We start from the raw sequence: 72,089 nt of genomic DNA on the forward strand, positions 1-72,089 counted from the left end.
GATTTAGCTGTGTCCTACCAGGTTAAGTTTCATGAAGCACAGCTGTAGTCAGATCATTTTCATTTCAAAAAGTTGGTGTGAAATCTAAACACTTCAGCCGGATATTCAAGATCTCCCTGGTTTTAGTGTCCTGGGCACGCTCCACCAGACTGATGCTTTAGATGGGAAAATCCAAGAATGCTCTCATTTTTCACATGGTAGGTAGGCAGTGGTAAATTATTGTTGGACAAACGAATAAAGAAACAAATTGTTGTAAAATAAATTTTAAAGTCAAACATGCTTGCGAAGTCTGCTCATGTCATGGGAACCAGACCCACCCTTGGAGAACATCCATTGCACAATTGCACATTTTCTAAACTGTTAAGTTTTTTAAATTTACAGATGAGCTTGGCATATATAATTCTTACAGGTTCCAGTAAGAAACCTCTACTGTGAGAGACAAATGTCAGTCTGCTCAGCTTCACTTGAGTGATGACACTAATTCAGGGACAGATGGAGTAAGGTCTATCTTCATAGCTGCAGTGGGAGTATGGTCAAGGCCTGAGAGGAGAGCACTCCCCACTCCCTCCCCAGCCTGTAAGTCCCTATCCCAAGCTTTCAGTGCCTCTGAAAATCCAAATAAAATTTCTAATGGTAATAAAATTCATCATAACAGGACATTTCAACCAAGCAAGCTCAAATCTCAGGGAAAATGCTGAGTGGGTTAGATCTTGTTGGACGCTTGGCCCCTTCCTAGCGTACTCCATGTGCCTTAGGCAGGCAGGAACACCTTCCTCCTGTCCTCTACTGTCCAAACTTCAGCAGGGTCCTCTCTTCATCATTCAGGCTCCAAAATAACCCTACCCATGTCATCACACTGCTGAAGTTTACAACTGCACTCAGCCACACTCTCTGCTAAGCTGGGAGAAGAGCAGAGGATGGGGCACATTTCCTCTAGTATCTGAAAGATGATAGTTCAAAATCCCGTCCCTAATATGTTCTTTCAAGAAAATGCGACAGCCCTGCCAGGCGTGGCTCAGTGGTTGAGCATCGACCTAGGATCCAGGCGATCAGGGTTGGATTCCCGGTCAGGGCACATGCCCAGTTGTGGGCTTGATCAATGACTCTCTCATCATTGATGTTTCTATCTCTCTCGCTCCCTCTCCTTTCCTCTCTCTGAAATCAATAAAGATTTTTTTTTTTTTTAAAAGAAAATGTGACAAAAGTTTGCTTTCATTTTAACTGCAGTAAGGAAATTTAGGTGGCCCTAAAAAAGATATTTTGGAAAGGGGGTTGCCGCTCATCATTCCATCAAACCTGGTGCTAGAATCTGCCTCACTAATTTCATGAACTTTAAAATAATGCTCTTAATCAATGTAATGGACCCCCACACCCATGCTTTCTTCCCATTCTCGACAAAGCAAGCATCTTAAAATTCATATCTCTCTGTGTTATCTCACTATTTAAAACCCCTCATCAACTCATTATTACCTATGTGACAGACCCTCAAGTTCTTCAACAGACAGCAGAAGATTCTTCCCAATGTTGGCCCTGCTTGAGTGCTCCCTTAATCTGTTCTGATGTCTAGTTTCTACATACCAACTGAATTTTCACCTCTAGGACTCTGCAGAAGTTGTGGATTCTGGCTGCCCTGCGTCCCACCCAGCCCTTTCGAACCAGCAGCTCTCTCTTGTCTTCAAGTTTCAGCCCAAACATCCTCCTCCTGTGCCAGAACCTACAGTCACCTCTCATGTCCTTCTCCTGGGCTCTTCCCTTCCTCATCCAAGCTCCTGTCCTAAGTAAGCTGCAAGTACTTTGCATCTGTGGATCTTATAATGTCTCTCCTTGTCTGCCTAGCACAAGGGTTTGTTGCATGAAAAAATATTTGTTGATTAAATGAATGTATCAACCAACACATTAATCAGTAAACAACGTTTTTTTAAATGAGTGAACTAGCTCAAACTAGGATTAGATCCAATTTTTAAAATCAGAAATTTAAGGAGAGGAAAAAAGCAGATAGACTGTCGTACAGCATAAAAAAATAAAACCAAAGTAAGATAAAGCTATATGTGATTTAAGTTCCTTGTTTGTATATAAATGAAACACGGTTGTATGTGGTATTTAGCCTAGTAATTAATGCCTAACTTTTTGTGAAATACCTGGGCTCCAATTCCAATTCTGAATTTGTATAATTGCTTAAGACAATGAAGTATCTACTTTACATATTTTAAAGAATCTTAGACCTGCTGCTGCGGGTGAATTTGTGGTGCAGGATATGTGGGAGGTGAGAGGAGGAACAGGTTTGAGGAAGCAGAGACAGAAAAGCCAATTCCAGAGAAAAACACTGCTATAGAATGAGCATGCCATGAGTCTAGGCAGCTGGAACTGTTGGATGTTTGTAAAATCATTAAATTCTAATTAATATTGGATTAAGCCTGCCACAGTGAGACATACCCTAAAGTGTTTCTTCTCAGATCAGAAATGCCTATTCCCCTCCTGCTGATCTCACAGATGCTTGTCAGCTACATCTTGTTTGTGTTTGAGATGTGAAATTGCATAGCTTCCAAGTCATAGACCACAAGTGTTAAAAACTCATTACCTGAGTGCTGTCTCAGAAATAAATAAAGTGGCTCATTTCCATGGGTCTGGTGTTCAGGCGTGGGCTCATGACCCTCCACCCTCTTTGGGAAAATAAATGCTTTAATGAGGAGTTGTGCTGAAGCTGGACACAGGCTGCCTGTTTTCCTGTTTATGAATATCCCAGGAAACATCTTTAAGCCAAGTAATTGTTTGGCAAGTTAAAGTTTACCAAACATTTTAAAATAAATTATATTACTTGGAAGTTATACACTTTAGTAATCTTAGGTGAAAACCCTGAGGTTCAGGAAACTAGATGCAGACTGGTCCAAGCTTGGGTACAAGTCCAAGATGTGGGTTCTTTTTGTTTCAACACAAGCCAACCTCAGGGAGAACCAGGAAGAAGAGACACACCTCTTCCACTGTCCTGGTCCCCATTTGCCAAAAGCAACCAGGAGTTTACTTACATGTCCTTGACTTTCTGTATCATTCATTCCCTGTCCACACAGAAGTCACCTTTTATTGCTGCTGCCATGCCTTCCCAGCTTAGCCCGGCCCTTTCCTCTTGTACCCACCAGCCGCTCTCTGCGGCCCTCTTCCTCACCCTACCCCACTTCCAGCCACCCTGTAAGTCCAGTTTTCTCCAGCCGCTTCCAGGCCTTTCACTGGACCTGTGGGGCCCCGGGTCTGCTGGGAAGGAGCAGCTTGTTATTCTCAGGCTTTGCCGTACACCATGCACCCTGTTCCCGGTCCCTACCCTTCTAGAAGGGTTTGGGAGCCTCCTGCTCCCATGGCACACAGGAATTATTCCTAACCACACCTCCCTTGTTTTTCAGTCTTCCTCCAGCTTTAGGCCCTACAGTCCTTGAGACTCCAGACTGTTTGCTGTGCTCTGTTGAACACACCATACTTGGGAAAATGTCTTGCACAAAGTAAACATGCAATAATATTTGTTGAATGAACAGATAAATGAATGAACCTGACTAGTAAATTCTATTATTGATGGAGTATCCTCACTGCTCATTTTGCATACTTATTTCCAGTATTACAGGAAAATATCACCAATCATGTATGAGTAGTTCATAAAATTGAACTATCTGGTATTTTGGGGTTTTATTTTAATTTCCTGTCACCTGCCTCACTGGCATTTCAAGGCTTTTCCATTTCAGACCCATCCACACTTCTACTGTACTCAGTTTCAGGAAAGGACTGAATTATCTGCTTTACCAGGGCTGAGGGCACCCCTTTGAGCTTTCTTCTCTCCATCTTAATCTCTCCTGGAATCTTGAACCTTGTGCACTCTCAGGAAGTACAAACTGTCTTGGTAAAGTGGTTTTCTTTCTGCACTTCATCATCATCCTGTACCCTTCACCTAGGCCACTGCTGGGTCAGCATCCCTCCTCTTGACCATGCATGGGCCTTTAATTTCCCTATCTAGTCCTACATGCCCGCGTTTTAGCCACAGAGGCACTTCTGTTTCACCCTGTGTCTAATCATTCTGCTCCCTAGCATCCCCACCTCTCGGACAGCTTCCCCATTGTTGCGCCTCTTCTTCACTTGTGTCCTCATGTTCCCCTTCCCATCAGTCACAGATGTGCTTCTCTGGCCATACTTTTTCCTTAGTTTCACTTCTCCTAGCTCTATTCCCTCACAGCTTCCTCACTTTGAGAGGTCTAACATCCACTGAGAAAGGCATCCCCTTTCCCCCAAGCCTCTCATTTCCCTCCTTCTCCACCTCACTAAGATATTGCTAAGTCAGGGTTTCTCCTCTGCACTTCCCTTAAATTCCAAACTTCCCAGCTACCTCTAAGAGTACATTATAATACTCTACACCTTGAAATTTCCCCTTCTCCCTCAAGGGCATTTTCATCTCATATTGTTCCTATCCAGAACTCCACAGAACATCTTCCCAAAATGCTTTAAAAAGGAGATCTGCAAGACTCAGGCACCAGGGCTTCCTACAAACCCTAGAGGGGCTTACTTTCCTCAGTCAGTCCAACCCATCGTAAACTCCATTGCCAGTTCAGTCTTCCTCAAGTGCATCCCTTGTTGGGTTATTATCTGTTTAGAAACTGTGGTCACAGAGGAGATTCCAAGACTGTGGAGGACTGAGTGGAAGCTGCACTGACCCTCTCCCAGGATGAAACTGGAGTTACAACTAAAATTTGGAAAAATCATCCTGAAAACCAACTGAAGATGAGCTGAGAGCACCCTCATGACCAAAGACCTAACACAGAGACAGTACAGAGACTGGTAGGAAGTGCAGAGGCTTGAGAGGGCTGGCTGGGCCCCATAGGTAGCAGCTGAAGGTTCAGAGGGATATCTCAGCAGTGGGGGGTTCCCACTGAGGGCTCTGGGGCCTAAACTCCAGGCTGGGCTTCCCAACCCAGAGCACCAGAACTGAGAAAGGTGCCCACAGAACATCCCCCTGTGAAAAGCAGACAGGTGGCTGTGTGCCAGTGAGAGGTAGCTGGAAATGCAGGTACTCTCTTAAAGGCTCAGCACACAAAATTTTGTGTACAACCAGTCACCTTGGGCTCTGGTGAAGGGAGGGCAGAGTGCACTAGGGTTGTGTGAGGAGAATCCAGGTTTGGGGGCTCTAGGAATAGAGCTTGGATTCCTGGGCTAAGCCAGTCACCCAGACTGCAAGGAACATCTTTCTCAGGCAGATATTTACCATTTAGGCAGCTTTTTATTATTTTTTTTAATTTATTTTTTTTTAATCCTCACCTGAGGACATTTTTTCCATTGCTTTCAGAGAGAGTAGAAGGGAGAGAGAGAAACATCAATGTGAAAAAGACACATAGAGCAGTTGCCTCCTGCTTGCGTCCTGACCAGGCCAAGCCAGCATCCAAGGTACATGCCCTTGGCCAGAGTCAAACCCAGGACCCATTGGTCATTGGGCCGACACTCTAACCATTGAGCCAAACCAGTTAGGGCCATACACCTTTTGCCTGAGGGAGAAACAATTGCCAGACCCTGTTGGAAAACCTCTCACCCTTGCTGTGGCCTACAGCTTGAGTCTACAGCTTGACGATTGAGAATAACAATAATCTTGCAGGCAGAGGTGGATCTCTGGATGTTTTGAGTCTTTGCCTGATCTGCTTCTGGACCCAGGCTAGGAAAAGCACACCTTGGAGCACATCTCGGTCCTTTCCAAACATACCCAGCCCCAGCAGAGGGAGCCACAAGATGTGTCATGGATAGCTCCAAACAGGGACTTAAGGCTAGTTACAAACAGCATCTGACACTGACCTGCACCAGAGACCATCCAGAAAGACTGGGAGTCCTAGCAGATCTACCTAATACATAGAAACAAACCCAAACAGGCAGCCAAAATAGATTAAAAAAAAACAAGCCCCAAATGAAAAAATAAAAGAATTCTCCAGAAGAAGAGCTAAATAAAATGGAGATAAGCAATTTATAAGATATAGAGCTCACAATAATGATTGTACGGCTGCTAAACAGCATGAGAAAAGATATGGAAACTATGAGGGAATTTAAGAATGACATAGCAGAAATAAAGAATACATTGGAAGGGGTAAACAGCAGACTACAGGAAGCTGAGGATCTGATCAGTGAATGAAAACACAGGGTAAAAAAATCACTCAGTCAGAGATCCAAAAAGAAAAAAAAATTAAAAAACAGGAGTACAGTTTAAGGGAGCTGTGGGATAACATGAAACATAATAGTATTCACATCATAGGAGGTAAAAAGAAGAAGAAAGTATGCAAGGGATAGAGAATCTGTCTGAAGGAATAATGGCAGAAAGTTTCCCTAACCTAGTGAAGGAAAAAGTCACACAAGTTCAGGAGGCAAGAGGGTCCCAAGCAAGAAGAACCCAAAGAGGCCCATGCCCAAACACATCATAATTAAATTGCCAAAAATTCAAGACAAAGAGAGACTCTTAAAGGCAACAAGAGAAAAGTAATTTGTTACCTACAAAAGAGCTTCCGTAAGGCTGTCAGCTGACTTCTCATCAGAAACTCTACAGGCCAGAAGAGAATGGCATGAAGTATTCAAGGTAATGAAAAACAAAGATCTGAGAAACCAAGACCACTCTATCCAGCAAGGCTATCATTCAAAATAGATGGTGAAATAAAGAGCTTCCCAGATTTTAAAAAAAAAAAAAAAGCTAAAGGAGCTTATCACTACCAAACCAGCATTGCAAGAAATTTTAAAGGTACTGCTGTAATAAGAAGAAATAGAGAATGAGAGAGAAACATAGATATAAAGAATTAAAATGGCAATAGATAAGTATCTATCAGTAATAACCTTAAATGTAAATGGATTAAATGCTCCAATAAAAAGCCATAAGGTAGCTGAGAGGATAAGAAAACATGACCCAAATATATGCTGTCTACAAGGGACCCAGCTCAGAACAAAAGACTCACACAGGATGAGAGTGAAGGGATGGAAAAAAATTTTCCATGCAAATGGAAACGCAAAAAAAAGCTGGAGTAGCAATACCCATATCTAACAAAATAAATTGTAAAATAAAGGCCATAGCGAGAGACAAGAAATGTCATTACATAATACTAAAGGGATCTATCCAACAAGAGGATATAACTGTGGTAAACTTATATGCAACCAATATAGGAGCACCTAAATATATAAAAAAAAAATACTTCTGGAGGACTTTAAGGAGGAAAGTAAAAGCAATACAGTCAAGGTGGGGACTTTAACACCCCATTGACATCACTGGATAGATCTTCCAGACAAAAAATCAACAAGCAAACAGTGATGACACTAGACCATATGGATATATGGAACTTCCATTTCACCCAGTGATCCCACTTCTAGGAATATATCCTAAGAAATCCAAAAAACCAATCCGAAAGAATATATGCACCCTTATGTTCATAGTAGTGCAATTTACAATAGCTAAGTTCTGGAAACAGCCCAAATGCCTATCAGTGCATAAAAAAAGATGTACATTTACACCATGGAATACTATGCAGCTGTAGAAAAGATGTCTTATCCTTTGGGACAGCATGGAGGGACCTGGAGAGTATTATGCTAAGTGAAATAAGCCAGTCAAAGACAGACAAATATCACATGGTCTCACTCATATGTAGAATCTAAAGAACAAAATAAACTGATGAACAAAATAGATCCAGAGACGTAGAAGCATGGAACAGACTGAAGAATCTCAGAGGGAAGACGGGGGTGGGTGGGTGCGTAGGAAGAGATTAACCAAAGAACTTATATGCATGTATGCATTAACCATGGACACAGACAATAGCGTGGTGAAGGTCTGGGGTTGATGGGGGTCAAGTGCAGCATAGGACCTTCAATGGGGGAAAGACATGACATTTATATTATTTTCAACACTAAAGTTAAGCTAAGAAAAAAATCTATGATCCCTGTGGCTTTTGGTCAAGATGGTGGAGTTGATAAATACTTCCATGGCTACATAAAAATTACAACTAAATTATAAAACAGTTAACCTGGATAACCATCTGAAGACTAGCTGAACAGAGGTCCTATAATTAAAGATATAAAGGAGAAACCATGTGGAGAGTGGTAGGAGGGGCAGAGATGCAGAATGGGCTGGTCCAGTATCCACCTGTGGCAGTTGAGAGTCAGAAGAAATGCCTCAACTCCCGAGGTCAACTCTGAGCAATAAAGGGTCCTAGCCCCACACTGGGCTCCTGTGTCTGAAGGACCAGTGTCAGGAAGAGGGGAGCATACAATATATGATGTGAAAGTTAGTGAGGGTTCCATCCCTCTGGGTGACACTGCAGTCTGCTGGAATACCTAGGTGTCTTTTCAAAGGGCCCATGAACAGACTCATTCACTCACAGGCACTCACCTGAGCTCCAGGAAAGGACAGCAGCCAGAGGGGCACTAGAGATGTGCAGGGAAAAGATGACTTCTGTGGCTTTGGGGCAAGGGCTGCAGGGATGACCACCATTGTCCCTATATTGGGACCTCCTCCCATGATGCCTATTGGCACAGGGGGTCACCAAAACTGAATCTGAATTAATCTGATATCAAAATATACTACAAGGCTTTAGTAATCTAAACAGCATGCTATTAGCATAAATATAGACATGTAGATCAATGGAACAGAATACAGAGCCCAGAAATAAACCCATGCTCATATAAACAATTAATATATAACAAAGGAGGCAAGAACATTCAATGGAGTAAAGATGTACTCAAGAAATTGTGTTGAGAAAATTAGACAGATACATGCAAAAATGAAACCAGATCACCTTTTTACACCATTTACAATAATAAACTAAAAATGGATTAAAGACTTAAATGTAAGTCTCAAAACTATAAAACTCCTAGAAGAAAGCATAGGTAGTAAACTAACATTTATCTGAACAAAATTTTTTTTCTGATATATCTCTTTGGGCAAGGGAAATGGGGGAAAAATAAACAAGGGGACTACTTGAAACTAAAAGGTTTTATATGGCAAAGTAAGCCATCGGAAAAACAAAAAGACAACATACGAAATCAGAGAACATATTCACCCATGATATATCCAATAAGGGATTCATATCCAAAATTTATGAAGAACTCATAAAACTTAATACCCAAAATACAAACAATCCACTTAAAAATGGGCAGAGGACCGTGAATAGACATTTCTCCAAACAGGACATATAGATGTCCAAGAGACATATGAAAAGATGCTCAAAGTCACTAATCATCAGAGAAATGCATATTAAAAACATAATTAAATATCACTTCACAAATGTCAGACAGGCTATCATCAATAAATCAACAAACAACAAGTGTTGGTGAGGGTGTGGAGAAATGGGAACCCTTGCACACTGTTGGTGGGAATTCAAATTGGTGCAGGCACTATGGAAAACAGTATGGAGGTTCCTCAGAAATTTAAAAAATAGAACTACACTATTACCTAGCAATTTCACTTCTGGGTATGTATCCGAAGAAATCCAAAACAGTAACTCAAAAAGTTATATGCGTCCCTGTGTTCATTGCAGCATTATTTACAATAGTCAATATATGAAATCAATGTAAATGTCCATCAGTAGACAACTGAATAAAGAAGAGGTGGTACATATATGCAATGGAATATTCCTCAGCCATAAAAAGAATAAAATCTTACCATTTGTGACAACATGGATGGACCTAGGGAGTATTATGCTAAGTGAAATAAGTCAGAGAAAGATAAACACCACATGATTTTACCTATATGTGGAATCTAAAAAAAAAGTAATAAAAACCAAAATAGACCCAGATAATAAACTAATGATTGCCAGACGGAAGGGTGTTGGGTGGGGAGGGGGTCTGAGTGAAAAATGGTGAAGGGATTAACAAGTACAAATTTTCAGTTACAAAATAGTTATCGGTATTTAAAGTACAACATAGGAAATATAATCAATAATATTGTAATAACTATGTACGGTGTCAAGTGGGTCACTTCATAAGTTATAAAAATGTCTAACCACAATGCTGTACATCTGAAATAATATAATATTGAATGTTAACTGTATTTGAAAAAATAAACTGTGTTGCTGGAGAGATTGTGGAGAACAAGAAACCTTCATTCGTTGCTAGTGGGAATGTAAACTGGTCCAGATAGTATGGAAAACTAAGAATAGAGCTACCATATGACTCAGCAACCTCTCTTCTGGGTATCTACCTGAACATTTTGAAAACATTTATTCTCAAAAATATATGCACCCATGTTCATTACAGCATTATTCACTGTGACCAAGACGTGGAGACAACCAAAGGGGCCTTTCGTTAGCAGTGAAGACGCATTCTTTTGCAGTGTCGAGAGAAAAGAATTTCAAACAGCACATGCTTGGAAAAGTTTAAACGTGATGGAAAGATTTTAGTTGGCGTTAAGGAAATTACTACACCCTTGGGGCATAGAGGGCTGTCAGTCTCTATAGAAGCAACTGCCACGAGGCCCCTGCAAATCCTCCATGTATTTTCTTGGTTCACTGTAAGTACAAAACACCATTCAAACCATCCAACCCTATTTCCTGATTCTTCCCAGGTTTGAGATGGGCCCTCCTCCCAACCAATCCCTTTCCTGGACCTTCTGGGGTCCAACGCCTTCTCTCCAATCTGATAACCATTCCATTCTTTCCGGGCTAGGCTCTGCCCCTCTGTGTGGTCACCCTGCACATGTCCAGAAGATCTGCCAAGTCATCTGGCTTCTAGTGCGCATTTGCCTCGCAGAGGAATTCCCCCTCCTCCTCCCTCTGGAAACTTGGGCAGGCGGCACCCCTAGGGAAATTTTCCTGTGCACCCTGAGGATTAAGTCTCCTCAGAGGCAGTCCCCCGGAGTGTGTGAATGAGTCTGTTTCTGCTGTCCCTTCCCAGCAGACTCAGTAGAATGCTGTCCTGATGCCTGCTTCAGCTCCCAGTTTATTAAGCTTATTAAATTCCCTTTTGCTTCCTTCCTTAGATTAATGACTAGCCTCCTACACTAACACTTTAATAGAGGACTGGATAGAGAAGATGTGGTACATATACACAATGGGAGCTGCTCAGCCATAGTAAAAGATGAAATACTGCCATTTGTGATAACAAGGATGGACCTTGAGAATGCGCTAAGTGAAATAAGTAAGGCAGGAAAAGTCAAGAACCATATGATTTCCCTCATATGTGGGATATAAAACTGAAAGAGCAAATGAACAAAAAGACAAACAAGCACACAGACCACAGTGTGGTGGTTGCCAGAGGGAAGGGGGTGGGGTTAATGAAGGGTAAGGGGGTCAAATAGAGTGAAGGGAGATTTGACTTAGGGTGGAGGGCATACAATACAATAGACAGGCCCTGTGTCATAGAAATGTACACTTGAAACCCAGATAATCTTATTAACCAATGTCACCCCAATACACTGAATTCAAAAAATAAAACACCCCATAAATTTAATTAAAAAACATAAAATAAAAAACATTTCCTAACTTAAATCTCATAATTCCCCAAACTACCCTTCCTGATCAGGAAATGATGTTTTAGTTTTATGTGATAAATCGACCTCATTTATATGTACTTATTTTTGTAAAGTATAGTCAACATGGATTTTCAACTTTATGTCAAATGTCTCTCCTAATATACTCAATACAAATTCCTAGGGAGGCTGACGCTGAAACCTGCTGGGCGAGAGTGTCCAGTGCCTTGCAGATGTGGGATATACTTAGGCATGCAGGAGCCCTCTCACAGTGGCAATGCCCACCTGTGTTAGCTCACCTTTTTCATCTCTAAGCGGTACAAGTGTCTCTCAGTTGGAGATGCCATCTTGCTGCCACTACTTACAGCAGGCCACCCCTCCTGAGGAGAAGGGAATTTGGAGAACAAAGTTCAACACCTGGATTCAGGAAAAAAAGAAAAAAAAGCTAATTATTGTCAGCATCTCTTCTCTACCTTGCCTTTCCTTTATTAATGCTGGAGATCTGTCATTATTGTTTGCTAATCTCTGGCTTCGTTGTAAAGACAGATATCAAGGTCTAATTCCACATCAACTTGATCTACTCAAAATGTCAAGTATGGTGACATTTTAAACTACTTATTAAATTGCAAAAAGAAAAAAGTATTTTTGTGCAGTATATTGACAGTTTGAAAAAGTGCTGCTTTTAAATAAGAGAAGTACCGTATGGTTTCACTCATATGTGGAATCTAATGAGCAAAATAAACTAACAAGCAAAACAGAGACAGACTCATAGATAGAGGGCAGGCTACAGCTGTGGGAGTGGGTGGGGTGGGGGCTGGGGGGTGGAGGGATTGAGAAGAAAAAAAGAAAATTGTTATAAGTATTTCCGAGCTACACTCCAAGGAGCTTGTGTGATTGCTTGGCTAGCATATGAAAAACTGTGATGGAATAGAAAAATAAAGACAAATATAAAACCAAAGGAAGAAAAAGAAAATGGGGGTGTAGTGACGAGAATCTACCGAAGGGGTCACTTGAAGGTGATGCTGATTCTCACCACTGACCACCCTCAGCACCCTGACCACTGCCTGCAGGGCACGGCATCAGCACTGCTGGGAAGTGCAAAGGCTCAAGCTTCCTGCCACAGGAATGTCATAATCAGGTAGCACGATCAGATACCAGCAAGAGAGTCTAAAACAAGTAAGAAAGATATAAATAATGATGGGAAATATGTCAGAAAAGCAGACTGAAAAATAAGGACAGTGCAGGAAATAAGAGTTCCAAAGACTCTTCGCTCTAATAACTAGAAGATAAAACCTGAGTTAAAAAAACACATATAGCCTTGCCCAGCTGGTGTGGCTCAGTTGGTTCAATGTCACCTCATGCACCAGGAGGTTGTCAGTTTGATTCCTGGTCAGGGTACATGCCCGGGTTGCGGGCTCTGCCGCAGTGGAGGCATGGAGGAGGCAGCCGATCAATCTTTTTCTCTCGTTGATGTTTCAATCTCTCTCTCCCTCTCCCTTCCTCTCTCTGAAACAAAATATATATATAAACATAGCCTAGCCCTAGCCAGTGTGGTTCAGTGGTTAGAGTGTTGGCCTGCAAAGGATCCTGGCTTCAATTCCCAGTCAAGGGCACCTACCTGAGTTGCAGGTTCCATGCCTGGCCCTGGTCAGGGTGTGTGCAGGAGGCAACCAATCAGTGTGTCTCTCTCACACTCTCTCTCTCCCTTTTTCTCTCTCCTCCCTCTCTCCTTCCTTTTCACTCTAAAGACCAATGGAAAAAATATCCTCAAGTGAAGATTAATAAAAAGCAAAAATAAAAAATATTTAAAAAAACACATATGGCCTATGGTTGAGTGGAGGAAGGCTGGTAAGAAAGTAGTGTTCCAAGTGGGTAGAAAATTATTAACCTAACCAAAGGCCACCTTAAAGTTATTTTAAATAACTTCCTGGGCCTCAGCAATTATGGATTCATTTTTACCATATTTGTTATTCACCCATCTTTAGGTGGCTTATTTACCTGGTTATCTGAGTCTTTTACTATCCTGGGTATATGAGCCTTAATCAATTTCCTAATTATCTCATCAGCTAGAGATGGCTCCAATATGCCAACATTGGGACTCTTAAGATGGCTTCAGAGCAGCCACTTGGAGCAAAAAGATATCTAAGACAAGAAGAAGACATTTGTCAAAGTTGTGGCTATTCTTGTTTGTAATATGTGAGCGATATTTTGTTCTTGAGCCAATTTCGCTCTCAGTATAGGAATTTTAATTTTTTCCCTTATATTTTGACAACAATTCTGTTATTGCTGCTGAGTATGCGTTACTGACCCCACTGCAGACACTCAGGCCGAGGCGTTTCGAGCTTTGGACCTAGCAATGGGCCTGACTACGTATTGCTGTTACCCATCCTACATAGTTCAAACCACTTTCCTGCTAATCCTTGTCAGGTCCTATATAGATCAATTCTTTGTGTTGATTTATGTTGTTAAACCCCCACAACACTCTGTATCCAGCTAAAGGAACAAAGAGTGAATCAACGTCCTATCTAAAGCCAGTACGAAGGCAGAAGGGGCACCGGAACTGTCCGCATCTCTCAAGCCTTCGTGACCATGGGCTGGGTTCCGGAGGGCATGCTGATTTGCGTGCCTGACACAGATGGTCCATTTATTGCGGCAACAAAGCTGAGGATTAGATTATAATAATCACTCTTTGAAAATAATTATTTAACTTTAGTTCAAATTTATCAGTCACAGGGAGTAGTTGCCTCCAGATTTCCATCTAAAACTTTTGCTTTAAAGGAGTTTCTAACTATCATGGAATAGAATCTATATTTTTCTTCATTATATCACAACTTCATTATTGGATAAGGTAAACAAGACCTAGTAATTAATTACACTCTAACAAATTCAGTCCACACAACTTCCTTCTTCAGTGACCAGTTATTATAACATTTGACTGATAAAGAATCAAGGCGAATTATCTAACAGGGTCTTACTGGGACTCTGAAGGTTTGGCTGCATAATAAATGGCACAGGTGTCTTCTAAGTTTGAGTATTGACAGTTACAAGATGCTACTTTTTAAAAACTGCAAAAATGTTTCAAAATAAATTATAATGATTGACATATTCTTGGGTTTGCAAAGTATCTTAATTCTTAATATTTCTTTCCACCTCGTCAAGCTTATGTTCCCTCCTATTTTCAACCTCATTCAAATCATTTAAAAATGTTTTCCTACCACCAAAAAGTATTTAAAATCTCCCCAAGTGATACAAAATTATCTATACAGTGTACGCATAGCTATGCAAAAATAGAAGAAACTGGTTGGGGAAAAAACTAAAGAAAATAAACCAAAATGTTTAAGATGGGCTCTGGGTAAGGTTTTATTATTTCCATTTTTTCAAATGGTCTACAAATTAAAAGATCTCACTTTGTGATAATAACAATAATAATATGATGATGATAATGATAATAAACCCAATAACATAGTAGAAAGAAAGTGAGCTCAGGAGTCAAATAATCTGATTTAAACTTTTGCCATGAGACTGTGGGAAAGTCTCACTTTTCTATAAAGCACTGTTGTTAGCTTTACAACAGAGTACTTATAGAATACCTTCCTCACAGAACTGCTGCGAGAATTAAATAAAATAGTCCTACAAAGTGCATCATATGACACGTTACTTTCCTATATAGTAAAATCTTTATCATAAATGGGAGAAGCCTCACTGAAAACTAAGATCAGATACCTTGCTGAACCAAAAATGCCACATCCTTGTCTCTGCATAAGCATGCAGTCAGAAGGCTGAGTGCAAACCTGGCAGTCTTCCACCTCGATTGCACCATCCCAGGTAACCAAAAATCACCATCACAAAGCTTGTGACTGTGAGACACAGGTGGCAGACATGTGTGCATAGTTTTGGCTTCGAGTCATGAAGAGGGTTTCAATTCCCCCCCCGCCCCCCCACGGCGTATCCAGGGTAGCCATTAAATTTTTGAATGACATGTTTAGTTTCTCAAACACATGGCAAAAATAAAGTGCCTAAAGACTATTAAATGATATCTTTATAGTAGACAGATGCCATAAAAATACTTAACTGAAGAGTCCCAAATTCTCTTACTATCATACTGCTGTGACTTGGTTAGGCAACCATCTCCCCAACTCTGTAAAGGAAGGATGGGGAGCTTTATTGGCTGCTATACATGTGTAATGATGGTTCCTCTCAGGTAACCTGAGTAATTGGGCCAAAATTGTTCTTATTCTCTGGAGAGAAGCCAGTGACCATGACTGTAGAGATTTAACCGCTTAAGGGAATATGTAAGCTCCATTATGAACCTCTGGGACACGTGACTTATGGTGAGTGAGGCAGTTTGTGTAAAAACTTGAAAAAAAATATATACATTGAACAGAAATTATTCACAAACATGTTCCGAGTCTCTACTACATGCCAAGATTGGAAGATAAAATAAACAGTAAATGCTGCCCAATGGTCAATCCCCAACAAGTCTTGGCTCTTTATATCCATAGTACACCTTGTTTTCTATCCTCACTGCCATATTTTTAGCCTAAACTTCCATTTCTCTCATTTGGATGGATAGCAATAACCTTCTGTTCATTTTCTGTTTTTGTTTTTGCAACCATTTCCCATGTGTAATTGATTATCCCCTCTCCAAAACCCACACTCTCTGAAAACACCCAGGCTCCTCCTGACTTCCCCTCCCGCTTTTCCCTGTAGTCTCATCTCTTGTCATCCCTGGTCTTGCAATTCTAGTAAAACAGAACAATTCGAGTGAAACTCAAGGATTCAAGGGCCACATTATGCTCTGCTGGTCATGCTCCATCTGCTCAAGCTCTGGTCTCGTTGGTGTGCAGTTGGCCAACTCTTTGCTAAGATAATTCTTTCTCATTGTCTCAAAACTCACTGTATTAATCATGCCTTTTAATTTTCTGTATTTCTGGTGCTTTGACATCTAGGCCTTTGCTGGGCCTTTGCTGACCCTGGAAAGACAGGTCCTCTGAGGTTAGCCAATTCCTAGGCACAGTAAAAGCTCACCTGATAGCAAGCACACCTTACATATCCAGCCCCACTCCCAGACCACTTCTTTTATTAGACTCTTGGGGGCTCTGACCCTCCAGGCCACTATCCCACTGCCCTAGTCACCCTTGGATCAGGAAACAAGCAACTAGGGACAGCCCCTCTGCTCCAGAACCTGCTGAAATTTTTAAAACTAACTAAACCTAGTCTGCCTACTCTGCATCTCTGGTTCCTTCCATGAAAACTGCAATAAGGATCTTTGTCACGTTTTGCCCTCCCTCTGCCTCCTGACAGGCTCTGGCTTCTCTTTGTGTGGTCCTGTGAGGCATGGCATGCCTCCCCGTATTGGGAACTGTGAGTAACAAATCGCCTTTTCAGCCACAATCCTTTCCTCACCTGTTGGCCTCACCCACACCTAAACAATGACAAATGTACATTCAAAATTTCTCACCTACATAATCATCTCATGGGAAACTTGCCCAAACCCTTTCTCTCCCTCAGGCTGAATGATGCAGTGGATCTCATCTATGCTCCCACTGGCTTTCTCGGAGCTTTGCCACATTGCATTGAAACTGACTGACAGTACTGTAGCTGTCCCCACCAAGCTGCCTGGCCAGAACTACATCTTGTACATGTTCTTACTGCCAAAGCTTAAAATAACACCTACGCCTATGGTATGGCAAACTGTCCAGTCATGTTTATTAAACTGGCCTGAATTAGAACATGATACTGCCCCTAAAAACATCAGTTTGAATAAAGATTCAGTGCATGCCGGAGCCCGCCAGCAGAGTCGAACGGTCCTGAGGAAGGGGTGAGGATGAAGAAAAGACAGACACAAAAAAGATGGGATCGGGAGGACTGCAGCTCATGACGGCTGCAGCCCAGAGTTTATTTTCTCAGCTCAATTTATACAGACACTGTTGATTTTGCTGAATAGCACCCCTCCCCACATTCCTTCAAGGCCGCATGAATGCTCTTTCAGAGTAAACATTCTGCCACCTGCAGGAGCTCAGACCTTGGTAACTATCTTTATCTCAGCTTCTAATGGGAATTTTTGGGGAGGATTGAGTCCTTGGCTTGGTATGTGGCTTGACTGTCCCTTAACCCTCCAGGCCAGGGCCAGCTTCCTAATAAGACTTTCTAGAATTTATGGCCGCAAGCTAAATTAGTATTGCCTTGGTGCCTCAAGGTCTGGGTCAGGGAGCAGGAGAGCACATCTGCAGCTCACCCAGGCAGCTCCTCCGTGCCTGGGGCCACAGCGGCTCCCCACAAGTGCAGCAACTAGATCATTCCAATGCATCATGGTAAACACAAAGATAGCGATAAACAGGGCACTGTGGGACTCAAAGGGTGCAAATAAGGCTCTTGACCTGACATGGGACATTTTAAGAGGCTTCATTTTTGTTTGCTTTTTGGCTTTAAAAGCCCGGGGTATTTCTACTTTCAACAAAATGTGTGCATCCTTCCACAGTAAATTTAAAAGCACTAACAGAATGAAAAATGAGAGCCTCAAAATCAGTTAACCTGGCATATTTTCAAAAGAGGAAAAAGTTATCGCATCAATTAAATTAGCTGCCTTGGATTCCATCTTCTTAATAAATGTTCACCTTTCCAGTCATCCCCTCTGCTGCTACCTTCGCAATGGCCACTGTTAGTCGCATGCCTCCCGGGGAAGGAAGGCCTGGCAGTCCTGAGCTAAAGTCTCAGCTTGGCCATCACTTTCACACCTAGGACAAGATTTCAACCAACTTCCCCAAACATTTGTCTCTCTCCACTGTACTCACACTATCTTCCATTCAGCATGATGGTGAAGATCAGTTACTCATAGGATATGTCTTGCCCATAGTAAGAGCTCAGTAAATGCTAACAGTCACTAGTCTTGCACTGTCTTCCTCACTACTCTCCTCATTTCCAGCTGCAAGTATAACCAAATCTTTACTCTCCATGAGCACTATTCTAACATATAATTCTGACCATGTTTTTCAATAAAATTCGTTGGAGAAACATTGGTTAATAAGACTATATAGGTCTCAACTCTACAATTTTATGATACAGCATCTGTGTATTGCATTCTGTGTTTACCACTCAAAGTCAAATCTCCTTCGTCACCATACATTTGACCCCCTTGACCTTTTGCTACATCTACCCATCTCTCCCTTCCCCTCTGGTAACCATCCTACTGTTGTCTGTGTCTATGTTTTGCTTATTTGTCTTGTTTGTTCATTTGTTGTTTTCCTGGCCATGTTTCAATCTTACCTTTAAATATTTTTCAAAAGTTTGTAAAAGGAAGTTTAAAATCTTTAATACGACATTGGAGACTCCCACTATCAGCCCTTTTCTGGTCTAGCCGAGCTCCTACTAGGAGCCGCTGGATGCATGGGCTTTTCCCATGCTCCACCTTTGTGCCCTGGCTCAGGTGCTGCCTTCCCCTGGAGTTCCCTTACTGCCTCCTGCCCCTCGCCCCAGCGAGAATTGCCGACTGCTCCACCTTATGCTCTCCCTACCTGCGAGATGGCACCCTTGATGCTCATGTGTATTGCTTTATGCGTCTGTTAGGCCTCTCCAGCAAGCTCTGCCTTCCTGAAATCACGGACCAGGCCTTTCTCACCTTCACATTGCCAGAGCCTGACATGGGGCCTGAAGTCCAGTAGTAGCTCAGGACATTCTTGTAGACATCGTGAATGAATCAGGTGAATAAAGGTGCAAGGACTAACGTTCCTGTCCTCTTTAATGTACTGGCTCCTTTTGGAAAGTTAGCAAAAGTGAATTATCACTTTGTACGGCCTTTGGGCCTGGGCCGACGTGAGGAGGATGGGCGATCTGGCCCTCGGAGGAGCTGGAGTGACTGCAGCCGCTTGCACTCGGCGGGCTTGGCCTTGCAGGCCTCCCTTCCCCAGCCCTTCCCTGCAGCACCCACCCCATCTTGGTTGCACTGATCTTCCCACGCCGTGTAAGTGCAACACAAGCCAGCAAACAGAAACCTGGCCTTGCTCCTTCAGGACCTATTCGCCTATGTGAGGGAGTGCTCGGCAGGCATTACAGGGCTAGAACCAGCCTGTTACACTTCATCTTACTCCAACTTCTCCCATCACAATTCTTACCAAAGTCTGCAGATCAATTCACTGGCAAATCAATTTCAGAGATATACCAAAGCCTGTGATTTAATAATTCACTATATTCTCCAAATACATGGTCATTATGCCTTGAAAGCATGTTATACTGCATTGTAATTTTCCACAGAATTGCAACTGATGGTAAGTTATGGCATCAGTTCTGGTCAGAGCCAATAGAAAAGTCTGGATGGAGCCATGGAGTGCTTCCAGTGAGTAACCCTATTCGGGCAGGAAACGCTTGGCTAAATTGGATTGTCATCAGTTATATTTAATGCTGAGCTGTTTCTAGTAGCATCCGTGGAATGGAATTTTTTATTCTTATTACAATATTATTATTATTTATTTTAGATGAGGCTGTAGCTGATATTGTGGTATACAAATTACTTATTCAATGCCTTTTAGGCTTCTTAGACAAAGTACCTACTGAGATGACCTTCCCAATAAAACCCTTCACTAAAAGTACTCCTTAATGTAATTTCATTAAGTTGATTTTCTAGGGTAAAAAATAAAACTTTAAAGCAATGAAAAAAATCAGAGGTCCAATTTCTGAATAAATTATTAAGTTGATTATGTGAATTGTTATCCAAATGTTTTATGCAATAGCAAGCTGACTCTGAATACTTAACAATACAAAACTGTGATAGAGGTTTAGGGAGTTTAATGGTTCTGATGGCATAAGTAGGTTTAGAGGAAAGCCAAGACAACGATTCCCCTGGTTAAAATTGCTGATGCCCTTTGGGGTTGCTAAATATTTCTAAAGATGAAGCTTTTTATCTTAGACACTTCTTAGTTGGTTTGTTTGTTTATTTGTTCCTGTAATATATTGCACAGGATAATAAAATGACTGACCATACCCTGTACCCCACCACAATGTTTTCCCTTCAGCCTTAGTCATTGACATGCACCCTGGCTCTGACAAGGGGTCTGCCATTTCTTCAGGAATAATTTAATATACCTGGGTTTCTGAATTCAGATCACTCAGAACCAAAGTAGTTGGATCAGAACCAAGGTAGTTGGATTTGCTAAGACTGTATACCATCTTTTTCTAGTTTTATTAAAATATAACTGACATATAACATTGGGTAAGTTTAAGGAGTACATGTTGATTTGATATATGCTGCAAAATAATTACCTCCACAGTGTTAGTTTTCATCTACATCATGTCAATAATTACCTTCTTTTTGTAGTGAGAACATTTAATATCTACTTACTTAACGACTTCCAAGTACATAATACTCTATTATTAGCCACACTATACTGTAGATCCTCAGAACTATTCATCTTATAACTGAAAGATTGTGTACTCTTTGACCAACAATTCCCCATTTCTCCCAGCCCCAGCCCCAGCCCCTGGTAACTACCACTCTACCCACTGTTCCTCTGAGTTTGGTTTTTTTAGATTCTCCATATTAGTAGAATGATACAGTATTTGTCTTTTTCTGTATGACATGTTTAACGTAACATAATACTCTCAAGGTCCATCTGTGTTGTTGCAGATGGCAATATTTCCTTCTTTCTCATGGCTGAATAATACTCCAGTGTGTGTGTGTGTGTGTGTGTGTGTGTGTGTGTGTGTGTGTGTGTGTGTGTGTGTGTGTGATATCTTTATCCATTCAACTAGTAACAAACACATAGGCCCTTTCCAAATCTTAGCCTTGGGGGCAGCTATCTTTCTGGGATTCTGTTTTTATTTCCTTAGAATATATACTCCAAAGTGGGATCGGATCATATGGAAGTTATATTTTTTAGTATTTTAAGAAACCTCTACATTGTTTTCTTTAGTGGCAGCACCAATTTACATTTCCACCAACAGTGCAGAAAGTTTCCTTTTTTTCTCCACAACCTCACCAACACAAACAAGTTTTGACTTTTATCTATTCCCTTTTTAATTATAACCATTCTAAAAGTGTGAGATGATATCTTGTTGATTTAATTTAAATTTTCATAATGATCACCATTGTTGAGCCAAGAACCTTTTCATATCCTGATGATTATTCATATATTTTCTTTGGAAAAATATCTATTAATTTTCTCTGCTTTTTTTCAGACTTTTTGTTATTGTTGTTGAGTTCTTGAGTTCTTTATGTATTTTGGATATTAACCCCTGATCAGATATATAATTTACAAATATTTTCTGTATTCCATAGGTTGCCTTTTCATGGTGTTAATTTTTTCATGTACAGAAGCTTTTTAGTTTGATTATTAATTTGTTCTTTTTGTTTTACACTTTTAGTATCAAATTCAATTTTTTTTTCCAAGACCAGTGTCAAGATTTTTTTCTGTGTTTCTTTCTATGAGGTTAAGGGTTTCAGTTTTTATGTTTAAGTCATTAATCAATTTTGAGTTAATTCTTGTGGATGGTATAAGAGAGGAACCTAATTTCATTATTTTGTATGTGTTTATCCAGATCCCCAGAACCATTTCTTGAAGAGACTTTCCTTTTCCCACTGAGTATTCTAGGCTCCCTTGTTAAATATTAGTTGCCCATAAATGCAAGGGTTTATTTCCGAGTTCTCAATTCTGTTCCATTGGTTTATGTGTCTTCATTTATTCAAGTACCATACATAATTTTTATTACTATACCTTTGTAGCATAGTTTTAGATCAGGGAGTATGATACCTCCAGCTTTGTTCTTTATTCTCAGAATTATGTAGACTATTCATGGTCTTTTCTGATTCTATACAAATTTAAAAATTGTTCTATCTCTGTGAAAAATGCTATTGGACTTTTGAAAGGAACTGCATTGAATATGTTAATGGTTTTGTATTGTATTGATTTTTAAATAATATTAAGTCTGATGATTCATGAACATGAAATATCTTTCCATATGTGTGTTTGTTTTCAGTGTACAGATTTTGCCTCTTGGTTAAGATTATTCCTAAATATTTTATTGTTTTTGATAATTTCATTCATATGTGAAATATAAGACAAAAAGTAACAAATAAACTAACAAAAAAATATCATAGAAACAGACAACAGAATGGTGGTTACCAGAGGGAAAGGGAGAAAAGGAATGTTGAACAGGGTGAAGGGGTCAGATATATGGTCGTGAAAGGAAACTAGACTTGGGGTAGTGAGCAAACCATAGAGTACACAGATGTTAAATTATAATGATGTACACCTGAAAAGTATATAATGTTATTAACCAGTGTTACTCCAATAAATTTAATAAAAACATTGGGCAAATGAAGTTAGAAAGTTATTGTATTTTTATTAAATTTATTGGGGTGACATTGGTTAATAACATTATATGCTTCAAGTGTACAATTCTATAATACATCATGTGTTCTCACCACCCATAGTCTAGTCTCCCTCCATCACCATGTACTTGACCCCCATTACCCTCTTCACCCACCTACCTTCCTCCTCGGGCAGGCTTCACTGTTGTCTGTGTCTGTGAGTTTGTTTGTTGGTTTGTTGTTTTGTTTGTTGGTTTGTTGTTTCCGTTTTATATTCCACATATGAGTGATATCATATGAGTCTTGTCATTTTCCGCCTGACTACTTTTGCTTAGCATAATACTTTTAAGATCCATCCATGCTGTCACAAATGGCATATCTTATCCTTTGTAATGGCTGATTAGTCTCTATCATATATATGCACGACGACTTCTTTATCCAATCGCCCACTGAAGGACACTTAAGTTGTTTCGACATCTGGGCTACATGAATAATGCTGGAATGAACAAAGGGGTACATATTTTTAAGAATAAATGTTTTAAAATTTTTCAGATAGTAACCTATTAAAGGGATTGCCGGGTCATAGGGATTGCTGTATCTCTATTATTAATTATTTTTAGTAACCTTCATACTGTCTTCCATAGTGGCTGTACCAGTTTACTTCCCCACAGCAGGGTGCTAGGGTTCATTTTTCTTCACAACCTTTCTAACACTTATTTCTTGTCTATGGTTAACAGCCATTCTAAGTGGTATTTGGTGGTATCTCATTGTGGTTTTGATTTGCATTTCCCTTATACCTAGTAAAGTTGAGCATCTTTTCATATAACTGTTGACCATTTGTATGTATTTTTGGAAAGTGATGAGGTCTCTGCCCATTTTAAATTGGATTATTTGGTTTTTTGTTGTTGAGTATTATGAGTTCTTTATATATTTTGGATACGACCTCCTCATGGGAGGTATCATTTGCAAATATCTTCTCTTATTTGTTTGCCTTTTTGTTTTATTGACCATTTCTTTTTCTGTGCAGAAGCTTTTTAGTTTGATGTAGTTTCATTCATTCATTTATTTTTACCTTTGGGGTCAAGTTCATGAAAGGCTCTATGAGACAAAGGTCCATAAGTTTAGTGCCTATGTTTTCTTCTAATTGTTTTGTTGTTTTGGGACTTATATTTAAGTGTTTAATCCATTTTTAGATAACTTTTGTAAATGGTGTCAAATAGCAGTCTAGTTTTAATCTTTTGCATGTGGCTTTCCAAATTTTCCAACACTATTGAAGAGGCTTTCTTCTCTACATTGTATGTTTTTGGCTCTTTTGTAGAAAATTAGTTGCCCATATACTTATGGGTTTATTTCTGGGCTCTCAATTCTCTTCCATTTGTCTGTGTGTCCGATTTTCTGCCAATGTCATATTGTTTTGATTACTGTAGCTTTGTCATATAATTTGAAGTCAAGGACTGTGACACCTCTGACTTGGTTCTGTTTTATCAAAATTACTTTGGCCATTTAGGCTCTTTTATTCTTCCATACAAATTTCATAATTTTTTGTTCTATTATTTTGAAAAATGTCAGTGGGAATTTCATAGGTATTGCATTAACTTTGTATATTGCTTTAGATAATGTGGCCATTTTAACTATGTTGATGTTTTCAATCCATAAACATGGAATATTTTTCTATTTCTTTGTGTCATCTTCAATTTCTTTCAGTAATGTCTTATAGTTTTTATTGCATAGGTGCTTCCTTTCTTAAATTTAGTCCTAGGTATTTTATTCCTTTTGTTGCAATTACAAATGAAATTGTTTTCTTTTTCTGATATTTTATTGTTAGTATTTAGGAATGCAACATGGTTTTGTACATTGGTTTTAAATTCTGCATCTCCACTGTATTTCTTATTGTTCCTAATAATTTTTTTGGTGGAGTCTTTAGGGTTTTCTATATACATAACCATGTTATCTGCAAAAAGTGGCAATTTTATTTCTTTATCCCCAAACCGAATGCCTTCTATTTCTTTCCCTTGCCTAATTGCTCTGGCTAGGACTTCCAGTACTATGATGAATGCCAGTGGTATCTTGTTCCTGATCTTAGATGAAAGCTTTCCGTTTTTATCACTTAGTATGTTATTAGATGAGGTTTTGTTATATGCAGCCTTTAATATTTTGAGGCACTTTCCATCTATATCAAATTTATTGATAAAAAACAGAAACAGACTCATAGATTTTTTCAATTCTTTTTTCTTGTTGCTGTTCTTATTGGTGTTTTTTGCTTCCTTATATTCCAAGTTGCTGATTTCATTCTCATCTTCATCTCCTCTACTGTCCATTACCTATAAATTATTCTTCATTTAAATTAGTGTATCTTTATTTCTGATGGTTCTTTTTTTATAATTTCTATGTCTTTTTTCTTGTTGTTGAAGTTCTCACTGAGTTCCTTGAGCATTCTTATGACCATTGTTTTGAACTCTGTATCTGCTTGCCTCCCTTTCATTTAATTATTTTTTCTCAAGATTTTTCCTGTTCTTTCATTTGGGATCTGTTTCCTTGTGTTTGTTTCTATGTATTAGGTAGAACTTCTATGTCTCCCAGACATGGTAGAGTGGCCTTGTGTAGTAGGTGTCCTGTGGGGCCCTATGGCACAGCCTCCCCAGTCAACTGAGTTGGGCACTCCGGGTGCACCTCTATGTTGGCTGTGTGTTCTGTCCTGTTGTAGTTGAGCCTTTGATTTCTGCTGGCATCACTTGGAGGGACTGATCCCCAGGCCAACAGGCTGAGAGGACCTGCTATGACTAGAGGAGGAGCTGCTGTTCTGGGGCCCATCCTATGGAGGAGGACTTGCCTTAGTGGGGCTCTCTAAGTTCAGTCCTTGAGTGTGTCACTCATAGAGGTGGTAGGGTTGTATTCCGGTGTGGTCTGAAACTGTCTACCAGGTGCACTGGCTCTGGGGCCTCCTGGGTGGTGCAACGTCACCTACCACATGTGTCCTGCCTGGGGCCATCTGGCATGAGTGACAGAGTGATCTGCAGATGACTGTTACTTGTGTTGGACTTGTAGGTGCCTAGGAGAGGCTAAGCTGCAAACCAAGGCCAGCTGTGCTAGTGCCAGGTCTGAGGTCACTCAGCGAGAGGTACGGTATACTCAGAAGCCAGATGCTGCTTGTTTGAGAGATTTTAGGAAAGGCTTAAGCATGAAGCAAATGAGGCCACTTGTATAGAAAAGCCACTGGAAACAGCTTGGGTAGGCAAAACGGTGTAAACCAGATTGATGGAGACTCAGATATGGTGCCTGCCTGCTAGCTCTATAAGGGAAGAGTGGCCTCTACCAGCACTTATGTCTGGCAGAAAGCTACCCTCCAACCCCTGCAGCTCTCACCTTTATGCCAGACAATTCAGTTCTTCCTCGTAAGTTCCTGGTTCCTTTCAAGGTACTTCCTGAACACTAGAGTTCAGGAGAAGTTTGTCCAAGTCAGTCTGTGTGTGGACCCTTTAAAAGGAACTACCTAGGAATCCATCAGCCTCCATCTCATTCAGCCACAGTCCTCACTGGTTTTTACATCCAGAAGTTTGAGAACTTCTCTTCCTGACTCTGAAACCCTGGAGGGGCTGGGACTCCCCCTTGCTCCTCAGGGGGACCTCCTCAGCAGAGATATTTCTCCCCATTTTTAGTAGCCACACATGGGTGTGGGACCAGCTTGTTGTGTCTCCTACCAGTCTCCGTGTGGTTTTTTTTTTTTCAATTTATTGCTTTCAGAGAGAGAGAGAGAGAGAGCAAGTGGGGCCGGGAGGGAGAGAGAGACACTGATTTGATGTTCCACTTATTTACGCATTTATTAGTTGATTCTGTATGTGCCTTGACTGGGGATCAAACCCACAACCTTGGTGCATCGGGATGATGTTTTAACCAACTGAGCAAGGCCCTGGCTTCTTCTTTAAATCCGTAGTTGTAGAACTTTCATTCAGTCTCATATCTCCAATATGTAACAAAATTTCTGACACTCAGTCAACACTTATGGGATAATCAGAGATGGAATGAAGGCATGACAGAATAAACACCTGATAGAGATCTATTAGACTATGAGTGGCCCTTGTAGAGAATGTCTTTCCAAACCTCAGCCCATTTGTCCATCTGGTATTAACATTAAGAGTCAGAGGAAGAGTAATGGAGAAAAGAAGAAATGATCGATGATGATAATGATTTTCTAGAAAATGAGTTTAGGTATTCTATAAATATAGAAATGACTAAAAACAGGTATCTTGGTAAAAACTGAAATGTTTCCACATTCTAATCCTTGCATGAAAACTACAAAGTTAGCAATAGGGAAAGCATACGATTAAGTGACTAAAACAGTGAAATCGTGAGGCGTCATTCATATTTTGATAAGAGAATAAGGAGACCCCAAAACATGAACCACTTAGATTATTCTCTGTGATACTTTTCAGGGGCCATCCAGCTGGTCATTTCCATACCTCTCCATTCCAATCTTCCTTCTCAAAGCCTTAGGGGCTTTTCCCACCACTCTCCTTGTACCATATCTTTTAAAGACAAGTTCAAACTATAGTCCCTGTGAGCAGCCCCTCTCAGCTAGCTGACTCATATTGATCTATAGCTCAGCAGAGGAAAAGATGGTTCTCCAACATCAGCTGCCTAAGGGATGGCATGTTGGTTAAGAAGGGTAGGATGGCAGAGTTTAATTATTCCAAAGTAGATTCACCTTCCTCCATGTTTGAGCTTCAATGAAAGATTAAGCAATATTGTCCTGCTTTGTTACATTAATGTTTCAGCTGTATAATATTTTTATCTACAAAAATATAAAGGTTATTAAAATAAACAGAAGCTGTGATTTACAGTTCTCCTTTATTCCCCCACCCGCAGCCCCAGTTATAGTACCCAGGAAGCCCAGTGTTAGAGCTATAATAGGTATGCGATAGTTTTGCTCAATAAAAATGACATTATATGAAGGCCTGTCATTTTGTATGATAAAATCTTTTTCAAATGATAGTACTGTATTTCAGCCAGCTTCATTTCTCTTATGAACCTACCATCCATAAATGTATCCACAATGAGTATATTTTGAGATTACATCAGATTGCTGGCTGAGAAGCAATACCTCCCACCCTACTTACTTCAAATCATTACAAATAAAAATCCTCAACATTAAAGAATATGAGATAGAGGATAGATGAGATCAGGTTGACAGAGAAGAGGGTAGCTGAAAGTATATGCTAAAGAAAACTGCTGAAAATGTGTAAGAGGTGGGGACTGGTCAGGACAGGCTAGGTTAGGATGCCACTAAAACAACTCCCACAGTGCACTTCCTTAATGCACCAGTCAATTCTGCCTTATTCTACAGTGTGCCCAGTGGGTTGGTTGTGGCTTGGTTATGCATGGTCACTTAAGGACCCAGGCTAAGGGATTCGCCACTATTTTTTAGAACATCATCTGTAGTATTCAACTTCCTCAGTTGCATCTTCTCTCAGAAGGGAGAGAAAAAACTGGCAAATGGCACACGGACTTTTTACAACCTCAGCCTGGACAGGAGATATACCACCTCCCAATAGCCCATTGACCTCAGAAGTAGCCACATAGCCCCCTTTAACAAAGGCGACTGAGAAATGTAAGAGAGTAAATAAAATAGTTGCTGAATATTACCATCTCTTCCACTTAGTATAAAAATCTTTCTGTGCAGTCTTCTATATGATAATGTGTGAGTTGAATTAAAAAACATGGTAGGCCCTAACTATAAGAGGCTACTAGAGAAAGAAGAGCCAAGGAAATGAAAATTGCTAACAAGGGACCATTTCTTAATTTTACATGTATTACCTAAAATATTTTTAGTCAGTTTTCTCTTGTTTTATCTGGTATAGCTCCTCTTTCTTAAAGACAAAGATATTGGAGTATAACTTCTTTCTTATAATCAAGAAGGATCAGTGCCTTCTGAGAATGGGAATAAATCCTTGGACAGAAAATTTTTAAGGGTCCAGTGAGTAGAATATGAACAAATATTTCTAAATCCTTCTAGATGTATTCATCCAGGTTCTGAGAACCTCCTATGTACTAAATAAGGTGCTAGAGGCTCTGTCTCTTGATGCACAAAGTCAAATAAACCTTGCCCCCACCCAAAGCAGAGACAGCAGATAAACACATGAAGTCAGGTGTCCAGAATCTTCCAGAGTTTAGGGATGAAAGAAAAGGGAAGAGTCAGATCTGTAGGAATATGACAGTGAGGGTTTGAAAGGACTTCATAGTGCAAGTGACATTGTAAGAAATTTAAGACAGTTGAATATAATTCCAAATATTAGGAAAGTTTTCAATACCTTTGACTACAACATTTAAAAGAAAATTTATTTTCCCATTTACTTGAGAGAAGTGACAGAAACCCCTGGGGAGAGCACTTTTTTCTACTTCCATGTCATTTGGTTTTGCCTTTTCCAGATGCTATGCTGAATGTACATGTGCAAAACCAACCTTGAGGCACAGGAAGCTGAGGGTTTAAAGGTCTAGTCATTCGTCTGCTTCTTTCCTAGCTGATGGTTGAGTCAGCGTTTAAAATAATGCCCCTTTGTTATCCCCCCTTCTTACCACCTCACAGGAATTCTGGGCTGTTCCAATGTCCCACTTCCTTTACTCTAACCCCATAGTTACACATGGAATCCCAGGCTACACTAATTAATACCTTTCACTTCCAGGTGCTGATGAGATCAATATTTCAAAATGCTCTATGTCTTATAGATCAGCTCCTGCATACATACAAATAAGCAGTATTTGAGCCATTATAATATTTCTAAGTTATATAAGCCAGTGGCCAAAAAAGGCAAGCTTTTCCTTCTGGATAAGTTTCCAAAGGTTGTCTTGTTGATTGGCCAGTGACCCAACTGTTTGCATGTCTTTATACTTTAGTGTCATTTTACTACCATGGTTGAATTATTCCAGGTTATTCATATTTTAAACCTTTTCTATAATCTTTATAATTAACAAGTATATATTTCAGGTAATTTCAGTAACCAATGAGCAGGTGAAGTGTCAGAAAACCCCTTAAGTCATCACAAGTGGATTCTATCCTTTGATTTAGCAAAACCAGACCATATTCAAGTATCAAAAGAATATAAAATCACCAGGCTTTACAGAGTCTCCAAAGTAATAAAAGGAACCAGTTTCAAGGGAAGAAGAATTACCCCCATTAAAGAGTTTCAAAAATTATGTATATTAATACATCCTCAGTCCATAGGAGCAGTAGTCAAATGAAACTATATTTAAAGAGTGGTTCTGGGCTCTCTGGTATGAGCACCCTGGGAGAGCTATCATCTTTTTAATAACTTTGCTGTATTTCTTCACCACATTATTGAAAATTGTTTAATGAGTAGTTTCCCTCAGAGAAAATATCAGATTCAGAAGCAGTTGCCATGAGAGTTACTCTTTAAAGCCTGGTAAGATCATGTTTATTCTTTTACATTTCTTTCTGGAGTGCTAGAAATGGTGGTGCTTTCTTCTATTCCCTTTTAGAGCTATGTTTTCTGCTTATAAAAATAACACATTTTCATGGTAGAAAATCTTAAAATTAAAAATTATAAAGAACAATAGAGATGTTCCCTGGCCGGATGGCTCAGTTGGTTGGAGCATCTTCCCGTACACCAAAAGGCTGCAGGCTGGATCCCTCGTCAGGGCACACGCTTAGGTTGTGGTTCAATCCCCGGCAGGGTATGTACGGGAGGCAACTGACCTATGATTCTCTCTCTCATTGATCTCTCTCTCTCCCTCTCTCTCCCTCTCCCACTCGCTTAATCTCAAAACTCAATAAACATATCCCCCATGAGGATAAAAAATACAGGTCAATGTGATTCCACTCTTCGAACACATAGGGTAACTAAATATTTGGACTTTATTACATTATAAACTTGAATTCCAACATTATTTTCATATGAGTAAGATCTAATAAATATATGTTCATTACATTGGTATGCTACTTTAATTTTGTATCCCATTTTGTTTTTCAAGTTAGCATTATCCCATGTTAATCATAGTCCTCTTGCAACCAGCCAACTTCCTGGGTCTTTCTACATCCTCTAGTCTGCAGTGAGAGTCTTCTCATTAACATCTAACACTTGCTTCCACTCATAACCCCTGAGTCATTAGGCAGCTACTCTCTCACTTTCAGCTTAGTTTGTGCCATGCTGCTATCACCTGTCTTTCTTCCCCATAATCCATGATTACACACGGTGGCACTAAAGTCAGAGCACCAGGGATCAACTTGCCACCTACCACTTCCAGGCTGCATGATTTGGGGTAAGTCACTTAAGCTCCCTAGGCCTTCATATACAGTATATATATTTTTAACCCTCACTCCATGATACCTTTTCCATTGCTTTTCAGAGAGAATGGAAAAGGAAGAGAGAGAAAAAGAGAGAGACACACCGATGTGAAAGAGACACATCAATTTGTTGCCTCCCACATGTGCCCTGACCCAGCTGGGGATAGAGCCTGCAACCCAGATACGCACGTACCCTTGACCGGAATAGAACCTGAGACCCTTCAGTCAGCAGGCCGACCGTCTAACCACTGAGTAAAACCAACTAGGGTGGCCTCCATACTTTTTTCATACAAGAAATGAGAATAAATTCATGTTAAAACATACAACATATGAAGCGCATAGCACAGTGTTTGGCACAGAGTAGACCATGGTCTACATACTCACAGTCTTAACAGGTCAGTGTATGTTGAAGGGAATTAGTGCAGGACATTCATTGATAGTGATAGATTTCTCCAAACACTACTGACATAAGATTCTTGAGTACATGGACTTAATTAAATGTTTCAAGGTAGGAAAGAGTTATTACAGCATCAGTCAAGAAAAATAAAATGTAATGTCAGACATCACTTTTCCTAGAATTAAATAAAAAAGGTCTCCCAAGGAGATTTCTTACTGTCTTCTCAAGTAACAGCACAGCTTTGCTTTTAATAACCTCAGAAATTTCTTCTGAATGTTTCCTTCATAAGTCCCATCTATCCCATTTTTACTGACCATTTTAGTGTCTTTTTTTTGTGGATTATTTCTTTATGGTTTTTGATCAAATCATTTATTTTGGTTTAAATCTATTTCTTATTGTCTTGCAGGTGTTATTTTTTGGTTGTATTATATTTTATGTGATTTTTTTTTTTAGTTAATCAAACATTTTTAGTGTTCCATTTTTATTCCTCTCGGCATTTTGGCTATTATCTCTGCTTTATTTTTACTGGTTTCATTAAAAACTACAATGTTTATATTAAATATAAGGCAATCTACATGGACTTGATATTTGACTACTTCATGTAAAAAAGCAAAAACCTTCTAATATCATAGTTTAGTTCACCCCCACTATCCATTGTGCTGTAAATATCATACATATTATACCTATAAACAATATAAATTCCACACTACATCTTTATATTTCTTGCTTTAAATAGTGGTATGGTTTTTTTAAGTAAGAAAAGAAAAACACCTAATTTTTAAAATTACATTTACTTAGATATTAATTTTTCTGGTGACTTTATTACCTCGCGTCAATTCAAGTTAGTATCCTGTGCACTTTTTCTTCACTCTGAAGAATGGAACTTCCTTTGGCATTTCTTACAGAATAAATCTGGTGACACATTTCCTCAGTTTTTATTTCTCTGAAAATGTCTTTATTTTATCTCTGTTTTTGATGGATGATTTTGCTGTACACAGAACTTTATATTGGCAGTGTTTGTCTTTTAACATTTAAGTAAAATCATATATATATTTATTTTTCTCTAACTTATTTCACTTAGCATAAAACACACTATGTCCATCCATGTCCGAAATGGCAAGATTGCATTCTTTTTTATGGCTAAGTAATATTTCTTCTGTGTGTGTGTGTGTGTGTGTGTGTGTGTGTGTGTATCTTACACCTTCTCTGTTCATTTATCCATTGATAAAACCTAGATTGTTTCCATATCTTGGCTATTGTAAATAATGCTCCAGTGAACACACTGGTGCATATATCTTTTTTAATTAGTATTTTTTGAATAAATACCCAGGTTTGGGATTGCTGGGTCACATAGTAGTTTTATTTTTAATTTATTGAGAAAACTTCAGACTGTTTTCTACAGTGGCTGCACCAATTTATACTCCCACCTACAGTGCACAAGAATTCCCTTTCCTCCATATTCTCTCCAACTCTTATTATTTATTGTATTTTTTATAATAGTTATTCTAACAGATATGAAGTGATATCTCATTGTGTTTTTTATTTATATTTCCCTTATGATTAGTGATGCTAAACCTTTTTTTTATGTGCTTATTGGCCATGAGTATATATTCTTTGGAAAAATATCTATTCAGATGCACTGTCCATTTTTTTAAATTTATCTTTATTGCTGAAAGTATTACAAATGTCCCCTTTTCCCCATCCATGCTTTTGCAAAGGTAAGATTTCCTTCTTTTTTTACAGCTGCATTGTATTCCAGTGTATAAATGTACCACAGCTTTTTAATCCACTCATCCACTGATGGGTACATGGGCTGCTTTCAGATCTTGACTATTGTAAATAACACTGCTGTGAACATAGGGGTGCATATATTCTTTCAAATTAGTGTTTTGGCTGTCTTTGGATATATTCCCATAAGTGGGATTGCTAGGTGATTAGGCAGTGCCATTTTTAATTTTTTGAGGTAATTCCATAATGTTTTCAACAGTGGCTGGACCAGTCTGCATTTCCACCAAAAGTGCATGAGGGTTTCCTTTTCTCCACACCCTCACCAACACTGTTTATTGATTTATTGATGATAGCCATTCTAACATGTGTGAGGTGGTACTTCATCGTGGTTTTAATTTGACTCTCTCTGATGATTAGTAAAAATGAGCATCCTTTCATATGTCTATTAAACATCTGTATGTCCTCTTTGAGTAAGCTTCTATTCAGGTCTTTTTCCCATTTTTTTAAAATACATCTTTATTGATTTCAGAGAGAGGAATGGAGAGGGAGGGAGAGAGATAGAAACATCAATGACTGGAGATCAAGCCCAAAACCTGGGCATGTGCCCTGACCTGGAATGAACCTCGATTTCCTGGATCTTAGGTCAATGCTCAACCGCTGAGCCATGCCAGGCAAGGCTGCTCATTTCTTAACTGGACTTTTTGTTTTGGGTATTGAATTTTACAGTTTCCTTATAAGTTTTGGAAAGTAAGACCTTACCAGATGTATCTGTGAACATGTTCCCCCATTCAGTGGGTTGCTTTTCATTTTGTTGATAATTTTTTTGTACAAAAACATTTTAGTTTGATGTAGTCCCACTTATTTAATTATTTAATTTTTTCTTTTGTTTCTCTTATTCAAGGCAATATATCAGATAAAATATTGCTATGAGAAATGTCTGAGATTTTACTACTTATGTTTCCTTCTAGTATTTTTATACTTTTGAGTCTAACATTTAAGTCTTTAATCCACTTTGAGTTTATTCTTGTGTATGGTATAAGAAGATGGTCTAGTTTTATTTTTTTGCATGTATCTGTCTAGTTATTACAAAACCATTTATTGAATAGATCCTCTTTATCCCATTGTATGTTTTTGCCTCCTTTGTCAAATATAATTGACTATAATTCATTGACTATAAAAACGTGGGGATATTTCTGGGCTCTATTTTGTTAGATTCATCTATATGTTTGTTTTTATGCCAGTACCATGCTCTTTTGATTATGATAGTAATTACTATTACTATTGTTACCAAGTACAGTAATTCCTCCAACTTTGTTCTTCTGTCTCAAGATTGCTGTGGCTCTTTGGGGTCTTTTGTGGTTCTATTTAAAATATTGGAATATTTGTTCTAGTTCTGTGAAATACAACATTCGTATCTTGATAGGAATTGTGTTAAATCTATGGATTGCTTTGAGTAGTATGAATGTTTTAATGATGTTAATTTTTCCTATCCATGAACATGGTATATCCTCCACTTATTTGTATCGTCTTCAATTTTTTCCCCCAGGTATTATAATTTTCAGAGTGCAGGTCTTTTACATCCTTGGTTAAATTTATTCCTAGGTACTTTATTTTTTACAAGCAACTGTCAATGGGTTTGTTTTCTTAGTTCCCCTTTTTTGATAGTTCATTATTGATGTATGAAATGCAACTTAATTCTGAACATTTATTTTCCTTTTTGCTACTTTACCGAATTTATTTATCAGGTCTAGTAGTTTTTGGTGGAATCTTTAGGGTTCACTATATACAATATCATGTCATCTGCAAACAATTAAAGTTTTACTTCTTTCTTTCCCATTTAAATGTCTTTTATTTCTTCTTTTTGTCTGATTGCTGTGGCTACAACTTCCAGTACTATGTTGAATAATAGTGGTGAAAGCGAACATCCCTGTCTTGTTCCCAATCTTAAGGGAAACACTTTTAGCTTTTGCCCATTGGGTATGATGTTGGCTATGGGTTTGTCATATAAGACCTTTAATTACACCGAGGTATGTTATCTTGATTCCCACTTGGATAAAAGTTTTTATAATAAATGGGTGCTGAGTCTTATCAAATGCTGTTTCTGCATTTATATCATGTCCCAAAAAATGTATACACACTTAAGAGCTGATAACTCACTTAATTTTTACTACTTTTCAGGTTTAACTGATTTGAAATAATGGGTGAATCCAGACTAAGCTTTGAACAAAGAAATTTATCATGAAATGCCACTAGACTTTTTTTTATGGGGATAAATGAAAGATAAAATTTACTGTACAAACCTGGCAACAGTCCATGTGAGGGCACACAAATACTGAATGAAATGATTCGTGATGTTTGCAATTCCATTGTTTTGTATCGTCAGTAGTGCCTGGACCAGAGCTCTCATCAGTTTGAAAACAGGCATTGATTAAAAAGAAAAAATAAAAGCATCCATTTCTGTAGATTCTTTTAAATTTGAAAATGAACTGTATGTTAATAATATACACTGACTTTATAATCATTCAAAGTGCATATACATTTTTTGGGACACCCTGTATAAATATGATCATGTGGTTTTTATCTTTCAATTTATTTGTGTGGTGTATCACATTTATTGATTCACAAATATTGTAATCAACCTTGCATCTTTGGAATGAATTCCACTTGATCATGGTGTATGATCTATTTAATGTATTGCTGGATCCGACTTGTTAACATTTTGGTGAGGATCTTAGCATCTATGTTCACCAGGGATACTGCCCTATAACTGTCTTTCTTTGTAGTGTCTTTATCTGGTTTTGGAATTAGAATAACATTGTCCTCATGAAAAGAGGTTGGAAGTCTTCCCTCCTCTGAATTTTTTGGAATAGTTTGAGAAGAATTTAGTGTCAGTTCCCCTTTGAATGTTTGGTAAATCTTGCCTGTAAATCCATCTGGTCCAGGACTTTTCTTTGTTGGGAGATTTTTAGTACTGCTTTAATTTCACTAGTTGGAATCTGTCTATTCAGATTCTATGATTCTTCCTGATTCAGTTTTGGAAATTTATGTTTCTAGGAATTTATCCATCTCTCCCAGGTTGTCCAATTTGTTAGCATATAGTTGCTCATAATTTTTTTACCATCCTCTATATTTCTTTGGTGTTGGTTGTTACCTCTCCACTTTTAGTTTTGATTTTATTTATTTGGGTCCTCGCTCTTTTTTCTTGATTAGCCTGGTTAAAGGTTTGTCAATGTTGTTTATCTTTTCAAAGAACCAGCTCTTTGTTTTATTGATCTTTTCTTAGACTCTATTTTGTTCATTTCTGTTCTGATCTTTATTATTTCCTTCCTTTTACTCACTTTGGGCTCTGTTTTTTGTTCTTATACCAGTTCCTTTAAGTGTAAAGTTATGTTGTATAGTTGAGATTTTTCTTGCTTCCTGAGGTAGGCCTGTAATGCTATGAATTTCCTTCTTAGGACTGCTTTTGCTGTGTCCCATAGATTCAGGGTTTTGTGTTTCCATTTATATTTGTTTCAAGTTAGCTTTTGATTTCTTTCTGGACCTCATTGTTAACCTGTTCATTGTTTAGCAACATGTTATTTAAGCTCCATGTCATGTTCTTTTCAATATTTTTCTTATTTTTGACTTCTAGTTTCAAACCATTATGGTCAGAGAAGATGCTTGATATAATTTCTATCTTCTTAAATGTACTGAGACTTGTTTTGTGTCCTAATATGTGGTCTGTCCTAGAAAATGTTCCATATGCACTTGAAAAATATGTATATTCTGCTGCTTTTGGGTGAAATGCCCTGAAGATATCAATTAAATCCATCTGATTAGTGTGTCATTTATGGCTGCCATTTCTTTGTTTATTTTCTGTCCAGAAGACCTATTCATTGATGACAACTGAGTATTTAAAATCTCCTATTGTGACTGTATTACTTGTCAATCTCTCCCTTTTTGTCCATTGGGATTTGCTTTACATATTTAAGTGCTTCTATGTAGGGCGCATAAATGTTTACAAGAGTTATATTCTCTATTTGTATTGTTCCCTTTCTCATTATGTATTGCCTTTCTTTGTCTCTTACTATAGCCTATGTTTTAAAGTCTATTTTGTCAGGTAGGGAAAGTTTTCAGTCATTATTTCTTCAAATAGATTCTCTATCCCTTGCGCTCTCTCTTCTCTCTGGTAATCCTATGATGCAGATGTTGTTTGTTTCATATTGTCCCAAAGTTCCCTTAAACTATCCTTATTCTTTTTCATTTTTTTCCTTTTTCTGCCCTGATTGTTTTTTTCTACCTGTTTTCCAAATTACTTATTCAGTCCTCTGCTTTTTCCAACCTACCTTTTATTCCTTCCAGGGAATTTTTGATGTCAGATATGGTATTCTTCATTTCTGACTGGTTCTTTTTTGTGTTTTCTATGTTATTTTTCATGCTATTGTAGTTCTCACTAAGTTTCTTGAGTGTCCTTATAACCATTACTGTGAACTCTATATCTGATATATTATTTGCCTCTATATCATTTAGCTGTTTTTCTGGATAGTTATCCTGTTCTTTCATTTGTGAACTGTTTCTTTGTCTCACGTTTTGGCTTCCAGTTTGTGTTTCTTTCTATGCACTATATAAATCTGCTCTGACTCACAGCCTTTGTGGAGTGGCCTTATGTAGTGGGTATTTCTCAAGATTGCTATGACTAGTCAAGATATTTTGTGGTTTCACACAAATTTTAGAATTATGTATTCTAGTTCTATGAAAAATGTCAGAATATTGATAGGGATTTTATTAATCTGTAGATTGCTTAGGGTAGTATTGTTAATTTTAACAATATTAATTATTTCAATCCATGAGCATGGAATATCTTTCCATTTATTTGTTTCTTCAATTTCTTTCATGAATTATTGTTTTCAGTGCACAGGCCTTTTTATCTCCTTAGTTAAATTTCTTCCTTGGTATTTTATTGTTTTTCATGCAATTGCAAATGAGATTTTCTTTTAATTTCTCTTTCTCATAATTTTATTTGAGTCAGGTGTTTTTTTTAATTTATTGGGGCTACATTGGTTAATAAATCATAGATTATTAGTGTATAAACATCATGATTACTGTGTATTAGTTTTATATTATTCAACTTCACTAGATTTATTTATTAGTTCTAACCATTTTTAGTGGAATTTGTGATAAAAAAAAAAAACCCTCAACAAAGTGAGTACGGGGTAATGTACTTCAACATAATATAGGCCATACATATATGACCAACTCACAGCTAACATTATAATGTTGTTAAAATGCCAAACCCACAATAAAAATTTATAACATATCATAAGTGGTAAAAAACTAAAAGCTCTGAGCTTTTCTCCTGTCCTTCACCAAACTATGTCCAGCGGGGTTGTCTGGGCCTTCACAGAGTTGATATAAACCATCTCCTGTTGGGGGTGGTGTTCCCAGCCTGCAGGAGGGAGCAGGCTCTACCTCTCCTCCCGGACTGGCTCACTGAACTCACAGGGAGCTGGGATCAGCCTCCCCACAAAGCAGTCACAAAGCCCAGCACTTGCTCATCTGTCTTCCCAATCGGAGCCTTCCCTGGGGATACAGACCCAAAATCCCAGCTCTGCAAGGACCCAGCACCTTTGTGCCACAGGTCTCTTAGCAGGAGGGGTTACAAAATCAGCCCCCATGCAAGACACAGATCTCTCCTTACAGCTGGTCTCAGCAAAGCAACAGATGAGAATTCCAGCTCCACTCACACTCTCAACACTCTGTAGCATGGGCCAAAAATCCCATGTCTGCCACACTCCTCCAAGCCGTTCTCCTAAGCCCATAGGATGGAGCAGTCTGTGAGCTGCCATAGATGGTGGGATGAGTTCCACCCTGCACTAGAGGTGGGAGAATCCTTTCTCCTTTCCCTAGTCAATCTGTTTAGTCACTCATTGGGGCCCTGCACAATACCTTCCAGGAAAGTAGAGGGTCCCTCCAAGTCACTGATGAATGCAGGCCACAAGCCCTTTGTTTTGACCTACAAACCACAGCACAGCCTTTCTAGTGGTCAGAGTCAGGCAGAACTTCTCAGCTGGGGCTGCTAGCAATGGGCATACTCCTTCACTGGGAAGGTGTGGTCCTATTCTCCCAGGCAGACAAGAGTTCCCCTGGTTCCCTCTGCTGGATGCTATGAGGGCTCTCCCTCCAGACTCTGCTGCTCTGGGTCTGGAATCCCTGAGTGGAGAAGAGACTTCACACTCCCAAGGGAAGGGAGCTTTGCAGCCAATATCCCTCAGGCCTCTCAGCCAAGCACCAGCTCTAGGGGGCTCCCCCTTTCAGCGACTCACCTTCTTTTACCTGACTCTATTTGTTTCTTCATGCTCCTTGAATATGATATGTCCAATCAGCTGCACTTCGCTTGTTTTTTTAAGTTGTCTGCACTATTTTAGCTGTAGGTCTAATTCCTGGCTGGGAGCAAGGGCAGGCAACCTCCTGTTTTGCTGCGGCCATCCTGCCTCCCTCTGTATGTCACTATCTTCACTTTTTAAAATTCATTTTTTTAATTTCTTAATTTAAAAAAATTAATTTCTTTAATTTTTTTAAATTTTAAAAAGTTTTCTTTCTTTTCTTTCTTTTTGCTGCTCTTTTTGGGTAACATACACGGCCATGTTTTCAAGGTGACTGATTTTTTTCTACTGCTTCATCTAGTCTATGAAATTCTTCGAATGTGCCCAGCCGGGCGTGGCTCAGCAGTTGAGCATCCACCTAGGTTTCAGGAAACCTCAGTTCAGTTCCTGGTCAGGGCACATGCCCGGGTTGCGGCCTCAGTCCCCAGTAGGGGGCATGCAGGAGGCAGCCACTCAATGACAACTCTCTCATCATTGATGTTTCTCTCTCTTTCTATCCCTTCCTCTCTTTGAAATCAATATGTATTTTCTTAAAAAAATTCTTCAAATGTACTTTTAACTTCATCTATTGCATTCTCAACTCCATGATTTCTGTTTGGACTTTTGTACTTTCCATTCTTTACTGAAGTTTTTGCTGTGTTCATCGATTTTTCTCCCTAGATCAGTGAGCATTTTTATGACCATTATTTTAAAATCTTCATCAGGTAAACTTACTTATCTCGATTTGATTAAGTTTCCCCCACTGTGTTTTATCTTTTTTTTTTTTTCGGCTGGAACATAGCTTTCTGCCTCCTCATTTTGCTTGACTGTTTGCTTTTCTGTTTTAGGCAAAAGAGCTATTTCCCGCATCTTTGAGGGGTGACTGCGGGAGACCAGGGCTGCGTTTATTCTGCTGCCTGGACAGTGCCCTGGGTGTGACAGCCTGCTAAGAAATGTCTATTTGTTTCAGACTCATGGAACATTTTAGCCGCTTGTGACTTATTTTAAAGATGGTTTTATTTATGTACTTGTTCGAAAAGAGAGACTAACATCATGTGCTCTGAGATTGCCTCTAACTCTAGAATAAATTTCTATGATTTTGTGTTTCCAGATTAAAAGAGGCTTGACAGGGCCCCTCCAGGCACACCACAATAAGTCTTTGTGCACATCTCTTGTGACACTTTATACTCTTTTGTAATAATTTTTAGAGATGCCACCTCCATCAGACTCTGAGATTCTTTAGTGTCGTCCTTATGCTAAGAGACCCCCAGCAGTAGAAACAGAAAATGATAAATGGGTACATGTGGGACCTTTTGTTCCTAAATGAATGGTTTCCTTAGTATGTAAATTATCAGTAAGAGTGTTTTTTAATGACACATTAATATGCTAAATTAGATTGTTATTGAGTTTATACAATTTCATCATTAATTTCCTGGCTGCCTGCTAAGAACTGAGCATGGAGAAAGGCCAGAGAATGCAAAAATGAAAGTATTTACAGAGGGATAATGGGTCTCTGTTGCTTGTTTGCAGATTAAGCAAAACATAGCACAGGAAACAAGGCTCCCATTAATTGGAATCTAGTTATGTGCTTTTTAATATTAAACCAATAGTTACAAAAATTTAATCTAAAAGATATTCTCATTACTACTGAACACCAACAATTATAGGTAAGATACATCACTAGGAAACACCCTCAGGCTAAGGCTTTCTAAAATGACTATTTTCAATATCAACTTTCAGTTCATAAGATAATACTATGTCAGGTATTGTTGTATATCACATTTTTCCACATTTGGTTATGCCAGGGCATTTCCCAAGTAAAAGTTGTCACATCTCAATTTTACCATAAGATGAGCCAGATGGAGCAAAGTATATACAGTAACCACTGAGGAAGGAATTTGATGTCAGTTCTCAATTCTGGGATTTGGTAAAAGAAAAATGGATTTATACAATAAACAAGGTTTTCCCAAGATACTTTCAGATCAAGAATTGCATAAAGCAATGGCTGCTTGCTCTGGTTAATGAGCCTCTTCTCCTTAAGAAGGAGGAGCAGCACCTATTTAGGAAACCCAAGGAAACAGACAATGCATTCGGTATTGGGGCACCTGACCAAAGTTAAGTAAGGAAACAAATGTTAGAACTGGCAACTCTAGAGAAGGGAAAATCGGGCTATCCTTATATTTTCTAGAGTCAAACACACAAAAAAGTACAAAATAACAGTAACAACTACATCATTGTCGTTGACCTTGTTTCTTCTATCCTAGGCCTAGACCATTGTTTTCATCTGGGTGATTTAATATCCTCTTAGCTGGGTTCCTTGCTGGCAATCCCATTTTCCCTTAGTATATACTCCACTGTGGTGAAGGATCATGCTTTTTTATGTTTAGATTCTGTTGACTACTCCCTCAAAGCCCAAAGCCAGCCTGGCATTTACCTCTCCTTAGATCTTCAAAAATAACAACATTAGCACCAAGAGCAACAACAGCTATACTCTGTGCATACTGTTGGGACATTTCAAAGTCTGTATCTTCTACTTCATCGCATTCTCAGCCCTTCAAATGCAGATGTGTTTTTGTTTTCTGTCAACTATATAAACAAAATCAAACAAAAACGTATAGCAGTAACTGGAGTAATTAAGGGCCACCCAGTGCCAAAGCAATTTAAGTGAGAATCTCAGCAGAAGCACCAAGGCCAAAGCTCGTCTTCACATTTAACAAACTGTGTAGTGAAGGTAATGCGACGAAATTTGGCACCACAAGGGATGGAAAAGAAACTTTTTTTTACTTCAATGATCGCTAGATGCAGTACAAGCAGAAAACACTCTTTAATATTTTTTAAAGACAAAGTAATGGGAGATTTGTTGCATTTCAGCTTAATGCTAATTTTCTGACTCAAAATGACTAAATCATTTTTCAGAGCTGGTGCTACCGCTTAGTGGAATTTCATTATTCCAGGGAATAAAATTAATGTGCAGTCAAAAAATAAAATTTACTCATGAACATAGGGCATTTTTCAAATTTAAAAGTATACTTTTAAAAAGATAAAATGACAATAACCCAAAACATTTATTAAATGCAAAAATATGATTAATCTGATATATTTTTTAAATGTATTCTACATAAATTTTGATCAAATATCCACTATTATATTTATTATGTTTCCTTTACATTCGGGTTCTGGATTCCAATTGGAGAAAAGGCTGTATTCGTTGTTTCACTAACTCCATGAGTCAGCCCCAAACATCCAAACACCACACACCCATCTCCTATAAAGATCAGCTAAAAACATCAGTTTGAACTCAAAGTAATTTATCAGGAAATGCTTATTTCTTTGTCAGCTTGTTCAAATCAAGGTTAAGTTTTCTCTACTCCATAATCTGGAATCAGTGGCTTCAGTCTTGACCTGGGTTTTCTCCTTAACTCACTTTTCCAACTGTCTGCTTAGCATCCCCACTCGGACAACTAATAAGCATCTTAACTCATGGTTTACATTCCCCATAGACTGTAATAGTGTCTGGTAAATATTAACTGCTCAATAAATACTTTTTGATTGGATAAAAGAGCAGAAGCCCTCTCTCTGTGCCCTCATATATAATCTTGCTGCCCCCTAATCTGCTACGAACTATTTAATCCAAGTTAACATTCTTAAGCACTAGCTAATTATGTTTGAGTAAAACAAAAAAGTTTCACCAAAGACAATGGTAGTTAATCACAATGATAATTGGCAATAAGAATAATAAAAATGCTAGAAGCTTCCATATAGCAGTTGTTTAATTTGTGTGCATGACCACATAGAGGGGCTGCATGGCAGAGCACACTGGTGTGTGGGCTCCAGGGTAAGCCACTTGTGCTATTTTTCCTCCTCTGTCACTAGCTTGTAAACTTGGGCAAGTCTCTTAACTTTTCTGAGTCTCTGTTTTCTTATTTTTAATAAGGAGATAGTAATAGTAATTGGGGAGGCACAGTTAAATAAGTTAATGTATAACTCACTGTGAGACAGTGAGCACTCTGTCACAGTCAACTATTATTGTCTATAAAATCTGTTCTCTAATTGAAATGTTTATTGAGTTCTGGAGATTTTCTGCCGTATTCCACAAAGTGCTTCACCTGGTCATTCACTAGCTGCAAACTGAGCAAAGCAGTTCCTGCCCCTCAGAAGCTGACAGTGAGAGGAAGGGAGACATATCACAGGTGACTGCAGGGCAGCATGATGAGTGCAGGACAGACAAGAGGACAAGATTCATGACTGAAGTGATCAGCAGGGCTTCCAGGAGGTGGTGTCTGGGTGACTCTTGAAGGAAGGGTACTTATTCTGCCAGGGTGGTGGTGGCAGGTGGTAAAGGCTTTCCAGGCAGAGGGAGCAGAGTGAATAAAGACAAATTAGAAAAGAACTTGAATTGGACAATTTAAATAAATGTGTGCAATAAATATATGCAATAAAATATTAAAATATGAATTACAACATACATGCAAAGCCTAGCAAACATGTAGCGTTAAACCCAGAAACCTAATGCCTGGGGGAGAGAGAGAGACAAAGAGACAGAGACAGAGACAGAGACAGAGACAGAGACAGAGACAGAGACAGAGGCAGAGACAGAGGCAGAGGCAGAAAGAGAATGAAGATATAGGTGCCAGAAGGCAAGAGGTCCTGACACCAAAATAAAAACAGTAACAATCATTTGGTTGGTTTTCCAATGCTCCTGAAGATAAATGATGACAGTTCCTAAGGGAAGCAAATTTTATCTAGCCCTTTTCTATGAAAGAAATTCCTTACCTAGAACCTCTTAAAAGAACTGAAGGAAAGTTTTCGGTGGTGATAATAACTGTATCTCAATAGGGATTCAAATGTGAGCTTCAGAAAGCGGTTTTTCTGATTCCTTGGGGAGAATTTAGGGTATAACACCAGGGCACGACTGAGCAGAAACCATTTCATTGAGGGGGAAAAAGTGTTCCTTGCGATGTTTCTTCCCCATCTCCTCAGGCTGCAGCCCGAAGCCTGCTCAGGAGAACCCCGTTGCGGGGAACAGACGCCTTCCAAGCCTTTCCTTCCCGCAGGACCTGCCACTTCCCGCCCCATTCATTCCCTCCCGCCATGAGGTGATCCACTCTTTAGTTTTGTTAGTTAAGCTGATTAGCCAGCGTTCACTTACAGAATTTTGTATCAGTGCTTCTGAAACCTATTTACCACTGGAAAAACCATTTGATGTTAGCTTTTGTTTAGTTCATCAGATTGTGAAAAACAGAGACCTACCTTAGCTCCCGGAGAGCCTGTGGTTACTGTAAGGATAATGGGCTGGACCGCGGCTGGAGTGCTGGGGGGTGAGGCGTTGCCGCCCTGGGTTTCTCTCTCTTCTTTTGCAAGCCTGTTTCTCCGCTGTGCTCCTTTCCCTCCATCTTTGATGATTCCCTCACCCTATATTCAGCACTTGTCCACCCCTTCAACTCGCACGCCGAGCTTGCTGGCCAGGGCCCCAGCAGAGCTTGGGGACTTTCTGCTAATCAGCAGGGTCTCAGCAGCTCTTGATTCAGAGCAACAGGAAACTAGGACGGACCCTGTTTACCTATTCGAGTCTGGCCTCGTGGGTCCTATATTTTCCATATTCTGCTTTTGCCCACCTTTGATCCAGCCATGACCTGTCGGGGTGAAAAGGAAGAAATGTGCTGCAAAGCCTGTCTTTCCGTCAACAAGGTGACATTCTTTAAACAATGTTGGAGGAGAGCCATTGATCCGCATCATGAAGACTTCTCCCCAAAAGGGAGTCAGCGAGCGAGCCCAGGACCTGGAAGCTAGGGAGGGGGTGAATCCAAGGGCAGAAGGGCCTTTGGGAGCCATTTGTATCTCAATTAGGTTGAATTAGGCTGTTGTCAATTGTATCCACACAGGGCGATTATTTAAGGGAAATAACCGAGCTTACCCTATCAGCACCCATTTATTTATGCTTTTGGTAATAAAATATTTCTTAATTAACCCTGCCATATCTTGGAACTATCATGCTGATGTGGAGAAATGGACCATATTTGTGTGACTTTTTCAATTGACTCTTTGTTCAAACTAATCTTTTTTTTCCAAATAATTATAAATCATAGCAGAAACATTTCATAAAGTGTAATATGAGAAGAAATAAGCTTTAAATTGTAAAATAATAAAATATTAAACATATTTGTCTGAATTAAATCTACTATCAGTGGGTGGTTATTACTGCAAATCTTTCTGTGTTCAACTTACTTTGAAAAAAGAGAAATATTAATTGATGGCATAGGAAACAGGGCTCCAAGCCCAAGACTATAAAGAAAAATCAATTTTAGTTTGATCACAAAAAAGGTAAAAAAAAATTCACCTCATCAGTTCAGTCTGACTTCTGCAGCCGCCTCACTCTGCCTCTCAAAGTCATTCTTCTACAGTTTTAACCAAAAGGCCCCCTATTCAGTCCACTGCTGGGTGCGGCAATGGCAGCCTTTCCTTCGGCGCAGACGTCGAGGCTGTCAAGTAAACCCATCGTTGTGCAGAATGGCAATGAACTCGTTGTTTCACCACTGAATAAATACAACTCGCTGCAAAGGTACAGAGCGCTCCAAACAGCCACCTCGAACCTCCTGCAAGACCGAAAGCCCTACTTTGAAACTACTAGTAGAAAGAGAAAAAGGAGCCTGAGGATCACTCGGTGATAACACAGCCCCATTCTTAATTTGCATTCAGGAAATTTCATTTCAGTACAGTGTCGTCGGGTAAGGAATAACATCTGAAAATTCAGAAAAGTTGATGAGAAAGGGCCTGAGCCAAACCACAGGTGGATGCAATCAGCAGGACGAGCCTTTTGTGTAAGGGTTGCCTTCGGTTCTCTCAGGCAAGCCACCCCTTGATTCTGCAGCTGATTCATTCTCCATTTTTCTCTCATCAGAGACTTACTGTGCTCTTTGGTTTCAGGTTAGTATGTCCTGTCGATCATCCCTGTCTTGATTAGGGTTAATTAAACAGTGAGCTCTCTCTATGAAAGATTTTCATTCTAAGTTTTACACTTAATTGCACAAAGAAGATGCCATTTGCATTCTAAGAAATTTCCAACATTAGTGTAGCATATGAACTTTAAAAAGATGATGGGCACCTAAAAGTTACATGATATGGTAATTTTATGAATGTGTTATGGCAGCTGCTCTGTGGGGTGCTCTACACAAGTAATGTCTTAAATCCCACAGCAACCCTGAAAGTTAGATCCCCTGCATTGCTCCCTGCAGTGGAGGAGTCTGAGACTCACTTAGAAAAGCCTGAAGCAGCTCTCCAGGAGTAAAAGCCAGGAGCAGTAGATCCAGGGTGTAAACTTGGTTTTGAGGACTTCTGAGCCCATACTCTTCCCCCAGCTAATGATCACGGTAGCCTTCTAGCTGCTCTACCCCTGGCTTTGACCTGTTAATCCATTCACCACATTTACACAAGAAAATTCTGTGTTATCCCTGATCATCTGAGATTCCATTATTTAAAATCCACCAGTGATTTCCAACCACTTGTGTGCTCCTTAACACAACATACAAGGCCATGCATAAACTAGTTCTCTTTTCTCTACTGCATTATTTCCTGCAAGGTATAATAAACCAGGCCCTTACTCTCTTATACATGTGCCCTCAGGTACTGAGATCATTAAATTAAAATATAGGCCTACTGCTTAGCAGTGTTTTAAGAAATGTTATTGACCACATGGCCTCCTGTAGGCCATGAGAGTAAATTGACGACCCCCCAAAAAGCCTGATTATACATTTTCATTTTAATATCTCTTCAAAAGAACTATCTTAATAATTCTAAAACGTTTCCTAATTTAGCATTGTGAACAAATCCATTGGTATGTCACTGGGTGGAAATGGTCTTGTATCAGGAGAGAACCCAGACCTCTGTGCTAAGATGTTGCTTAGCCCATCCCTCCGGGTGTCATTATCTCGTCTTTAATATCTAAAGTAAGAAACGACTACACACCAAGAAGTTCCATACCCAACCGTGAAAGTCCTAAATATTAATACTTGATATATAAGAAATTGTGTATTCTTCACCTTTTCCATAAATAGGCATGTAAAGTCTGGTATTAGATTTATGAAAAGCTTGATTTAATTAACCTAGCAGAAAGGAGGAAAGAAAAGCTATGATGTAGATGTCTGGCCACTTAACGCCATCCTCCAGCTTACAGACACCCCCTGCAGAACAGAGTGGAGGGAGCCAAGTGTTCTGCCCTTCGAATTCTATTATAATCCTAGACTTCCATATGAATATTAACTTAATTTCTTTAAAACCTCCTTCAACTTCTTTACACCTGCTAATCTTGAGCAGTGTGGACCTCGTCACAGGCCGCATAGTCTCTGCACTCTTTCTATACCCCCGTGCCTTTCTGGTGCTATCCACTCTTAGGGATGTCCTTCTCAACTTCTCCATTCTTCAAGACTAAAAACAAACCATCTCCTGCCCTGGCCTGTTGGCTCACTTGGTTGGAATGTAGTCCTATACTCCAAAAAGTTACGGGTTCATTTCCTAGTCAGGACACATGCCTAGATCAGGGCACATATGGGAGGCAATCCACTGATGTTTCTCTCTCTCTCCCTTTCTCGCTCTCCTAAAAATCAATAAAAACGTATCCTTGGGTGAGGATTTTAAAAAAGCCCTTTCTGAACCTCAGAATGGGTCAATGATTAATTCTCTGTATTTCTAAGTAATTTATGCTTGTCTAGGTCTTAAAATAGATTATTTTGTTGAAATAACCTGTTTATGTGTCCATATCCCTCACACAACAAGTTCTGTGGGTAGAGCTGGCGAGTGGCCATTTGAGCTGGGTCATGGAGTAAGACAACCTGGGATGAAATTCTAGCCTCACTGCTTATTGGGTTATTACACGTAACGTCTGTATGCCTTGGATACCATGTCTGTAAATGAGAATAATTTTATCTGCTAAATAATCATTTTACCTACTGTTCTTAAAGAGAATGCTGTGGTACTTTAGTGAAATAATATAACTAAACCCCTAAAAGAGCATCTAGATAGAAATGACATATACTAACCAGTGTTGGGTGTGAACAGGGAAAAGCACACATTCTTGACATGAACTTTTCTAGCCCAGCTTGACAATAGCTTTCTGCAACCTGACAGTCACATCATGTGCTGGTATGTTCTCAAAAATATGAGGATGTACAGAGCACTGCCGACATTTTAGTGCAAACGTGCATGTAAATACAGGAGCAAATATGGAGTGTCTATCAGCAACAGCAGCTAGTTTGACAGAAGACTTGTCAGCATGATCTCTGTCAGTCTTTACTGAATGCTGGTGCACACACGGGCAGCAAAAAAATACGATATTTTCCACTGATCTACATCAAATCGAAAAAGCAAAGTAAACTAAGTAAACTTTTTAACAAGCTAAATTTATTCAAAGAGCCATTATTTATTTCAAGATTATTTTTATTACATTTTAATGTTGAAATGTCCTTTCTTTTATGAAGTGGTGGTGACAGCTGAGTTTGTTCTCTTTGTAGCTTGCTGTCTTGTATGATTGAGTTTTAACAACTTGATAGCATAAGCTAGCGATGCTACTTTTGTCTCCTCCCTTTTTTATGTTCTGAAATTATTCTGTTTTATAGAATCCCATGTGATTTGGACAGAATAGTTTACCCCTGGACTGGTTTTACTGGGCCCAGTCTTCTCCTCTATGGTATAGGCTCTGGAACTTGACTGTCATCAGAGAGAGGCATGTTAGCCAGGCTCCGGGGACTGGCGTGTGTTCACAGTAGCAGTGGCCAAGCTGTGCTGAGTGTGTTCGTCGCTGCGCTCAGATGTCATGTGAATAATTCATTTTGTCCTCAGTGCTACCCTATGAGGCCATTTACTTACAGTTACACAACTAACTAGTGATTCAAACTTAGTTTGTCTCCTTTCAAATCTATGCTTTAAGCACCACATTATATTACCTAACTACACATTTGCAAGGCTCTCATTTTCAATGACTCAAAAGAGAAATATAATTACCTGCAGATCAGTTCCCTTAGGCCTATGCACTCTGCACATAATCTAAATATGGGGATAATCTAAGTGGAAGATGTTAACTCTTAGGTTCTTTGTTGAGCATAAAATCTGATATTTTCATCTAATATTTGGATAATCTGGATTAGACTGTTCAAGTGCTAAGGCAACTTGAAGCACTCTTGTCTTATGATAAGGCTGGAAGGGCTAGCGGATTTAAATACTCAGAATTCTTAGTTAAATTCTTTTGTACTGGATACTCACAGGACAAATTGTTGATATCGCCCTTCCAGCTGATTTTTTCCCATCACATGCGTTAATGCCAAGAATCAGTTTAGGTTCTTGAAAAATATCCCTTTGGCCTGCGGTAGTGCCTTTAAGGCGACTTCGCTGCGCTCGCCCACTCGGCACAGGGTGGGGTGGGATGCAGCACAGACGTGCCAACCCGGCTCTGAGGGCAGCCGCTCCACCCGCTCTGCGGCCATCAGGGTGCTTCTTGATTTCCCCAAGACACAGCTTCCAGGCATTTTTAAATACGCACGAGAGTACCTACTCCATAGAATTGGAAGAATAATGGGAAAAAACACACACGGAATGGAGTCTGGAACAGAGAGAACACTTGATAAACACCGTCTCTCGGTGGCACCGCTGCTGCTCTCGTTGCCCTTACAGATGTCGCAAGCCTCAGGAGAACTTGGCCGCACCGCCCACACTTCGAGCCACCACTGCCTTCGGGCCCCGATTTTTGCTCTTGAAGGCGTCTTTCCTGCTTCATGGGGGCAGCACATGCTGGCAGGTGAGCTATCAGCCTGTCTCCTACCTCAGGAACCTCAGGAGTCTGACAGCTTTCCTACCTTTCATCCGCTCTCTGTCCTCTTGTGTCTTAATCGGTACAACTTTCTGAAGAACCTTAGGCGTGCCTGGGGGTTCGCTCCGTGATCTCCTCCACAGGGATCTCTGGGCCATGCACCTCACAGCCTCTTCAGAGAGTGCTCTGTGATTTGAATGCGCTGACCTCTTGACCCTTCCTAGGCACTAGTAGCAAAGAGTTGTCCTGTCATACCCTTGGCTGAATCTTCAAATTTTAGGGGTTTTTGCAATCTGTATAGGCTGAGGACCTCCCAAATCACCAAAGCCTAGTTCTTTTACTTAACGGGTCTTCTCTCAACTTAGTCCTCTCCTCTGATATTTTACTAAAAGCAACAGAAAGAAACTAGGCCACAGCTTCAGCTTTTTGCTTGGAAATCTTCTCAGCACAACATACAGCTCACTGCTTAGAAGCTCTGCTTCTCACATCACTGTGAAGATAAAATTCCACTCACTTTCTGCCACTGTATCTTCTGTTAAAGATCCCCTTTCTTCCCGTTTCCAACCGCATGTTCCTCACTTCCTTGAGACCTCACCCACAGCACTCAGCATTTACATTTCTACCAAGAGTGAGTAACCACGATTCAGACATTCTGTAAGATATATAGGTTTTCTCTGCCGTGCTCCTCTCTTCCTTCTGAGCCCTTCCCTGAAGACCTAACATCTTAATTTCTGCTAACAATCTACTCAGGGAAACCCAGCTTTTTTATCATGCTGCTCCAGACTTTCTAACCTCTGCCCACTTCCAGGTTTTCAGATATTGATCACAGCAGCACTCTACTTCCAGGTACCGAAAACCACACTAATTCTCTTTTGCTGTTATGACAAGTTACTAAAATCACAGTGGCCTAAAAAAACACCGATGTGTTATCTCAGAGTCTAGAGATCAGTTTAAAGTGTTGACAGAGCAGCGACCACCCTGGGAGCTTGAAGGAGTAATCCTTCTCCAGCTTCTGTTTTGTTCTCGAAGCTGCCCGCGTGTCTCAGCTCATGACTGCAACACTTTGACCTCTGCTTTTATTGTCACAGGTCTCCCTCTGACCTTCTTGCCTTCCTTACATAAGGACCTAATGATTACCTCAGACCCACCTAGATAATCCAGGGTAATCTTCCCGCCTCAAGGTCCTGTTTAATCACCTTGCAAAGTACCACTTACCATATGAGGTGGCACACAGGGGTGGGCAGAGTAGGTTTGCAGTTGTAATACAATAACTAATAAATAATAATATAAGAGTAAACTTTGTATTTTGTGTCCTCACAACTGTAAACCTACTTTTGCCCCCCACTGTATTTACAGCTTCCAAGGTTTAACAAGGTGGACATCTCAGGTGACCATTGTTCTGCATATCACAGGCTGTAGAAGCTCGTTATATACTCTGGATACTAGAACCTAAGCAGATGTATGGTTTGCAAATATTTTCTCCCATTCTGTCTGTTTCTTTTGACTTTATAGTGCCCTTTGATGCATCGTAGTTTTTAATTTTGAAGTCCAATTTACTTTGTTGTTGCTGTGCTTGGTGTCATATCTATAATAGCTCTATAGTATTAACTCTTATATTTATGTATTTGACCCATTTTGAGTTCATTTTTGTATACGGTGTGAGGCAGCAGTTCAGCATTACTGTAGTTCTCTGCATCATTTTTCTAAGAAGGCATTTTCCCCTATACATTCTTTTAGTACCCTTGTAAAAAACCAACTGACTGCAATAAAAGGGGTCTATTTCTGGACTCTCAATTCTATTCTACTTATCTATATGACCGTCTTTATGCAACTAAAACACTGTCTTGATTAGCATAGTTTTACAGCAAGTTTTAAAATCGGGAAATGTGATCCACACAACATGTTCTTTTACGAAGTCGTTTTTGCTGTTCTGGGTTCCTTATATTCCCACCTGACTTTTTGAATCAGTTTGTCAATTTTGAGAAAAAAACTTGCTAGGATCTTGACAGGGATTGCATTGAATCTGTAGGTTAATTTGGGAGTATCAATCTTAACCCCACTAAGTGTTTCAGTCCATGAACATGAGGTTTCTCCACTTACTTAGGAAGTCTTTAATTTCCTCCCACAAGATTTTCTTTTATCAGTATACAAGTCCTGCACTCCCTTTGATAAATTTATTACTGTGTATTTTACTTTTTTGATGATGCTATAAGAGCGAATGATTCATTCTCATATTATTATTAATTTCTAGTATATAGATTTTTGTTATTGGTTCAGTATCTTGCACCCTTATTGAAATCAATTATTAGATCAAATGGGTTTTTTGTTATTTTTGTTGTTTCCTTAGGATTTGCTCTGTGTAAGATTGTATAATTTGCAAATAGAGATAGTTTTACTTCTTGCTTTCCAATCTGAAGAACTTCTATTTATTTATCTTGATTAAATCCTGAGCTTGAACTTCTACTATAATATTGAACTGAAGGAGCAGGAGTGAACAGCTCTGACTTGCTGATCTTATGGGGAAACGGTACAGCCTCTCACTTAGGAAGGAGCACCACGTTAGCTGTGGGTGCCCCGCGGGTGCTCTCCACTGTGTTGTCAAGGCCTCCTCTAGTCCTAGATGTGTAATGATGTGATGAAAGGGTATTAGACCTTTTAAATGCTTTTCTACATCAATGAAGATGTAGATGTAGATGTAGATGTAGATGCTTTTTGTCCTTTATTCTTTTAACATAGTGTATTTCTTTGGTGAATTTCTGCATATTAAACCAAGCTTGCATTTCTGGGAAAAATCTCTAAATAATTATTTTGTTGAGCATATCTTCATAAGGATTACAATCTGCTTGATATTCTGTGATCTATTTGTCTGTTTAGATATCTTGGTAACAGTGGCCTTAGAAAATAAGTTGGTAAGTATCCCCCCCAAGTTAATTTTGCAAGAGTTTGTGAAGCATACATGCTTATTCTTCTTTAAATATTTGGTAGAATTCACCAGACAGGCCAACTGGTCCTGGATTTTTCTTTGTGGAAAGTTTATTGGTTTCTAATTTAATCACTTTTCTTGTTCTATGTCTGTTCAGACTTCCTATAGCTCCTCTAGTAAGTCTTGATAGTTGTGTCTTTCTAGGAATTTATCCATTCATCTACTTTTTCTAATTTGTGGGCATAGAATTATTCACACTGTTTCTTTATCTTTTTTGTTTCTGTTTTATTTTTATTTTAGTAATGTGAGTCTTTTTTTTGTCAGCTTATCTAAAGTTTTGTCAGTTTTGTTTATCTTTTCAAAGAATCGACTTCTGACTTGTTGATTTTTTTCCTATTGTTTTGCTTATTATTTAGAATGTGTTTAATTTCCACATAATTTGTATTTCCCAAATTTTCTCTAGTTACTGATTGATAGTAACATTCCATGGTGTTTGGAGAATGTACTCTGTATGATGTCAATCCTTCTAAATTTATTGAGTATTTTTACCGCCTAAGATGTGGTCTGTCATATAAAGAATGACCCATGTGCACTGAGAGTGTGCATTCTCCTGTTGTTTGGTGGAGAGTGCTATAGATATGAGCCATATCTAGTTGGTTTATAGTGTTTTCAAGTCCTCTATTTACTTGCTGAACTTCTTTATAACTGTTCTACCCATTATGGATAGAATAGTTGAAGTGTTTAACTATTATGGATCAATTGTTTATTCCCTTCCTCAATTCTGTCAATTTTTGCTTCCAGCATTTTGAGGTTCTTTTATTAAGTGTCTATATGTTTATAATTGTTATATGTCCTTCATGGATTGACTCTGACTTTTCCTTATCAACGCACTTTAAATGTTAGAAAGCCCCCAGGTTGATGCATCAACTCTCTTTTTCATCTGCATACTGTCTGTATGTGAACATCCAGTGTCAGTGGCTTTTAATGACCTCTAGATGCTGGTGACTTCCAGATTTACATCTGGAGGCCCATCTCCCCACAGAATTCCTTTCTCTGTCTTCCTGGCATCTCACATGGAACAGGCGCAAAACAGAACTTATGATTCACTCACTACCAAATTCATTCCTCTCTCTGCTCTTTTCCATCTCAGAAAACATCACCATTGCCCAGTGATGTTCCAGCTCTGACCATACTGATCGCTCTCCTCTGTTCTCAGGTTTCAGCTCCTTCGCTTGCCAGCTCTAATTCTCAAACATCCTGAGCCCGCATGCCCCTTACCACCTCTATTGCCCCCACTCTGTCTAAACCACTGTTATCTCCAATAGCATCTCTACTACTGCAGTTACCTCCTAACTGGACTCAGTGCTTCTAAACTTGGCCCCTCTCAATCCATGTTTCATGCACAAACCATTTTAATCCTAAACCAGATCACATCACTCCCTTGCTTATAATCTTTCATTGTTTTCTATTGTTTTGCATTTACAGTAAAATCTGCCCTCTTTCCCAGGGCTTAAAGACCCACTCGTGATTTTAAATCTCACCTTCTTTTCTTAGTTAACCTCCTACTACTATCTACTTATGTACTATTTTCCTCAAATGTGCTAATTTCTGTCTCATCTTAGGTGTTTTGTGCCACTGTTCCCTTTGTCTTAGCTTGTCTGCCTCTGCTTATCATTTACCTTCAGCTTTAATGTTGTCCCTAAGAAATGCTTTTTGTGGTCGCTCGTCTAATTTAGCCACCCCACACCAGATATCACCTACCACAGATCCTGCTCTAGTTTCTTCACTGCATATCACATTTTTATTGCTTTCATGGTACTTAATTGCCATCTGAAATAATCTTCCCGCTTATTAGTTGAATCACATTTTTATTTTTGTTTGTTTTTGTTTTTGGTGTCTCTCCTCCTCACAACCCAATTATTACAAATTTCATGACAGCAAGTTTTGTTCAACTTGCATCCCAAGGTCAAAACCAGAATAAAGTAGGTGTTCAACAGATATATGGATGTATATAAATGGGTGACAATATCTAAGCAACAGGAATTAATGGAGTGTTTATTACGGAGCCAATATTAAGATAAATGTACCCACACCACATTTAATTTGTTTTGTGGCTCGAAATTCCAGAAAGTGTGGCCCATATGCTCATTCCTAGGGCTATGGTGGAGTCCCAGAGCTACAATGACTGAAAATGGGAGAGAAGTGTATTGACAAGTCAGATGCCAGATGCTCTACCAGGTAAGGAGCAGGCTACAGCAACAGACACTCATCATAAACAGAAAACAAAATTGTAGTCATACTGTAAGTAAAGTTTATAAAGACTAAGTATGGCTGTGTAGCAACCAAAATTTATAAAAATAAAATCATGAGGTTAAACATATAAAATAAAGAACAGTGTTACTTTAAAAAAAATTAATACAATTTTAGTAGTGATTTTACAATTTGAAATAATAGAAAAAGAACTAATGGATAAAAGTTAGAACAAAACAAGTTAGAATAAAAGAATAGTAATGGAGAAAATTTAACAAAGGAAGCTGATAAAATTATAAGTATTAACATATTGGAAAATTCATAAAGATGGGAACATCTGTGACATGCTTTTAACTTCTCTGAAGATGATCCAGGTATTAAAATGTCCAGTGTGATAGTCTATTATTACATCAAGTATATACCTATTTTCAGCCCAAAGGCCCTGATAAAATAAAACAAGTGCCAAAGGAATTTAAAGTAAAAAATTACAAGAACATTGCCAAATGCAGTGGAGCAAAGTTTCTTGACATTCAATCTTAACCTCATGCACATCATTCAATAAGCACTCGCTTCACTCAACAGTCTCACAGAAAAATGAACAATAAAAATAGCATAATGGGTGCAATGATGAAGGTAAAAATCTTGGCGGTCATGGTATTAGAGATCAAAAGCCCCTTGCTATTGAGGAATTGACAGTATTCAGGGAAGGCCATCTTGAAAAGGTGCAGCCTGTGCTGAACCTTGGATGAGCAGGAATGGTCAAGACAATCAGCCCCCTTAAGCTTTAGAAAGAAAAAATAATAATATTTCAATGCACTGGGTAGGAAGCCTTCCCAAAAGAGACAAAGGTTGGATTTGACTTAAAGCATGTGTAGAATGTGGAGAGGCAGAGGCATCCGTTTTCTAGGACTGCCATAAGGAATTACTACAAAGGGGTGGCCCACAACAGAAATGTATGCTCTCATGTATTCCGGACACTAAATCCAAAATCAGAGTGTCAGCAGGGCCGTGATCCTTTTGCAGGCTCTAGCGAAAATCCTTCCTTGCCTCTTCTACCTTCTGGTGCTTGCTATTAATCCATTTCTTAATTTGTGACATCAGAACAACTTCTGCCTTCAACCGTCTTCACATGGCTTTCTCCCTCTCTGTGTGTCTCTGTGTCTGAATCTCCTTTTAAAGACAGCAATCATTGAATTTAAGGCCCACCCTAATCCAGTATGACATTTCTTAACTAATTACATCTTACAAAACTGCTCTTTTTTCTTATATTCTGAGGTTCCAAGTGACATAAATTTTGGGAGGACACTATTCAATCCAATATATCAGATGATATGGAACCATAACTCTCAATGGATGGATGACTCATAACCATTTTTATGATATTTGACACTCACAAGTATATATTCAAAATATTTAACAAGTGGCAGAGTAATAGCATTAATATGCAAATCCATATATTTACAAATAAAAAATATATTCATTTTATTCCCTAAATAAGTTAAACTCTAAAACTAATTATCAATGTTTACAAGTTGTAGTATAAATTGTCAAATCATTCTAAAAATTTCCAAAATAATCACTGGTGTGACCCCTTTGGTGACATGACTGAGGCTAGTTGTCTCTCTCTCTATATATATATTAGCGAGAGGGAGACATTGATGTGAGAGAGAAACATCGATCTGTTGCCTCCTACATATGCCCTGACCTGGGATCGAGCTCTCATCCTGGGTATGTGCCTGGACCAGAAATCAAACCCACTGCTTTCTGGTGCATATGACATATGACGATGCACCAACCAAGCCACACTGGCCAGGGCTTAGTTGTATTTTGACATAGGAAGCCAGGTAAAACTATTCCAATGACTTTTTCATTGAATTAATAGTTAAGTCACTTGAAATCATAAGCCAAGATTTCTTCTTAAAATTGATAACATCAATTCTACTGCTGAATCCTCTCAGTGTTTACTGAATCAATAGTAAATGGTCAATAGCAATAGGCCAATTTTGCAAAGTGGCTAAAATTTAAAATAAAAAGTGACTTAGATATTTTTATATATTTAATATCTCTATTACTGATTAAGTCATAAAATCATTTATTGTAATGTCATAGATAATTAGGTCAAAATTTATATTCCTGACCAGAAAGTGATGAAGTTGTTTGATAACTAAAAGCATAGAGTCTATGGTCATCTGCCTGGGCTCAAATACTGCCTCTATGATTATAAAGCCTTTCCCTACCTTAGCTTTTTCACATGTAAAGAAGTTATATGCATATATGCATAACCCATGGACACAGATGATAGCACTGTGAAGACCTGGGAAGGGGGTGGGAGCAAGGTGGAAGCGATCAATGAGGAAAAAAAAGTGACATCTGTAATACTTTCAACAATAAAGATAAATTTTTTAAAAAGAAACCAAAAAAAGGGGGGATAATGATAATAATTATAATACTCTATTGAGTTGATTATACATTTACAAAGTATATGCTTGATATAGAGACACACTCAGAGAGGAACAATTCTTGTGATTCACGTGAAATATCAAGGAAGTACAATTTTCAGGTACAAGGATGTCTCCCAGTGGTTTTGTCAGCCCTGTGTTTATAACTAAAATATAGATTCACTATATTAGTCAGCTAGGGCTAAAATGACAAAGCACCACAAATGGGGTGGCTTTAACAACAGAAATTTATTTTCTCACAGACCAAGAGCAAGATGCCAGCAGAGCTGGTTCCACCTGAGACCTTTGTTCTTGCCTTGTGGATGTCCATCTCCTCTCTGTGTCTTCACGTGGTCTTCCCTCTCTGTGGACCTATATCCAAACCTTTTTACACAATCACAGTCACTTTTGATTATGGCCCACCCTAATGATTTCACTTTAACTTAGTTATTTCTTTAAAGACCCTGTCTCCAAATAGCATATGCTGAAGTACAAGGGACCTCAACATATGAAATCTGGGGGTCACAACTCAGCCCATAACAATCACCAACTTGAGACTCTGTGCTCCTAAGAGTTCAATGTGGAAAATTGCCTTATGTCTTACTGGAGTGTTGTTCACAAATACCTAAATGTACTCTACAAATGTCAGTTTTACTCTCTACATAGATAATGCTTTATTGTGGGACAAAGGAAAAAATAGCTATGGCAAATATAATCAGTTTTTATCTCAGTTGTTCAACTACAGTGCATGTGATGTATTCATTTAAGCAAGAAAGGAAGTGAATTTCAGACAGAATTCCTACTGAGCAGAAAATTAAGCTAACTCCAAGTTATGACTAGAGTGTCCTTTAATTATTGTGTTAGGTCACATGTGAATATATGGCAGACACTTGTTCAAAAGAGGAATAGCCTTTTAAAAACATATCTGGTAAGAAATTTTTTAAATACATTTTTCAGGTCCAAAAATGTTGAAAAGCCAAAAACAGAATTGGAAGAACAATAAAAACTTGCACTGCTTTTAGAAATGGCTGCATTCTAGGGGGGGGAAATCATTTACAAGTAGATTTTTCTGTAGTAGAGCTTATTTGAAAGGCATCAGGAGGACTTATCATTGAATATAAAGTGCCTGTATATGTTGTTATAACGTACACACTCACCCTGCAGCTTACTATTCCAGGCTCTTAAAGCAGAACTGTCTTCACTCACTAACCACAGAGTGGAGTAAACCTAGCAAATAAAACCTCAAACTTATTGCTACCTGATCACTTTAAAAAAATATCTGTTAGGAGAAAGACACATGTAAGGAAGACTGTCTGAGAGCCTGCAGTCTTTTTGTTCTTCTCTGGGTAATCTTACAGTAATCCTTGAACTGAGACAAATTAGCAAAGCTCCTTCTCACCTGGACCATATCCTTTCATTCCCACCCTGTGAATCCCAGGAGAAGTTATGGGCTCACTGAAGCATAAAAAGGAACTAGGCAGCCTGGAAAACACGCTGCGGAGGAGATCTACAGCCTGAACCAAAAGCAGTGCTGTTACATTACTGCGAGGGCACTATTTCTTCAGCACAGTTGACCTCATAGAAAGGAGGATTATCCATTTTAGAGGGGCAGGCTCTAGGTGTCTGGATCCCTGGTGTTTCTGCAGTGCATATCACAGGTACTCAGTAAATATCTCATTCGCTCTTCAAACAACCCTGTGAGGTTAACATCTTCACCCTAGAGAAGAAAACAAGGCCCAGCTCACCTGGCTTTCACACCTAATAGAGGAAGGCTGGGGAGAAAGCCCAGGTTGCAAGCAAGCAATCGGGGCTTTTGGCCACACCTGGCACTGTACGGCCAGAACTTTATAGTGCCATCTTCCTGAGAGTTTCTATGTCCCCAATGGTGCCTGGTGCTGGCCAAGACAGGCAGTGCCATTGGGGGTGCCCATAAGCAGGACTCAGGCCTTTATGAGTCCTGGTCCCACCTATCCTTTTGGGGGTGCACCTGACAGGCTACTCCTCACATAGGGTCAACCAGATCTCCAACCTTCATGCCAGCAGCTTACATTGGCATGCACTCTGTGTAGGTATACTCTATGTTTTTTGATAAATATATAGAATAATGTGTATCCACCATTATAATGTCATACAGACTAGTTTCACTTCCCTGACAGTGTGCTTTGTAAATATAATTTTATGTTAGAATAATTTTATATTTACAGAATAATTACAAAGACAGTCTTCACCCTGCTTCCCCTAATGTTAGCTACTTACATGACCCTGGTACATTTGTCAAACTAGGAAATAAACTCAATACTCTTAACTAAGCTATAGACTTTACGTGGCTTTCACAGATTTTTCCACTACTGTTATTTCTTGTTGTCCCAGGCTCCTGCCCAGGGCCACACGGTGCGTTTCGTTACCATCCCCTTCCGTGTCCTACTAACCGTACCAGGTTCTCAGCCTTTCCTTGTTTTTTAAGAACTCAACAATTTTGAAGTATTTTTTAGAATGTCCTTCAGTTTTGTTTTGCCTGATGTTTTCTTTTATTTTATTGTTGACAGTATTACAGATGTCCCCCAATTCCCCCCAACTCTTTATTCCTCTCCTCCCAGCCCCACCCCACCCAAGGGCATCACCACACTTGTCTGTATCCCTGGGCTATGCATATAACTATATAAGTTCTTTGGTTAATTTCTTCCCATTTTCCTCCCCCACCTCCCTTCTGATATTTGTCACTCTGTTCCATGTTTCCCTGCCTCTACATCTATTTTATTAATCAGTTTATTATGTTCATTAGATTCCACTTATAAGTGAGATCATGTGATATTTGTCTTTCTCTAACATAATAGTCTCCAGGTCCATCCATGCTGTCTCAAAGGGTAAGAGATCCTTCTTTTTTATAGCTGCATAGTATTCCATGGTATAAATGTACCACAGCTTTTTTATCCACTCATTTACTGATGGGTTCTTGGGCTGTTTCCAGATCTTGCCTATTGTAAATTGCAATGTTATAAACATAGAAGTTCTTTCTAATTGGTGTTTCGGGATTTTAGGATATATTCCCAGGAATGGGATCACTGGGTCAAATGGCAGTTTCATATTTAATTTTTTAGTAAACTCCATATTGGTTTCCGTAGTGGCTACACCAGTCTGCATTCCCACCAGCAGTGTACTAGGGTTCCCTTTTCTCCACCTCCTTGTAAGCACTTGTTATTTGTTAATTTATTGATGGTAGCCATTCTGAGAGGTGTGAAGTTATATCTCATTGTGGTTTTAATTTACATCTCTATGATGATTAGTGATGTTGAGCATTTTTTCATACGTCTCTTGGCCATCTGTATATCCACTTTGGGTTAAGTGCTTATTCAGGTTCTGTGCCCATTTTTCAATTGGGTTGTCTTCCTTTTGTTGAACTGTATGAGTTCTTTATATATTTTGTAAATTAATCCCTTATCAGATGTGTCATTGGTAAATATGTTCTCCCATTCAGTATGTTCCCTTTTCATTTTAATGATGGTCTCTTTAGCTGTACAGAAAATTTTTAGTTGGATGTAGTGCCATTTGTTTATTTTTTCCTTTGTTTCTGTTGCCCTAGGAGATGTATCAGAGAAAATTCTGCTACATGAGATGTCTAAGATTTTGCTGCCTATGTTTTCCCCTAGGATTTTTTAGTTTCGTGACTTACACTTATGTCTTTTATCCATTTTGAGTTCATTATTGTATATGGTGTAAGTTGGTTGTCTAGTTTCGTTTTTTTGCATGTACCTGTCCAGTTTTCCAACACCATTTATTGAGGAGACTGTCTTTACTCCACTGTATGCTCTTGCTTCCTTTGTCAAATATTAATTGAACACAATGTTGTGGGTCAATTTCTGGGGCTTCTGTTCTGTTCCATTAGTCTATATGTCTGTTCTTGTGCCAGGCTGTTTTGATTACAGTGGCTTTGTAATACAGCTTGATATCTGGTATTGTGATCCATCCAACTTTGTTCTTCCTCAAGATTGCTGCGGTTATTAAGGCTCTTCTTTGCTTTCATATAATTTTTTGAATATTTGTTCTAGATCTGTGATGTGCTGTTGGTATTTTAATAGTAATTGCATTGAATCTATAAATTGCTTAGAGTAGAGTGAACATTTTAATGATGTTAATTCTTCCAATCTATGAACATGATATATGCTTCCACTTGCTTGTATATGCCTCTATTTCTTTTTTTAGTGTTCTGTAGTTTTCCAAGTACAGGTCTTTCACCTCCTGTTAAGTTTATTAAAAGATATCTTATTTTTTGTTGCTTTTGCAATGGTAAATGGAATTGTGGGGTTTTTTTAGTTTCTCTTATTGAGAGTTCAAATTATTTGTCTATAAAAATGACACCAATTTCTGGATGTTGATTTTGTATCCTGTTACACTGGTTATGTCATTTATTAAATCTAGTAGATTTTAGATAGATTCTTTAGGGTCTCCTATGTACAATATCATGTCATCTATGAATAATGACAGTTTTACCTCCCTCTTTCCAATTTGGGTGCATTTTATGTTTTCTTCTTGTCTGATTACTGTGGCTAAGACTTCCAGTACTATGTTGAATAAGAGTGGTGAAACTGGACATCCCTGTCTTGTTCCTGTTCTTAATGGAAAAGCTTTTAGTTTTTGCCCATTGAGTATGCTGTTGGCTGTAGGCTTTTTGTATATGGCCATCATATGTTGAGATATGATCCCTCTATTCCCACTTTGCTGAGAGTTTTTATCAGAAATGGGTGCTGGATTTTGTTGAATGTTTTTTCTGTATCTATGGATATGATCATGTGATTTTTGTCCTTCATTGTGTTTATGTGGTGTATCACATTTATTGATTTGCGAATGTTGTACCAGCTTTGAATCCCTGGAATAAATCCCACTTGATCGTGGTGTATGATCATTTTAACATATTGCTGTATCCAATTTGCTAGTATTTTGTTGAGGATTTTAACATCTACGTTCATCAGAAATATTGGCTTGTAATTTTCTTTCTTTGTAGTGTCTTTATCTGGTTTTGGAATTAGGATAATGCTGACCTCTTTAAAAGAGCTTCCAAGTGTTCCTTTCTCTTAGATTTTTTGAAATAGTTTGAGGAGGGTAGGTGTTAGTTCTTCTTTTAATATTTGGTAAAGCTCACCTGTGAAGCCGTCTAGTCCAGCACTTTGACTTGCTGGGGTTTTTTTAATTATTTCTTCAATTTCATCATTTGTTATAGGCCTAATCAGGTTTTCTGATTCTTCCTGATTCAGTTTTGTAAGATTGTATGTTTCTAGGAATTTGTCCATTTCGTCCAGGTTGCCCAGCTTGGTGGCATATAGTTGTTCATAGTATTTTCTTACAATCCTTTGAATTTCTGTTGGGTCAGTTGTTACTTCACGTCTTTCATTTCTGATTTTGTTTATTTGGGTCCTCTCTCTTTGTTTCTTGATCAGTCTGGCTAAAGGTTCATCAATCTTGTTTATCATTTCAAAGAACCAGCTCTTGGTTTTATTGATCTTTTGTGTTATTATTTTTAGTCTCTGTGTCATTTACTTCTGCTCTGATCTTTACTATTTCCTTCCTTCTACTTACTATGGGTGTTTCTTGTTGTTCTCTTTCTAATTATTTTAGTTTTAGGGTTAGATAGTTTATTTGAGCTTTATCTTGTTTCTTGAGGTAGTCCTGTAATGCTATGAACTTCCCCCTCAGGACTGCTTTCATTGTGTCCCATAGATTTTGGGTTGCTGTGTGTTCATTTTCATTGATTCCAGGAAGATTGATTTCTCTCTTGATCTCATTGGTAATCCATTCATTGTCTAATAACATGCTATTTAACCTCTGTGTGTTTGAATTTTTTTTGTTTTTTATTGTATTTGATTTCTATATTCATGCCATTCTGAGTAGATGCTTGATATGAATTTTGATCTTCTTGAATTAATTACGGCTTATTTGTGTCCTAACATATGATCTAAATTTGAGAATGATCCATGTGCACTTGAGGAGAATGTATATTGTGCCACTTTTGGATGAAATGTTCTGTAAATATCAATTAGATCCAGTTGATCTAGTGTGTCTTTTAAGGCCACTGTTTTCTTATTAATTTTTTGCCTAGAAGATCTATTCAGTGATTTCAGTGGAGTGTTAAAGTCCCCTATTATGATTGTATTCCTGTCTATCTCTCCCTTAAATTCCATCAAGAGTTTGTTTATATATTTAGGTGCTCCTGTATTGGGTGCATATATGTTTACAAGGGTTATATTTTCTTGTGGCAGTGATCCTTTCAGTATTATGTAGTGACCTTCTTTGTCTCTTTTATGGCCTTTGTCTTGAAGTCTATTACATCAGATATGAATATGCCTACCCTAGCTTTATTTTGTTTCCATTTGCATGAAATACTTTTTTCTGTCCCTTAACTCTCATTCTGTGTGAATATTTTGCTCTCAGGTGAGTCTCTTGTAGACAGCATACATAGTGGTCATGTTTTCTTACCCAGTCAGCTGACTTGGGTTATTTGGTTGGAGCATTCAGTCCTTTTACATTTAAGGTAATTATGGATAAGTACTTATTTGTTGCCATTTTTTCTTTGTACCTTTTTTCCTCCTTCTCTCTTGTTTTCTTCTTAAAGCAGTACTTTTAGCATTTCTTGCAATGCTGGTTTGGTGGTCATGTACTCATTTAGCCTGTTTGTTTTTTCTATTTGTCTGTTTGTTTTTTTCTAGGAAGCCCTGTATTTCACCTTCAATTCTGAATGATAACCTTGCTGGATGAAGTAGTCTTGGATTCAGTCCCTTGTTCTCCTTTGCTTTGTATATTTCATGACAGTCCTTCCTGGCCTGAAGTGTTTCTATTGAGAAATCAACTGATAATGTAATGGGAGCTCCCTTGTAGGTAACTTTCTGTCTCTCTCTTGCTGCCTTTAAGATCCTTTCTTTGTCTTTAAGGATTGTCATTTTAATCATGATGTGTCTAGGTGTGGGTCTTTTTGGTTTCATCTTGATTGAATCTCTCTGTATTTCCTGAACTTGTGTGACATTTTCTTTCACCAGGTTAGGGAAGTTTTCTGTCATTATTTCCTCAAACAGTTTCTCTATTCCTTGCTCAAATTCTTCTCCTTCTTGGATCCTATGATGCAGATGTTGTTACATTTCATATTGTCCCAAAGCTCCCTTAAACTCTCCTCCTGATTTTTAATTATTTTTCTAATTACTGCTCTGATTGGGTGTTTTTTCCTACCTTGTCTTTTAATTTGCTGATTCGGTCCTCAGCTTCTAATATACTGCTGATTCCGCCCCGGGGGTTCTTTATTTCAGCTCTGTCACTCTTCAGTTTCAAGCAGCTCTTGCTCACGTTTTCTACATCCTCTTCAGGCTGATGCAGTTCCCTCTGATTTCCCTGTAGTTCTCATTAAGTTGCTTGTAGTTCTCACTAATGTGTGAGCATCTTTATAACCATTACTTTGAACTCTATCTGATAAATTGCTTGCCTCCATTTCCTGTGATTCCTCCTTTTCTTTCGTTGGGAGGTTGTTTCCTTGGGTCCCCATTTTATGTCTCTTTGTGTTTGTTTCTATGTATTAGATAGAACTGCTATGCTTCCCAGCCTTCTTGGGGTGGCCTTACGTAAAAAGTGTCTTGTGAGACCTAGCAGTGGAGCCTCTTTAATCCCCTGAGCTGGATGCTCTAAGAATGTCCCTTGTGTGGGTTATTTGGTCTCTTCTGTTGTACTTGGGCCTTGATTGCTGATGCTCTGCTTGAGGGTGTGGCTCCCCTCAAGCTGGATGACTGTAAGGCTCACCCCCACCACGTCATGCCAGCTGTTATACAGGTATTTGGATGTGCTATTTGTTGGGCTTGCTGGATTTTGTTCTGATGCTGCTGAATCTGACCCTTGGTGTGTTATTCCTGGGCCTCCTGGGAGTTTCTTTTGTTCATGCCAATGGGAGTCACTGACTGAGTGGCCGCGGGGTGCCCTGTGGTGGTGCCAGGTCAGACACACTGGGTCACAGTGGAGGGTTAGGGCATCCAGGGATATTGGGTCACAGCAGTGGGGCCTGACATGCCAGGTGCAGGGGCAGAACTGCGTGTCTTGGGGGTGCCAGGTCAGGCTCTTCAGGTAGTGATCCATGTGTCTGGGGTTGTCGGGTCATGGTGGCAAGGCTGGGACCCCAGGTCGTGGCAGCTGGTCTAGGCAGGCCAGTCTGCGAACTCTGGGCCCTGGATCACGGCCACTCCCTGCAGCTCCTCCTGTGGAGGAGGACCCTATGGATCATCCACAATGGCACGCTCTCCAATCCCAAGATGTTAGAAGCACCAGCTGAGCAGTGTGGGGCAGCTGCAGGTGTCTCCCCTTCCAGGAGAGCCAGAACTGCCTGCCCCAAGTCCCTGCACTGACAGAGAGACGCCCACCCACACTCATGCACACACTCACCCACTCACTCTCACCCTCACTCCAGTCCAGCTCGCAGCCATGTTCTCTTGCCTGGTGTTTTCTAATGTTTATACTGGCATGTAATCGATTTTAAAATCAAATTGTTTATTCAGACCACAGTTTACAAAAATCATTTACTCAGTCCCTGTAAAACTAGGCATGGCCCTACTCAGGACTATTACATTCCAAAGCCCATGATCTTAACCACACACCATCCAATATAGCTTTTGAACCTGATTTTCCCCAGTTCCAAGTAGACTACTGTCCATCGCCCTTAATCATGATAAGATGTTGTCTTCCATGAGTTATTTCATGTGCACTGGCTTTCCCACCTGCAATGCCCATTTCCCTCCTCTCCACTGAGCCTTGAAACAAACATCCATGCTTGAACTTCACAAGCTAACGTCTCACCCTTTATGAGAGTTCCCCTGAAGCTTCCTCCAGCCGGCTTTGGTTTGTGTCTGGCCTGTAGCAGGGCCTTTCTTGTAATTGTTCTTTTATTTTTAGGAATCTTTGGTGCTTTCTTATGCTCTTACCCATATCTGCTTTTTGTTTTCCCAGTCAGATTGCAAACAACTTGTGGACAGAATTGATGTAGTGAATTTTATATCGATTTTCTACATTGCTTTGCTCAATGCTGTCTCTCTAACAAATCCTCAGTAAATAGTTGTTAAATGACTACAGGAACAAGTGAGATGACTTATTTTATCATTAAAGAAACTACACTTAAGTCATGTTATGATTTTTTTTAAAGAGACTAACCCTAAATAAATCTTGATTTTACTGCATTGAACTACTTCTAGGACATTTTTATTTTGCAGAAATATGGGGATAAAAGGTTATTTAAATTTTCACAAAGAACAGTGATTATTCAGTCATTCATCCAATAAGAGTGAATTGAGCACTTACCATGGATTAGATGCTATGATGAGCACAAGTGGGATAACAATAAAACACAGGGCTTCTTCTCAAAATATTCAGTATAGTCTTGAGGAGGAGGAATCAGAAAACTAACCAGTCAGCAAAGGGAAACCAACGCAGTGGAAAGAGAGGGGGGAGGGAAAAAATGCATTTTTGGTATTCATTATTAGATTTTTATTGTTCTGAGTTCAAATAAAATTATCCAGTTTTGTTTTGTCTTTCAACCTCCATAGTAGCCACATGTTCTGGAACCCACAAATTGTACAGATGACATTGCTTGACTCTTTTAAAGTAATGGTCATTTTACACATAGAATAAAATAATTGAATGGGACTTAAACATAAGTTAATCATACCTGAAAAAATAAAAACATATCCCCTGGCTGGGTGTGGCTCAGCGGCTGAGCGTTGACCTAGGATCCAGGCATTTGGGGTTCCATTCCCCATCAGGGCACATGCCCAGGTCATGGGCTCGATCAATGACTCTCTCATCATTGATGTTTCTGTCTCTCTCTCTCCCTCTCCTTTTCTCTCTCTGAAATCCATGAAGATATATTAAAAAAAAAAAAAACATATCTATTTACCTTGTGTTTTAAGTACTTTATAAGGTCATCCCTTTCATAATAGAATATTCACAAAATTAAACATAAATAGCCTTCAAAAATAAATAGATAATTTTTACAATTATAATTATGCTTTTAGCCAAGCCTATTGACTTGACACAGTGTTACCAGCAGTGACAAGAGGCAGGGGTCAGTCCCAGCTGGTTTACTTGACATAAGGAAAAGTTCATTAGGCTTCTTAAAAATTAATTTTTTTGAGATAATATTGGTTAATAACATTATATAAGTTTCAGGTATACAATTTTATGATACATAATCTGTGTTTTGCATTGTGTGCTCACCACCCAAAGTATAGTCTCCTTCCATCAGCGTATATTTGACACCCTCCACCCTCTTTGTTTTCAGTGTATAGGTCCTTCGTAATCTTTTTGTTCTACTTACTTATGCTTCTTTGGTTGATTCTTGTATGTGCCCAGTCTGCGGATCAAACCCATAACCTTGGTTAGGACTATGTTCTTACCAACCATGTTACCTGTCCAGAGCTGATCTTTCACATTTTTTGTTAAGTTTATTCCTAGGTGTTTTATTTCTTTTTGTTGTAATTTCAAATGGAATTGTTTTCTTCATTTATTTTTCTGGTATTTCATTGTTAGTACATAAGAATGCAACAGATTTTTGTACATTGATTTTGTAGCCTGCAGCTTCACTGAATTTGTTTATAGTTTCTGATAGTCTTTTGATGGAGTCTTTATCAAGAGTCCCAGTTCTGGTTTTGGCCATGGGTCAGGCAGTCATACCCAATTTAGAGTTAGAAATGAAGTTGCAGTTAACATCATGAGGGACAGTTGTTTACATATATTTTCTAATGTGAAAAGAAAAAAACAACTGAACAGTGCTGAAAGAGAAATGAAGTGCACCAAGGGGAAAAAATTTGCTGAAAGAGGAGGGGTTCCAAAGAACAACCTCTTCTGCTTTGTTCTTTGCCTTCAGAACTTGTCTTTATAGCAACAGATATGAACAGACTCCAAAAAAGTAACTTTTAAGACATTTTTCTCCTAACCACTGAATTAAAATTTAAAGTAATGTGATTGAAGTATGTTATTTTTGTCTTGGGTAAGACTATCAAGACAACATAATTGCACTTTCTTTCTTGAAGAATCTGAAGAATACATGTGAGTGAAATGATTAACTCTTTGCTAAATCTTGATGAAATGTTTTTCAAAGTAAAAAGAAGGTCAAATAAAATGAAAATTTCCTTAATTAAAATGAATAGAATTAATTTAATAAAATTATAATATTTTTAATGACTATGGGAGATTGTGTTCAGGGCAGAAAACTGACACTATGTCTTAATCAATGCACATTGTGATATAATCAATGTGGTCTATTATGTAAGGCCTATTGAAATGATCTTTAATTAAGTTCAATCTATAAAAAGTAATCAACTGTAATTCAACTGAATTTTAACCTATTGGCAGGTACAGTGTTCATTCAACACATAGTTATTGTGCTTACATGTATTAGGCACTTAGGAAGTATCTATCAAAAGTCCCTTTTCCTTCCTTTAAGGTATGTAGTATGGAATAGCCTGAGAAGGACCTGGAAGGCCGGGGAGGCTGTTGATTGTGAGGCCTGTAGAGGATTCATATCAGGAACTTTTATCTGCTCTTGACTCTGTGGGGTGCTATCCATGGCACGGTAATACTTGTATACTTCATGAAAAGAGGTAAGGTTTGAGAGTAATCTTGAAAGGTTTCTGATATTCACCAAGTAGAGGGACAGGGAAGAAAACAAAACAAAGATGGCCATGTAGGACACCCAGCAAGTTAGGGCAGGTGTGAGGGTTTGGGCAAGTCCACAGCAGGGTGATCCAAGACACAGGTTCAAGAACTAAGACTGGAACAGTAGCTATGTTTCAGATCGTGAAGGGTCTCCTTGGCTTTGCCTGGAAATTTGGCCTTAATCGGGAGAGTGCCAGGACCAGAGCTGTGCTTTGGGGGAACCTCTGCTTGCAGCAAAGAGAATGAAGTGAGGGGTGAGAGGCAGAGCTAAGACAACCGTCACACAGTGGCAGTCACGTGGTAGGAGCAAGAGGTGACGAGGGTCTGGCAAAAGCAGAGGCTGTGGAATGCAGGAGAGAGTTTGAACACAGAAACTGTTGAGATGGAGATACAGGGATTGCAGAAAAGGAGGAATGGTGGTTCGGTGATTTGTTAGAGCACATGTTCTCTCCAACGCTGCAAGCAAATGGTCATCACCACTGGGCTTGCTGACATGGACAAAAGGGGGCTAGATCCTCCACAGGGATTCTGTAGAAGGAAAGCCCAAGATTTCAGCACAGCAGGCAAACAGTCCTGACACTATAGAGAGAAGCTGCATTAAAATAAAGCAAACCTGAATAAAATTGCAGACTCCACAAGTGCCAATGGTGTAGACAGCGAAACCCTACATTCCCTTTAGTCAAAACACCCTTCACTTGCCGCTGAGAGCCAAAATGACATACAGCAAGAGAATGGAAGGAAATACATGTGATTTTACATGCAAACAAAGAGTGGTGACCATATTCAAGCTCACTAGAGAGTCTACTTATTGATATACTATAGTTAAACATTTTCTAGGAGTTGTTATTTAATCTTCAACTTCTTTATTTGCTTGACCCAAATACAAAATTAAACACAGGAGATCAAAGATGGTGGCTGATTGAGTGGAAGCTATACAGACACTCTCCCGGGACCAAACTGGAATTACAACATTATGTAGAAAAACCACCCTGAATAATCTTCTGCAACTGAATAAGAGCTGGAAAGCACCCTCATAACCAAAGATGAAAAGTGGAGACCACACAGAGACTGGTAAGAAGTGTGGAGGTGCAAGAGGGTCGGGCCTGCTCCCACAGGCAGCAGCTGAAGGTCCAGAGGGACATCTCAGCTGTGGGGGTTCCCACAAAGAACTCTTGGGTCTAAACCCTGGGCTGGGCTCCCCAGGCCAGAGCACCAGAAATGAGAAAGGTGCCCATACAGCATGTAGCTGTGAAAAGCAGCCAGGTGTCTGTCTGCCAGCAAGAGATGACTGAAAATACAGACACCCTCTAAAAAGGCCAGCACACACAGTTTTGTGTGCAGCCACTCACCTTAGGCTTCAGCAGAGGGAAGGCAAAGTGGACTAGACCTGTGTGAGGAGAATCCGGGGGGGGGGGTTGGGGGAATAGATCTCAGAGGGCACCCATCTGGCCCCCTGTGCTGAGTCATTCCCCATTACTTCAGAAGACATCTTTCTTAGGCAGACATTTACCTTCCAAGCAGATTTTACCTGGGGGGAAACAATTCCCACCCTGCTGGAAAACCTCTGGCCCTTCCCTGTGGAGTTTCTAAAGCCTGAGGTTCTTTAAGAGATAGAATAACAGCTTCTGGGTGCTTTGAGTTTTTGCATGATTTGCTTCTGGACCCAGGGCTTGGAAAAGCAGACCTTGATGCACATCTTGGTCTTATCCAAACATACTCACCTCCAGTAGAGGAAATCAGAAGCTGTGGAGTGTGGAAAACTTCAAACAGGATACTCAAGGCCAGTCACAAACAGCATCTGACACTGGCCTGCCCCAGTGATCATACAAAAGACTGGGAGTCCTAGCAAATCTGCTTAATACATAGAAACAAATCCAAACAGGCAGCCAAAATGTGGAGACAAAAAACAAGCCCCAAATGAAAGAACCAAAGAATTCGCCAGAAGAAGAGTTAAGTGAAATGGAGATAAACAATCTATCAGATAGAGATTTCAGAATAATGATCACAAAGATGCTCAACATCATGAAAACAGGTATAGAAACTATGAAGGAAATTAAGAATGACACAATAGAAATTAAAAAAAAAAAAAAAAAAAATTGGAAGGAATGAACAGTAGATTAGGGGAAGCTGAGGATTAGATCAGCGAATTAGAATACAGGGTAGCAAAAATCACTCAATCAGAGAACCAAAAAGAAAAAAATAATTTAAAACAGTAGGACAGTTTAAGGGAGCTGTGGGACATGAAACATAATAATATTCACATCATAGGAGTACCAGAAGAGGTCTAAAGTAAGCAAGGGTTAGAGAACATGTTTGAAGAAATAATGGCAGAAAACTTCTCTAACCTGGTGAGGGAAAAGTCACACAAGTTCAGGAGGCACAGAGAGTCCCAAGCAAGAAGAACCCAAAGAGGCCCACACCCAGACTCATCATAATTAAAATGCCAAAAATCCAAGACAAAGAGAATCTTAAAGGCAGCAAGAGAAAAGCAATCTGCTACCTA

Source organism: Miniopterus natalensis, chromosome 8 (genome assembly GCF_054644295.1).
Source record: "Miniopterus natalensis isolate mMinNat1 chromosome 8, mMinNat1.hap1, whole genome shotgun sequence".
In the NCBI taxonomy this organism is placed as follows: Eukaryota; Metazoa; Chordata; class Mammalia; order Chiroptera; family Miniopteridae; genus Miniopterus; species Miniopterus natalensis.